The 69470-nt window shown below is 36.4% G+C and overlaps 8 protein-coding genes, 1 long non-coding RNA gene and 3 pseudogenes across 13 annotated transcripts; 8 read left to right on the top strand and 4 right to left on the bottom strand.

Moving 5' to 3' along the window:
* The first annotated feature begins 1467 nt into the window (after window positions 1-1467).
* LOC103961289 (probable WRKY transcription factor 48) lies at window positions 1468-3592 on the top strand. Its single transcript, XM_009373834.3, has 3 exons — window positions 1468-2130; window positions 2389-2532; window positions 2864-3592. Exons 1-3 carry the CDS (start codon window positions 1631-1633, stop codon window positions 3378-3380), a joined length of 1161 nt encoding a protein of 386 aa, XP_009372109.1. The 5' UTR covers window positions 1468-1630; the 3' UTR covers window positions 3381-3592.
* A 14306-nt stretch (window positions 3593-17898) lies between these two features.
* LOC125471361 lies at window positions 17899-20714 on the top strand. Its single transcript, XR_007253577.1, has 2 exons — window positions 17899-18367; window positions 20300-20714. It is a non-coding gene; the product is annotated as an uncharacterized LOC125471361 (long non-coding RNA).
* A 1779-nt stretch (window positions 20715-22493) lies between these two features.
* On the top strand, window positions 22494-24207 carry LOC103961286 (peroxidase 40). The gene is made up of 4 exons (XM_009373830.3): window positions 22494-23082; window positions 23195-23386; window positions 23529-23694; window positions 23784-24207. The coding sequence occupies exons 1-4, from the start codon at window positions 22795-22797 to the stop codon at window positions 24182-24184; spliced, it is 1047 nt and encodes a 348-aa protein (XP_009372105.2). The 5' UTR covers window positions 22494-22794; the 3' UTR covers window positions 24185-24207.
* Window positions 24208-24301: 94 nt separating this feature from the next.
* Window positions 24302-33196, bottom strand: LOC103961287 (flowering time control protein FCA). Of its 2 annotated transcripts, none has more exons than XM_009373831.3 (19): window positions 32726-33196; window positions 32372-32442; window positions 32157-32235; window positions 28994-29076; window positions 28866-28917; window positions 28365-28432; window positions 28014-28080; window positions 27845-27924; window positions 27672-27736; window positions 27505-27561; window positions 27250-27403; window positions 26870-26941; window positions 26186-26755; window positions 25500-25700; window positions 25216-25419; window positions 25103-25141; window positions 24921-24983; window positions 24790-24835; window positions 24302-24605 (listed from the first exon to the last, which is right to left on the bottom strand). In XM_009373831.3, the coding sequence occupies exons 1-19, from the start codon at window positions 32934-32936 to the stop codon at window positions 24598-24600; spliced, it is 2190 nt and encodes a 729-aa protein (XP_009372106.2). In that variant the 5' UTR covers window positions 32937-33196; the 3' UTR covers window positions 24302-24597. The 2 variants fall into 2 exon arrangements, with proteins under 2 accessions (XP_009372106.2, XP_009372107.2); XM_009373832.3 differs by having other exon boundaries at window positions 24790-24826; window positions 32726-33193.
* Window positions 33197-35572: 2376 nt separating this feature from the next.
* Window positions 35573-36103, top strand: LOC103961285 (cell wall / vacuolar inhibitor of fructosidase 1). Its single transcript, XM_009373828.3, has one exon. The coding sequence runs from the start codon at window positions 35573-35575 to the stop codon at window positions 36101-36103; it is 531 nt and encodes a 176-aa protein (XP_009372103.3).
* A 5349-nt stretch (window positions 36104-41452) lies between these two features.
* Window positions 41453-42159, top strand: LOC103961284 (annotated as a pseudogene).
* Window positions 42160-42987: 828 nt separating this feature from the next.
* LOC103961311 lies at window positions 42988-44934 on the top strand (annotated as a pseudogene).
* A 205-nt stretch (window positions 44935-45139) lies between these two features.
* LOC125471626 lies at window positions 45140-49652 on the bottom strand. 2 transcript variants are annotated; one of them, XM_048572291.1, is made up of 4 exons: window positions 47909-49652; window positions 47727-47823; window positions 46228-46290; window positions 45140-45383 (listed from the first exon to the last, which is right to left on the bottom strand). In XM_048572291.1, the coding sequence occupies exons 1-4, from the start codon at window positions 47959-47961 to the stop codon at window positions 45252-45254; spliced, it is 345 nt and encodes a 114-aa protein (XP_048428248.1). In that variant the 5' UTR covers window positions 47962-49652; the 3' UTR covers window positions 45140-45251. The 2 variants fall into 2 exon arrangements, 1 of the variants encoding a protein (XP_048428248.1); XR_007253739.1 differs by lacking the exon at window positions 45140-45383 and having other exon boundaries at window positions 45440-46290; window positions 47905-49652.
* Window positions 49653-50785: 1133 nt separating this feature from the next.
* On the top strand, window positions 50786-54725 carry LOC125471633 (galactokinase). The gene is made up of 14 exons (XM_048572301.1): window positions 50786-50864; window positions 51067-51351; window positions 51439-51623; window positions 51731-51777; window positions 51934-52025; window positions 52192-52274; window positions 52355-52423; window positions 52505-52690; window positions 52822-52956; window positions 53086-53220; window positions 53325-53395; window positions 53756-53833; window positions 54014-54155; window positions 54247-54725. The coding sequence occupies exons 2-14, from the start codon at window positions 51180-51182 to the stop codon at window positions 54358-54360; spliced, it is 1509 nt and encodes a 502-aa protein (XP_048428258.1). The 5' UTR covers window positions 50786-50864; window positions 51067-51179; the 3' UTR covers window positions 54361-54725.
* A 3863-nt stretch (window positions 54726-58588) lies between these two features.
* LOC103961280 lies at window positions 58589-61366 on the top strand. 3 transcript variants are annotated; one of them, XM_048572383.1, is made up of 5 exons: window positions 58589-58774; window positions 58871-58956; window positions 59353-60240; window positions 60636-60771; window positions 60952-61366. In XM_048572383.1, the coding sequence occupies exons 3-5, from the start codon at window positions 59697-59699 to the stop codon at window positions 60980-60982; spliced, it is 711 nt and encodes a 236-aa protein (XP_048428340.1). In that variant the 5' UTR covers window positions 58589-58774; window positions 58871-58956; window positions 59353-59696; the 3' UTR covers window positions 60983-61366. The 3 variants fall into 3 exon arrangements, with proteins under 3 accessions (XP_048428340.1, XP_009372100.2, XP_048428341.1); XM_009373825.3 differs by having other exon boundaries at window positions 58589-58956; XM_048572384.1 differs by lacking the exons at window positions 58589-58774; window positions 58871-58956 and adding an exon at window positions 59119-59142.
* A 2272-nt stretch (window positions 61367-63638) lies between these two features.
* LOC125471567 lies at window positions 63639-64595 on the bottom strand (annotated as a pseudogene).
* A 2252-nt stretch (window positions 64596-66847) lies between these two features.
* LOC103961310 (cell wall / vacuolar inhibitor of fructosidase 1-like) lies at window positions 66848-67294 on the bottom strand. The gene has a single exon (XM_009373854.2). The coding sequence runs from the start codon at window positions 67292-67294 to the stop codon at window positions 66848-66850; it is 447 nt and encodes a 148-aa protein (XP_009372129.2).
* Window positions 67295-69470: the final 2176 nt, after the last annotated feature.

Raw genomic sequence — 69470 nt, 5'->3', positions numbered from 1 at the left:
ATGAAAAATGACTATGAGGATTTCTTCGAGTCGATTTATTGTAGTGCACCAGAGGGCAGTGTGGTCTTTTCCTCGTGTTGCCTTTTCGATGGTTCTACAACTTGCAACTTGCAAGTTTCTTTAGATATGGGTTGTGATTGAATTGCATCGTGCTTTAATGAGTTTTTACTTGTTAATTTCTGTTGTTTCTTTTGATGTATGCGATCTCTTAGTTCTTTTTGACATTCTTACCCTATATACGTTATGGATCATTACTACTAAAATTACATTTTATTTCCAAGAAAAAAATCAATTTCAAATTTTAAAGTATGATATCTTTAAACCTTAAAGTGTAAGTTTAGGTTTTTTATTGTACATTTTGATTTGTGGGGAGAGATGAGAGACACGTGGCCCATGTGGTTTATATAAAAGATACATAACAGTTGATGGCGTGAGCCATGAAGAAAGTGACATTCATCGAAAATAATTATACAAAACAACTCCATAACGAAAAAGACATGCATATATTAATAAAAATATTTTTACCAGAAATAAGGAAGTCATTTTACTTCATTAGTTAATTTCTCACAAGTGCTCATTTAGTGAATGTGCAAAAGCAGGGTATCAACCATTGAGTCTAAATACAAAGATTAACATTAACCCCAAAAAGACAAATGCTAATAAAATTGAACTTGAACTTAAGTTTAATATCGATCATTAGATTACTTTTATATAACGATCAACAATGATGGATTCTTGTGATCAGGTGATTTGAACTTATCACATTAGGCTGCTTATTGAGCAAAAAGAAAAAAAAAGAAAAACTCATATGGTTTCTTTAAGCTTAAAGATTCGGAAGTAATTTTAGCAATCCAATTTTATTTTCATGCACTCTTCTTTTTTTCTACCTCTTACAATCTTACTTGGTTTAGCATGTTGTGCACGTATATAACATACTGTTGAATTTTTTTTTTGAATACATAGTAACTTGATAAAAAAGGAGTTTTCTGTTTCATTTTTTGCTGTTAGAGTAGGTTTTGGCGATTGAAAGTTAAAACCTAAAAGGCAAAAGCCGCGAAAGAAACTTGAAAATGGTTTTCGAGATAGCTGCACATGCATGCAGAGAAGTGAAGCCTTTTTGATAGCCCACGTGTACCTGCAGAGGCCAAAGCCCCCGTCCACATTCCTACGGACTCGGCCGGTTCCCCACCAGTCAAAATCCCGCGTTAAGAAACGACTGTGGGCCCTCCTCCGCTCCGAAGGGGTCCACGCAGCATCCATTAATGCTCGGCCACCGTCCCGTCTACAAGCTCCGTCCGCTCGAACCCCACCGACACGTGTCGGTTTGGGTGGGAAACGTCTCCGAGCCAAGCTGTTCTCCAAAATCCCTGCCCGAGTCCTTTCACACTTTAAAAAATAAGAAAAACATTTCTTTTTTTCTTCTTTTATATTTTGGTTTTTATATAATAAGGCAAATAAAAATCACTTTCTCTCTATCTTCCTTTCCACATTTCTCTCTCTCTCCTCTTGCATCTCTCTCTCTCTCTCTCTCTCTCTCTCTCTCTCTCGTCTCTCTATATCCCAATATCTGAGAGACTTGGAGAACAAGTTCAAATGGGGAATATGTGCTTCTGATTTTTAAAAACAATCCATGGATGGTAGAGAAGAAAAGCTAAAGACCACCGATCGTAGCAACAGCATGGCAAATTCGGCAGTTTTCTCCGACGAGATTCCGACCAACTTTCCTTCATTTTCCGGCATATTCGACCTGCCATCTTCGTGCGAAGATCAAAAGGGTTCTCTTGGAGGGTTCATGGACTTGCTCGGAATCCCAGACTACGCTCCTTCTCTATTCGATTTCCCTCAAACTACGTCGTCGCTCATGATGATGCCACCTCACCACAATCAGCAAGAATCACTTCCCTCTCCAGCATCTACTTCTACAGTAGTAGCGCTGCCGGAGAGGGAGAGTGCTACTACTACCAATACAACCTCGGAGGTTTTGAACAGCAGTACGGCTCCGACAACGCCGAACTCGTCTTCGATCTCTTCGTCGTCGAATGAAGCTGGGGCGAATAATAATGAGGGCCAAATGACAAAAGTGCAGGAAGAGGAAGCCGATGAGCAAGATCCAGAGAAAACCCAGAAGCAGTATGACCTACTTGCTAATTATTCATTTGATTTTTTCTAAGGTTTTTTGTGTATGTTTTGTCCTGTCTAATATAGTGCAGACGGCTAACATATAGCCAGTATGGTTTCAGATTTTTTTAATTTCTTTTTATAATCAACTTTTTGTGTAAGATATTAATTTTTCTTTGTTGATGGGTCATTGGAAGTCGTTGTTTCCTTTTCTGATTTTTGTGATGGGAAAGTTGAGTACTAACAAGTTGATTGATGATGGAAATACAGATTGAAACCGAAAAAGAAGAACCAAAAAAGGCAGAGGGAGCCGAGATTTGCGTTCATGACAAAGAGTGAGGTTGATAACCTAGATGATGGCTACCGATGGCGAAAATACGGCCAAAAAGCTGTCAAAAATAGCCCTTATCCCAGGTATACATATTTTCTCAAAACCCTCGACGCAAATCACGCAAATTTGAGCTTAGTCAAGTTTGACAAAAAAATTGCGCTTTCTGCTCTACATCTAAAGTTTGAAATTTAGAATAATTTTAGAGTAGACTACCGGTTGTTTAAAACAAAAATCTCTCCAAAGCCCTTACCTTCATTCTCAACCCCCTATTTCAATCATTCACTCATTTGTTCAGTGTACTTATAGTTACTATACATGCATTTGTGTATCAATTGAATTTCACCCTCAATTTCTTAGGGGGCACGTAATGATTAATAATGTTAATTAATTTGTAATGTATGTATGTCAACGCAGGAGCTATTATCGTTGCACCACTGCGGGCTGTGGTGTGAAGAAGAGGGTGGAGAGGTCGTCCGACGACCCGTCCACTGTGGTCACCACATACGAAGGCCAACACACGCATCCAAGTCCCATTACACCGCGTGGCACAATGGGAATTGCACCACTGCCGCATCAGTCTACTGGGTTTATATCTGCTGCGGAGGCGTCATCAAATCCCTTTGGTGTTCAGCAGTGTTTACCTCATCATCATCACTATCAACAACAGCAGCAACATCAATATGCTTATATGTATCAATCCTCCCCTTCTTTGAATATCAGCTCTTCCACCTACGGTGGTGGTGCTGGCGGCGGTCCTTTTAATCCCTCCTCATTTTCTACTAGTTTACTTCAAGAGAGATATAATTTTGAAGGACCCCCTTCTTCTTCTTCGGCTACCAATTTTCTTAGAGACCATGGACTTCTTCAGGATATCGTGCCGCAGATTCGAAAGGAGCCCAAAGAAGAAGATCATCATCATCAACATCAATAGAATGGATCATAATATTGATTATTGTTTTATGTGTTAATTGCTGCCATGGTATTTAATTCGATCTCTAACTGAATAGCTAGCTAGTGTACCTTCAGATTCTCAGTCGTATGTGCTTGAACTTTTAATGTTATTCTTTGGACTTAGAGAGAGATTTATATCGTCGTGGAGATATTACTTTAATTTATTATATATTTATATGCTTTTGTACATAATTTTTCTTTTTGATTCTCTTCTCATTAGCTGTTCATCATCTTCTTCTTCTTCCTAGTCTTTGTTTTCTTTCGTGTTTAATTTCGTAGGACCCTTGCATCCGTATAATGAAGGGAACGGAGGTGGAGGGTGAATTTATAACAATTATAGATAACTAGGTTTAGGTTTTCATATTAATCAGCAAAGTGATCAGGTTTGGAAATCTTTACCATGTATTTCCATGTCTACTACGTAGGACTTTATGGGAAAAAGGTGGAATCTAGAATGAACATGGGAACTTGATCCTATACTTTTCGGTCAGTAATGGTAGGAAACCCTAAAAGGTTATAGTATACATTGGTTATGAAAGTTCATTCTACATAGCCAATTAAATGCAATACCTTAGGGCATGCATTGACAGATATATGAGAAATAATTTTCAGACACTTATTTTCTTACTCTTGTTTGTTTTTGTCTAGTGATTCTTTTTTGATTTATTTAATTCAATAGCCAGAAATTAATAAAGATGTGTAAGGAAAAAAAAAATTGTGTGGAAATTACTTCTGTAGATGAATGGATGTGTAATATATGCGTGTACCATTAACATTACTTGACTGCCATGCACCAATACTAACTTTTTTATTTAGTGACATTCTCTTCCTCTTTGAGTAGGCGATCGATATGGGGTTTGTTTTTCATTTAAGAATGGAGTGAGCTTCTTGGCAAGGAAATAGGATTGGGTTCTTGATTTTAGAGGATGGTGTAAGATTTTGGTGTGCAAGTGCAATGTGGATTGCTTTTAGGATTGTTGAAGATAATATGGGTTTTCTTACCCATTGGAGATCATGAAGTCCTCCATATCGTGCTGTTTTCGCTAGCTAGGGGATGGTATTAAATTCTTGTGCCACTTAAAGCCATACAGGACTTTAAGCCACATAATCTATGAGTAAGCTATATATATATATATATATATATAGGGAATTGTTATTAGCACTTCAAAAATCTCATTCTACACTTCAAATTTTCTATATTAGGAAAGAAAAATACACTTGTGAGGAGTGTAGAATGAGATTTTTGGAGTGCCAATAACACTTCCCTATATATACATATATATATATATATGAGAGATAAGAATAGATGCAAGCTTTCAGAGAATTGCACCATGCCTGCATGTGTAGCTAGCCTTATCCCGATTATTCCTGGGATATACTTTTTTAAGTTTAAGTATTTATGTATGTGTAATACATAGATTAAATTACACTTATCTGATGAAAATCAATATGGTGATAATGCTCACTACTAATTTAGGACGGTCTGCAAAATTGCACTGCTAATGTTTTCTATTTTGGTACTACTTACCAATTAACTATCAATACAAGTGATTCTGAATAAAACTATATAAACATGTATATATAGTAATAAGTAAATGTAAGAAGGATTAAGAGTACGTTTTAAACTTAACCTTTTCTTAGTAGGATTAGTGCATCAGATAAACTGGGGAACCGTACGTGTGTAGCAGGATTCATGTTGAAAATTTGTAAAGTTCTTGGAGGTAAGTTCTTGGCGGTCGTTTTGTGCACAATGTCTTGCTCGTGCTTTTCTCAGTGTCCACACCAAAGGGATCTAATAACCATGGAAAAAGTTTGTCAAATTAACTATAGCTTTTCTACCATTTCAAGTTTCGAGTTTTTGTTTCTTCAACAACTGCATTTTGCACTAGATTGTCTGCACGCATTTGTACATATATACAGGGATTTCGAGGGTCCAAAAGTAGAATCAAATCTAATATTTATAGTAGTAAACCAATAACTGTATATATTCTGTGTTTGCAATTGCGAGATATGGGTGGATTTCTTAATGTACAATATATACATATATATAGTATGTTAAAAGGCTTTTGTTAATTTGTTTGTTACATTCGAGGGTTACAAATCCTGGACTTATCACCCCACCACTTGGCTAACCCTAGTGGGCTTAAATAGGTTTTTATCAGTCAAACGGAAATTATGAAACATGTGGCCAAATTGCAATTTCAAATTTACCGTTGAGCACATAAACTATATATATTCAGAAAAGTTTAAATATTGGTTCCACATGCAGCGGTGCAGTAAGTTTAATGCTACCCAGATAATCAGATGCCTAAAGGATCTGATTATCAGAAAAAAGGCGTAATAATATTTGGAGATTCTTTGTGTAAATTTGATTCAAACAGCAGAGAAATATGCTTTCAAATATGACTGGTTCGATTCCCATTAATTCACTGCTGCATGCCACCTTACTGTTAGACCAAAGTCTTTCTAGCTGTACAAAATCTCTGTAAAAAGGGGATCCAATATCATATCAGATGCCCTTCATGCATGATATTCTTTTAATTTCATGAGAGTTAGAAATTAGGGAAAAGGAAACAAATTATAATGCTTTTCAAGTTACCAATTAGTCAAAAGTAGATCCCTTATGCAAAATTGGTTTGCAGTTTATTATTAATCTTGAAAATAGACGAGGGCCAATATATACGTACCTGCAGCGATATAGCAACAAAAGGCAGCTGTGCTCCATCACTTGATGTTTGTGATAAACAGATAATCTAGGTCTAGGTTACATATGTAATATTTATGCTTTATGGTCCAGCATGACAAAGAGAAAAATAAATAACATTATTCTTGAAAGAACATAAACTACGGAATCCACCGGAAATATGAGAAACCTCAAAATTATAATTGAATAATATGAAAGATTGTCAAAATACAACCCTAAAAGTTGTTTATATAATCTTAGAAAACCCTAACACTAGTAGAAAAAGGAGTTTGCACGACGAAGAATATTTCGTCACTCAATACGTACTTGCGCAACGAAAAATACTCTTCGTCGTGCAAAATAGAAAAGATAGGAGAAAAAATAAATTGCGTGACGAAGAGTTTTGTCGCACAAGAACACTTAGCGCGACAAATAAATGTTGGCGTCATGTAAAGCCAACAAGAAAACATGGATTAATTTTGTTTGGCGCGAAAAACTTGCGCGACGAAAAGGGGCATTTGCACGACCAATAATTCGTCGTGCAAGTTTCTGTCAGTTTTGACCATTTACTGCAGGTGAATCCGAGGAATTAATACTACATTTAATACAGGTGTTTGCGCGACAAAGGATTCGGCGCGCAAAGGTCCTAACCTACCTATAAATATGCACTTCTGCTGTCATGATTCTTCACAATTCTATTATCCTTATTTTTCAAAATTCTGTTTGTGCTAGGATGGCGGATAAGAACAAGGATGAGAGTGTACGCGATGCCAACCCGCATGATTTAAGGGATCATTTTGAGTTTGCGCATGCGATCACTGTGGCCATGGGGAATAATTGTCCCACTGCTGAGTGACGTTCTTGGGAAGATGTGCCTGGGAATGTGAAGAAGGTTGTGATGGTTGAAGTATTAGTAAGTATATTATTGTTGATGAATTAATAATTAAGTTTGTGAAATTTTTAGTTATATGTTGGAATTAATTATTTGTATATATGTGTAACATGGTAAGTATACTTTTGATGATGATACGAATGAACATTTGATAAAGTTGATGGATAATGCATTGGAGGGAGGTTACAATCGATGGCGTTATGAAGTCTTGCGGAATGGACTAGAATCATCCAAATAATAGTTTTAAATTTATGTTTTGTATGACAATATTTAAATTTAAGGTTTTTTTTTTATAAGTTATGTATTCGGACTTAATTATGTTTCAATTATGTATTTGGACTTAATTAGGTTTCAATTCATGTTGGTTTTTTTTATTGAAACCTAATGTAAGCACCCTATCCTCGGTTTATATGTGTTTACAATCTTCAATGAATATTGTACTTATGCTGAAAATAATTGTATGGATTAAGTCATTAATTATATATAGAATAAATATTTAAGGCATTAATTATATATAGGATAATATTTCAGGTATTAATTATTTATAGAATAAATATTTAAAGTATTAATTATTTTAGAATAAATATTTAATGTATTAAACATAATACCTTAAATATTTATTCTAAAAATAATTAATATTTTATTCGTCGTGCAATATATTGAGCGATGCTAACTTCGTCGCGTAAGGCATATTTGTGTGACGAATCCATGTGTTTGTCACGCAAAGCACGGTCAGTCTGCATTTAAACCTTCCAATTAATTACGCATAGATGACGCATTTTGCGCGACGAACTTGAAATTTGTGCGACGAATATGTTGGTCACGCAAAGGTGTCCTAGTGCTATATAAACACAGTTTCAAAGCCCTAATTTTCAAAAAAAAATTTGTTTCAAAAAAATGGCCGATTCTGGAGAAGGTTCTGGCAAAAAAAAAACTTGTAGTGCGAATAGAGAGGTATCGACGGAAGCAAGTGCTGTACTTTAAAGGCAGAAATGTGGCTGAGGCGTACGCTGAATTTAAGTATGACATTGGGAATTTGTTACAGAGGGATTGTTCTGCCAAGTTTGAGTCTTGGAAAAAGGTCTCTGAGGAGTTGAAGAAGTCCATGCTAGGAAAGTTATCGGTAAGTTTATGGTAAATAATGAACAATTTTTTTTGTTAAAACGTAATATTTTTTAAATTACTAATTTATTGTTACTGGCATTAATGTAGGTTCATTGGGATGTTGATGAAACCGATGAGAAGCAACGGATTTATGTGGATGGGCTTTTCCAGCAGAGTTTTCGGCAGTGGAAGTTTGATGTGTTGTAGGTGGAGGATTGAAGTTGATGAGAGTTGTTGTTGTTGTTTTTTTTTTTTTTTTTTTTTTAATAAGATTTTGTGGACTTTATATTTAATTTAATGAAAAAAATATATGTTATGTGGATGAGTATTAATATTTGCATTAATTATAATTTCTATTTGGGATAGTAAATTAGTTGTATAATTAATTTAATGTTTAATTAGGTTTGAGTTTTTTATTTATAATAAAATAAAAATTTACAATACATACAAATAAAAAACAAAAATGGAAAAAAAAAATTAAAAAATATGCATTGCGCGACGATACATTCCTTCATCGCGCAATGTGTTGAAAATAATAAATTGAAAAGTAAAGGACATAAAATAAAAAAATGGTAAACTTGCGCAACGAATACCATCTTCGTCCCTCAATGGGTGTTTATGCAACGAAGACCTTTTTCGTCGTGCAAAATCGTTCGTCCAAAAGTGAACTTTTTAATCTGGATTCAGCCATATGCATAGGCAAACTGCAAAATAAGTTGCAGATTGTGCCTCTGCACTCATCCCTTCGATTTTGCTCAATCTGGCATCCGTCATTTCCATTTTCTCTCAATTTCATCATCTAATACTCACTCCATCTTCTTCTCTAGGTTGATTGAGCTGTCTCGGTGTGTTTGGTAAACGTTTTTTGTCGTTAAGGTAAAAGTATTAATATAAATTCATACTAACGACATTAATTTCGTTGTCTGTAAGGATATTCTGTGTGATTAGCAATTGGTGGAGAATGATTAAGAAGGTATTTTCTTCGTTTTATTTTTTAAACATATAAAATTAATTTAATTATATTGAACTTAGTTTGTTATGTTTATATTGTGTTGTGAAATTATATTTATATTACGTTGTTAAATTTGTACGTAACGTACAACTATGTGTTGTGATGTACTGAGTTAATTGAAATTAACTTTGTACTTGTTTTTTATTTTTAGTAAAACTTAGTTTCCCGTTCGAGGATTAGTTGGATTTCGCGCATGGATGCGAAAGCATGACTACGATCTAATTAATTCTTGAATTGTCCCATTATTTGGACAGTTTTGTAATGCATAGTAATGATGCGTAGTTTATGGTTGAAGGATTAGGTTTCGGTTATGGAGATTTTGGTGTCATCTCTGTACGTTCTTTGGGTCGTACACATGAAGAACTGTATCAAGATGCTGTTGAAATTCATCCACGTCGAAATCTAATCTGATGTAGCCGTAAATTACGTGACATGACTATGCATTCTCGAATGGGACAGGGCCTTTACCGGAAGCATAAGGTGACATTATCATTTTGTATGAAGTTGTTGTGATTGTTGTATTGTTATTGTGGTGTTCCAGGAATTATGGATATGACATGGATACAAAACCTGAATAGATGCACGGATTTTATTGACTTTGCATATACACACAACCCTGGTGCAACTAGAATCCGGTGTTCTTGTAGGAGGTGTAACAACACGTTAAGGGAGACAATTGAAAATGTTCGATTTCATTTAGTAAGGAATGGAATGATTGAGACATATAATACTTGGAACCATCATGGGGAACAATTAGACAATGCTTCGTCTTCAAACGCCACAAGACTGGACAATGTTGAACCTATTGTGGATCCTAATGAACAAGTCATGGGTATTATAAATTATGCTTTTCCATTTGCATTGACAAACACCAATCAGTAAGGGGAAGATGATGTGCCTACACCAATGCACAGTGTAGAGTTCGAACAATATGAAAAACTATTAAAAAATGCCAACCAAGAGTTATACCCAATGCACAGTGTAGAGTTGAACATATAGGTTATATGGCATGCCCTGTATGCAAGGAAAATGTAACATTTAGTTGGCACGCCGGAAAAGTTTGTTACCTTGGTCATCAGAGATGGTTGCCTTGGGACCACGAGTGGCGAGAGAAAGATAAAAAGTTTGATAGGGAGAAAGAGCATCGGCTCAGACCCAGAGAATGATCCGATGATCAAATTTTGGAACAGTTTAACCGTTTGGATTTTGCTCATTTCAAGACTAATGTCAGTAGGACTAGACCTTCTACACATATGAACTGGATGCACAAGTTAATGTTTTTTGAGTTCCCATTATTGGTCCAAACTAAATTTGAGAAACAACCTCGATGTTATGCATGTTGAGAAAAATGTATTTGACACATTGGTCGGCACAATTCTAGATATTGAGGGCAAGACAAAGGACACGATCAAAGCTCGTCTTGATTTGGAACGAATAGGAATACGATGGGGTTTATGGACGAGTAGGGACAATGATAAGGCCAGAAGGGATCTTGTGTTTTTTTCAATGAAACCGAATGACAAGAAAGAATTTTTACAGTTTTTATCGTCTGTAAAGTTTCTCAATGGGTATGCTTCAAATATTGCGCGTTGCGTAAACGTTGACGAGGGTAAATTAGCTGGCCTAAAGAGTCATGACTGCCATGTGGTTTTGCAACACCTAATTCCTGTGGGTATTTGACATCTCTTGTCAGCCGATGTAGTGAAACCAATCATGTTGTCCAATTTTTTTTTTTTGCAATTAACTTCAAGAACGTTGCAAAAAACGGACGTTAATTAGTTGCCCCATGACATTATGCCAGTTCTATGCAAGTTTGAGATGATATTTCCTCCAGCTTTCTTCACAAGTATGATACACGAGATGGTTCACTTACCAAAGGAGGCATTGGTTGCTGGACCAGTCAACTTTCGATGGATGTATCCAACAAAAAGGTATATATTCCTCGTTTTTTTATTAATCAATATTAAATATATTACGATTAGTAATATGTGTATCGTATTGTTTTCTTTTGGCAGGCTTGTCGGAGACTTGAAGAAAAGTGTACGAAACAAAGGAATGCCAGAAGAACCATTTTAGATAGAAGGAATATCTTCAATCGAAATACCGATTCAGTTGATCACAATTGACCTCAATAATATTCCACGATACAATGGTCCAGTGCGCACAAACGATGATGGTGATGTACCTATTGATGATGAGGAATGGGACACTGAAAATGATGATAGTGACAAAATGGTATGATTGATTCCCATTTTATATGTGAATTACCTTGTAAATAAAGTTGGTATCTTTGTATTTTATAATAATTGTAAACAAAATTAAAAAATTAAAAAAAAAAAAAACCATTTTAAAACATAATTGCGTGATGCATAACAATTTTTGGTCTCGCAAGCTAGGCCTGGCAATTCCTGACACGACCTGATAACCCGACACGACAAGCAAAATATTAATTTTATAATTTTATAACCCTAAAAAAATTACTATAATAATTATATATATTAATTTAACAATTTTATACCCCTAAAAATTATAATAATAATATATATATTAAATTAAATTTCAAAAATTGGTGTCCATTGGATCGGCCTAAATATACATACCATTCAACTTCTTAAGTGTTATATGTACAAAATAAATAAATTTAAATCTACTTAATAAATATATACACACACACACACACACACACACACCATTGAACTTGATGGGATACATATTCTACGAAACTAATTTCAACGATCCAACCGTCAAACTTGTTTGTATATGGTTCGAGATTGTATACGCCAAAAATCGCAAAAAACAAACATTCAGAGATCAAATAACAATACAAAACTTTTTGACGGTTAGAAACGAAAAATCACGATTTAACGATTATTTTAACTCCAATTTTGATGATTTTTTACAGCTACACTCATTGACATTATATGAATACAATAAATGAATTTGATCTTCAATTTAAACTATTTACACAAGTGGATACCACAAAATCTTATGTTATACTTAATGAAAGTATAAATAAACTCTAAGTGTTAGTGAATCTATCTTTTTTATGGGATACGCATTCTACGAAATTAATTTCAACGATCCAACTGTCATACTTGTTTGTATATGGTTCCAGATTGCATACACCAAAAATTGCAAAAAACAAACATTCAGATATCAAGTAACGGTATAAAACTTTTCGATGGTTAGAAATGAAAAATCACAATTTAACAGTTATTTTAAATTTACGCTGAAATATTGCGTGACGAATACATATTTTTGTAGCACAAAGTATATTTGCGGGACGAAATATTGTATTCATTGCGTAAGTGTCTAAAATTTCAATTAAGGCGTTTTTTTTCGCGGAAATTTAAAAACTTGTGCGACGATTCTTTACCCTTGCGAGACAAAGCCTCTGTCACACAAGATTCTATATTTTAACCCCATCTCTTCTTCTTCCCCTCACTTACCTCTTCTTCCTTTTTCCCTGCGTGATACCCTCTCCCTCCTTCCTCTGTATCTTCGTTTGTCTCTTTGTCCCTTTTTCCAACCGTCGCGACTTCATCTCGAAGAGGTAATTTCCTCTTCAGTTTTTATTTTCAATTTTCTTTATTTACAAATTGGGGGTTAGATATGGGGTTTTTTTGGTTTTTTTTTTCTTTTTCATATTGGGGGTTAGAATTAGGGCAGTCGGGTTAGATTTAGGGTTTGTAAATTGCGGGTTACATTTAGGTTCTTCAATTAGAATTTTTAGGGTTCTTAATTGGGGTTAGATTTAGGTCTTAAATTAGGGGACTGATTTTGGGCAGTTAGGTTAGATTAGGTTTTCTTAAATTAGGGGTTAGATTTAGGGTGCTTCATTAGGGTTTTTACATTAGGGGTTTTTTAATTTCAAGTACAGGGTTCAAATTAGGGGTTTTTTTTTTAATTTAAGTACAGGGTTCTTAAATTAGGGATTTGTTAATGTTTTCCTGTGTTCTATGCATCCACAACATTGCACTTACACTTTTCGATATGCAACAATCATTTTATTTATTTATCTTTATATCGTATAATTCACCTTTTTAATTCTCTTTTATTACGATTAGATGAAATATATTTATGTTTGTGGTTTTTTATGTTGGAATTTAAGATATTGAAGGATGTGTTCTCTATTGTAGGTTTGAAAGAAAAAAAATTGAATTACAATGTACATTTGTGGAATAAGTTTTTAGAGATTTGCATTGTTGACTGCCATGATTTCTTGATATATAATGGGGTATTAGCCTTTGTTATTACCTTATTAATATGATAGACTCAGTTGTGTTGCTTGTTGAATTTGGCCTCCCAATTCTAAAGTTACATTTTTAGGAATGTCATGAATGAATTCTCTCTTGGGTCTTGCTATACTTAATTCACCAAGAAGGACAAAAAGTGGGAAATTTATATGTAAAATATGTTTTCAATCAGATAGGGCAATGTCATGGTGATTAGGTATAACAAACCAATAGGAACACATTAAATCAAATGAAATCTGTTTGTGAACTCCATTATTATTATTATTATTATTCCAAGCTATGGGAACCCACATGATATAAGCAAATCTGGATTTTACTAGTAAATAATGATATGCTCTCTCTCACATTATTAGTTTGTTGTGAGGTCTTTATTTAAACATAAGGTAGTAAGGATATCCAAGGCACCTCACATTTGTTTGGTTTTAGGTAGTAAACTTGTAAGGATGTCCTTTATGCTAGTTTCTTCTTATAAGTTATAATTGATGGGTCTATATCTTATCTAAATTGATTAGTTTGTGTATAGTATATCAATTTTAAGTTTTGTTTCTGCCAAACTTGAATTGGGTTTAGAATTAGGGTTTTTAAATTTCGTTTTGAATTTAAGTTCAAATTATTAGCATGTGTACGGTAAGTTAAATCTTTGTGTACGAAACAAATTGATTTCCAATTTTGTAGATGTCACACCTCATTAGAACCCGGAGGGCGATGACTTCTACACCTAGTTCGACGGCTACACCTAGTCCGACGACTACACCTATTACTACCACCACTGCTCCGGCAGAGATGGACCATAGGCCGGTCAATCCGATTGACCCAGTTGGTCATCCAGTCCCAGAGGTGCAGGCATCGTCGACTTCTTCGATGGCGTTGCCTGTTAGCACCTGACGTACTCACCGGCACCCTCGCATTACGGACCAAATGTCGCCATCGGGATCCATAATTGATGCCTCGGGTACATAGTCAGGCATACAATCCTAACTCACTCCCTCATTCTCATGTTAACTGAGTTTTGTTATTATAGGTTCATTTTGTTATGTCATGTCATGTAAGGATTAAAAAGTTTCCATTGTTTTCTCTTTTTTTTGTTCGCAATTTCTTCGCTTTCAGAAATGAGTTTTGTCATGAAATCGAAATTGTGTGTATTCCGTAATTCATGTCTATTAATTTTTATGTTTTTGCAATTTTTTTGTTAATTTATGTTTCATTTCTTAGTGACTGAAATAGGTTTCTCATGAAATTGAAACGGTAGTATTGTGGAAGAGATTTGATGCTGAGGAGATGGCAAAAATGTTTAACTGGGAAATGAAAACCTTGGTAATTATCATGAAGCAAAGTTTTTAAAGTCGTAGAAGTTTCGGTTGTGACTGTCACAGTCTTACAAATGTCAATGTGGATAAGGTTATATGGAATTGTTTGCTACAACAGCTTAGAATTCTTTGCCAAGCCTGTTGCCAGTAATGTCGAGAGCCTGTGTATACAAGCTCGAAAATTGGCCGTCTTGGATGGCAGTTGTCGCCATTTTCAGAAGTTTGTTGTGGTATTTGAAAACGCTTGAATTGGATATATGTTCTAATTAGGAGAAAAGAGTGGCCTCAAACAGAGAAGTAGTTGTGATACTCAATAACTAACTTTCAAGAGAAATACAAGAAGAAAATGTATGCGAATGTTAACTGATCAGTTTTATTATTTTAGGTTCAATTTGTTAAGTTATGTAATGTAAGGATTAAAAAGTTGTAATCATTCCAAACCTTTTATTAAACTGTTGTGATCATTGTGTTGGATACGTATATTGTTTATGATATTTTCAAGGTTTTGGGAAATGTTTTAATTATAGGGGAGGTTATGCTGAAATTTTAGTAGGATTTGTTATTAGTTTTGGGGTCATGATTTTTTTTTTTCATTTCTTTACAGCGAAGAAAAACACTCGGGGACCTTGTCGGCAATTGAAGACGGCGAAGGTCACCTAGGTGACCACCAGTCGTATCCTAATCAAAGACATCGGGCAGCACCAATGGCGGAGTAGCATAGTGCATTGGCCTATGACATTGGGCATGTCGTGTGGACCTTTTGCCCTATGCGATAGAAGTCTTGGAAGGCGATGCCGGAGGAGACTAAGAACAGGGTGCGCAACCAATTGTCCGTAAGTAGCGTCGCCTTTTTAATGCTTTTCATGTAAAATTTATATATTTATATTTATTACTACCTTTTATTACTAATACTTTCAAAATATTTGTTACATTGCAGATAAACTACAATTTGGAGGACATGGACGAGGACATGTTCGCGTACCTCATTTGGCTCTTCTCCGAACGCTACAAGCAGTGAAACAGTGACCTGCACCATTGTTTCCAGCAATTTGATGATCCGTAGGTCGCTCTTGAGGGGGGTTGTCCGAAGGAGTTGGAGGATCAACAAGATAGTTGGGTTTGGCTTTGCGGTCATTTTCAGGAGTCAGGCTATGTGATACGTTTTTAATTACGACTTCTTTCATTTTACATTTTTTTAATTTTTACTAATTTTTTTTTTTAATTTTCTTTAAGTATTACAACTAATATGTTTATTTTTTGTATAACAGAAGAAGGTGAAGGCAAACAAGATCAATCGGGAGAAGAAGACTTTTCTCCACCATTCGAGTTCGAGGCCTTTCTCTTATACGATAGAGGCGCGATGAAAGGTATATATTACATCTTTCATTTCCAATTTTAAAATGTCGCTAATAATTTTTTTTTTCTTACTAACATTTTCCTTATCTTTTTCGATTTCAGGAGGGTTCAAAATTTCCAGAGATCGACGTCTTTGCTGACGTTTATGTTTGGCTTGGGGATAAGTTGACGGAGTCCCTTCATGTAAGTAATTTCTTAGGCATTCAACATTTATACTACTTAATTCAAATTGTTTTCTATTAATAATCCATGTTTTTTTTCATAGGCGACTATGGTGGAGAAGAGTCGGTCGGTGCTTCAAGAGTCCGCCTCCTAGCTTCCCTCAGAGATGCCGATTGAGTCTGTGGATCCCCCTGAGGATGTAGGGTTTCACATCGTGACAGAGACGTTGGACCAGACTTTCGGTCGGAGGTCAGGGACTTATTGTCGGGGGATAGGAAATGCCAGGTGGCAGGAGAGTAAAGCCTCGTCATCCTCGCAGTCAAAGGGCCAGGTTACGGCTTTGACACAAGAAGTCGTTGGCCTGAGGAGTAAGCTGGCATCGTACAAGTCTTAAATGTCGATGCTTGTATAAGCCTTCAGTTCCTCCGGAATACATATCCCTGGTTTTTCTGCACCATCATCATCACATCCCTTCCACATCGAGCAAGCATAGCAATCAGGCTCGTCGACCTCCTACCCCGTCCCCAACCAGTAGCAAGATCCTTCGTACAACATTCCTATAGATTTTTCTGTTTTTTTTCATAGTTTTGTTCTTACTTTCTTTTAAAACTTTATAATTGTACATACATTTTTATTTATATTATAAATAAAAATTGTTTTTTTATTCATTAATTTGTTTTTTTTTTTTTGTCATTAGTATGAAATCTTTTTTTTTTTTTTTTTTTTTTTTTAATTTTCCTTTTATTCTATTTATTTATTTTTAATAAAAATTACACTTATGTGACGCCGACCAGTCATTACGCAAAATTAAATGCGTCTTATAACTTCGTCGCACATTACCACGCACCTCTTACATTTTTCGTCGTGCAAAATTTTTCGAGACGAACTAGTCATAAAGTGCACTTGTACCCTTTTATATCGTACGACAAAAACCTTCGTTCGTATAACTTTAGCGCAACAAGTAGTAAAGCATCGCGTAATTTGTTTTTTTTTTTGAGCGACAAGTTCGAAATTGTTCGTCGCACAATGTGCCCGACAAAATACGCGTGACGATTTTCTGGTCACCATAGTTTTTGTGCGACAAAATCTCCCTCGTCATGCAAACTGTTTAATTTAGTAGTGTAACTTAAAAGGAAAATAAAATAGAAAATAATGAAAAACCAAAGATTTCCAAAAACATGAAAAAATGTGAAATAAAGATTTATGCCAAAAAGGTCTCAAGACTTAAAGTAATGGAATTAGACCTCTATTTTTTTTTTTTGGGAAAACGAGTCTCGAAATCATTAATACAAAACTAGACCCCTAGTTTCTGGAAAATGAGTCTTGAGGCTAAAATAGCAGAACTTCGTCAAGACCGAGTTTTCTTGGATTTAAGCTTGTCAAGTTGCTCCATGAATATCTTTCCTAGCTGTTCTACATCAGTCTTCTCCACTTTGGAAGAACTTAACCTGGAGTTATTATCTAGATACAATGACTCATCATTAAACGTATGAAGATCTACAACACTGAAGGTCTAGGAAATTCCCATAACATCTGCCAAATCCACAACATAAGCATTATCGTTGATCTTCTTCAGAATTTTGTAAGGGCCATACTTGCGTGGCAATTTGTTGTAGGTACCAACCGGGAACCTTTCTTTCCGCATATACACCATGATTAAGTCTCATCCATGAAAACCTGTGTTTGTCAGCAGCAACCCTGTACCTTGCATTTATTAACCATAGTGACATATGTCAATCTTGAAGTGGTCTGAGTTGTCATAAGGTTGTTATAAGTGTAGTGATATGTGTCAAGATTAGAGTTGTTAAGGTAGTTATAAGGAATAAGTTGGTTAAAGAGTAATACAGTAAATGTATCATGTATTGGTTACTAAATAACCAAAGTTCTCAAGGCATATTGTATTAAGGTGTAATAATTTCATTTCAAAGATATCAAAAACTCTCTTATCTCCCGCTCATTATTTTCAGCTTCTTCTTTCTCTCAAGCTTTTCAGTTCAAAGTTTTAGTATAGTTAATATGATTTCATCGTCGGTGAAGGATAGCTACTGTTTCTGATCCTTGGAGTATTCCGCTATACAATTCCGCTTCTGGGGTCTTCGATCTTGGATGAGCTTTCAGTTGTTCAGTTTCTACAAAAAGGGGTTTTCAGATGATTTCTCGACAAGTGTGAGATTGAAAAGCGAAGCAGTTTTCAGGTGAAATTGTTCTTGTTTTCTTCAGTATTCGTGTAGCAATTGTTGTGATTCTTGATTTGGGAAAATTCTAATTGGTTGTTCAAAGATTAGAGATGTTAAACTTCATGTGCAAATTTGAAGGTTCTGCAGTTTCCAGCTCATTTACATGATTTCCAGTTAATTTCTAATTTAGAATTGATTTGTGAAAGAAGTATTTTCAAGAAAGTGTCAATCTTTCTTGATCAATCTACAAGTGTCATTCTTTTGAGATAGTATACAGTTGCTATGAGAAAGTATCAATCTTTCTTAAATTCTGAATTTGCCTGAAAGTGTCATTGTTTCTTGAATTTTTTTGCGTTAATTTGAAAGCAATTTGATCATGGCTACTAAAAATATCAAAGTTTAGAGTCTTTTGGGTATGCTCACTATAAAGCTGAGGGATGATAACTTTGCAAAATAGGCATTTCAGTTTCAGTCAATTTTGAAAGGTTATACTTTGATGAAATACTGTTTGTTTACCAAAGTTTGTAATTGATATTGAAAAAGGTGTTACTATTGAGATTACTGCTACATATATTGAATGAGAGTCTACAAATATGGCATTACTGAGTTTACTGTTGGCTACACTTTTTGATGAAGCTATTGAATATGTTCTTGGATGTAAAATTGCATTTGAAGCTTGGTCAAATCTTATGGATCGATATGCTTATGTGTCTAAGTCTAAAGTAAACAATTTGAAAACTGAATTTCATACAATACAAAAAGGGAGTGATTTAATTAGTAAGTATCTGTTAAAGTTGAAAAGCATCAAGGACAATTAACTGCAGCAGGGAAATCTGTGTCAGATAATGATATGATCATAGCAAGTCTTGCAGGATTACCAAAAGAGTATGCCCTAATTAGAACTGTAATCTTGGCCAGGGAATCATCCATAACTCTTAAAGAGTTTAGAGCTCAGTTCTTAGGTGCTGAAGAGATAGAAGGAGAACAAATGTATTGTCTCAGAATTTATTTGCATTGTAACTCTTATCAGGGATCATCTTCTGCTTCTGGATCCAATCTTGCAGGACACAATCACTTGTCACCATATAACAATTCATCCCAGTTTCAATATCCGCATGAGCCTTACAGTTCATAATTCCCTCAACATTATCATTATGCACAGCTTCCCTTTTATCCTTAATCACCATATGATTTTGGATTCTTTGGAAACACTTCTAATTCACATGCAAAACCTCAGTTTGGACAAAAATGGTGGTAACAAATACAGATCAAATGATGGTAACAAATCAAATGGTGGCAACAATTACAGATCCAATGTTGGTTTCAAAGGGAAGAATTTCAATGTAGGGTCTTCTGGTTTCTCATCTAGTAATTCAAGACAGAATGGTTCTGGTACATGGTCTGGCAACAGTAAGAACAGGTCTAATGTGGTAATAGAGTGTCAAATATGCAATACAAGAGGTCACACAATTGTGAATTGTTTCCATAAGAACTCAAATTCTCCATCTATTAGTTATATGCTTGAGTGCCAAATCTATGAAAAAAAGAAGGCATTCAGCTTTTGAGTGCTATCATATGGGAAATTATGCACTTCAAGGTCAACCTCCACCTCCATCTCTGAATGCAATGGCTGCATAGCAAACATCTCAATATGTACCTTGGGATTCTTGGATAGTTGATGCTAGTGCATCACACCATATTACTGCAAATGTGGATGCTTTGAATCATGTCATACATTTTGAAGGTTCTGAAAGAATTATAATTGGAAATGGCACAGGTTTAAACATTGAAAATATTGGTTCTACAACTCCCAAAACCAATTCTCATGCTCTTATTCTTAAAAATGTGATGCATGTTCCTAAAATTGCAAAAAGCTTATTATTTGTGCAATAGCTATGTGCTGACAACCATAGCTGGTTTATCTGTGATGAAACTGAATTCTTTGTGCAGGACAAGAAGACAATTGAGGTCCTGTAACAAGGAAAGGGTAGGCCTAAAACACTGTTTCAAATTCCAGTAGTCAAGAGTTCAAAAGGAATGCAATCTATGGTTCAAAGTTCAGTTGCTTATCTTGGACAAATGGTAAAATCAAGTCTACGACATCAAAGATTAGGCCATCCAACTAATGAAATAATGTCTGTCATGTTGAAGCAATCTTGGTTAGACAATCAACATAGTATGTGTACTCAATGTATCAAAGGGAAGATGTCTAGGGTTCCTTTTCCTTCTAGGATTGATAGGTGTTCTTTACCTTTTGAGAAGGTTCATGCTGATATATTGGGACCATCTCCTGTAAAGTCTCTAGAAGGACACATATACTATATATGTAACCATTGTTGATGAATATACAAGATATGTTTGGACATTTTCAATGTGCAATAAATCGGATGTCTATGCAATCTTTGTGAAATTCTATGCGTTTGTAAATCAGTTTGGTATCTCTATTAAGTGTTTGCAATCTGATGGTGGTGGTGAATATACAAGTCATTCATTTAAGTTATTTCTTGCTGCAAAAGGAATACGATAGTTGATTTCATGTCTATGCACTCCACAACATAATGGATTGGTTGAAAGAAAACACGAGCATATTGTAGAAACTGCAATCACTTTGCTTACCACAACTGGATTATCAAGTTATTTTTGGTACTTGCCACCGAACACGAACAACCCCTTTGTATACGCCGAAGATGAAACCCAACCAAGCCCCGAAACAAAAACAGAAGCAAACTCCTACCATATTATCTAACAATCCAAACATTTGATCAGTCAAATAAATCTATAAGTCATACACCCAGTTTTACCCAAATACATGCATGCACATATAATGGCCTTTTGGGACATGCTGAGGTGACAAATTCTTAAATCATTTATCCTTAACTCATCAAATAGAGGGACGATATCCTGAGGTGACAAATCCTTAAACCACTTTGGCTAATCTCAATTTTCTTTAACCTCCCCCACCCCCCCCCCCCCCCCCCCCCACCCTCTTTCCCACCATATCCCTTGGGTTTACAATACTAATTAAAACCCCTCATAAAATGCCATCAGAGAAATAGAAATATAAACACCAAGGGCATGCATGGATCATTCAAATCATTGAGTGCAAGAGCAGTCACTTTCTTTGCTCATGGAACATTATTCTACACCTGCCTTTAAGGCCTTAAGCTAAGAAATTGCACGAAATTATTCCACCTATCCAATTGGAATGCATGATTTCTATAAAAATCTATCGTTTGACAAAAAAAAATGCATGATTTCTTTCTAGTTAATGATATTAATTCTATCAATGGGATTAGAATGATCTACACTCAAATACCATATTAGTTAAATTGAAAACCAAAATATGGTATATTTCTAGGTAATGCTAGGGGGACTAAATTTGTAAACAAAATTTGCAAACTAAATAATGTCACTAATATGAATGAGTATGTTTATTAACGCTTAAATAATAATTCAATCATCAACTTCCATGTCATTTAGTTTACAAAATTTAGTCCACAAATTTAGTCTCCCTAGCATTACCCATATTTCTATTATCCCAAATATTGCTATGCAAATGGTCCAATTACAAAATTCATACTAAAATCCAAACGGGTGCACGTTTGCTCACCATTCTAAAGTGGTGATGATGCTCACCATCCTATTAATTATTGTTTGATTAATGTAAATTTCATTATTTTTTATTGTAGATAGATCAAATCAAATTCATCCAACGATAATTAATATGGTTGAAAACATCACCATCACTTTAGGATGGTGAGCAAAAATATTTCATTCTAAACAAACTCACTTAGACGATTAAGGAAACTCTTACCACACTTAGTGTAATGATCATATCTATGAATGTCACAGAGAGGCCTGAAAAGAGTGAAGAAGCACATGGTATTAGGTAGCATATATGTGCTCATCAAACAATGATCTCTTCTAAAAGCTTTTATTGACTATGTCTCTTAACTACCCTCTGAACATGATTGACTCTTTATATGCAAAGAACCATTCTTCTTTATCTGCGAGTCACAATTTGACACATAAGACAATTTGACTATGTCTTAGGAAGACAACATTCCTCACATTTCTGCAAATCACAGTCTGGCGCATATGAAGAAATACTCATCAAAATACAAAATAGAAATTTTTTGCACACATGTCAAATTGTGATTGAAATGTTTTAGAATGACTACTTCCAATGGAATAAGCTGTCAACCTAAAAACTAACTCATATAAAATCACAAAAGAAAAGATTATGCACATATCAAACCAATGAGGAACGAATCTTTACACTTAAACAACCAATTATTGTACGTACCCTTTTTGCCCATTAGACCTCTTTCACATACTCAAACACCAAACCTCAGTGACCAAGTCTGCTCATTGTTACTAAACCACTCCAATCGAACTTCTATATAATAGAGAAACTTCTACCACCCAACTCACTTCTTCACTGCATGCCAAGAGACAAGAGAGTAGAGAATAGAACACGAGAGATGGCCATGAACTTGGCTTTGTTTTCACTATTTCTGGGCGTTGCGATTGTTTTTGCAATTGTGCCGACAATCATAGGAGGAGGATATGGTGATGAGGATTGTGGTGACCTCTTGGGAAACGATGTGTACAAAGATAGATGCCCGGAGGCGGAGGCCATAATATATGCCGGGGTCAGGCTGGCTGTGTTTGAAGACCCAAGAATGGCAGCCTCTCTCCTTCGTCTCCATTTCCACGACTGCTTTGTTAATGCACGTTATTTATTTTTCACTATTTATATGTGTGTGTGTGTTACGTTATTTTTCACTATTTATATATATGTATGTATATATATATATATATAATATGATGTGAACTGTTCAGGGCTGCGATGCTTCAGTGTTGCTAGATGACAATGACAACTTTGTTGGGGAAAAAACAGCAGCGCCTAACTTGAACTCTCTGAGAGGTTTTGAAGTGATTGATGCAATAAAACAGGATCTTGAAATTGTTTGCCCTCAAACAGTTTCCTGTGCTGACATTCTTGCAGTTGCTGCCCGAGACTCCGTTGTTGTGGTGTGTGTGCTAAGAGCTACATAGTTCTTTCTTTTTTCTTTGTTAACAAGAAAGCGATGCAACACGAAGACTTCTCGGGAGGCCTAGCTTATAGATATACTTCTTTCGAATTTTGACTAATAATTTGATTTTTAATCTGCAGTCTGGTGGACCTAGCTGGGATGTTCAGATGGGAAGGAAGGACAGCTTCACTGCTAGCAAATCGTTAGCAAATAACAACATTCCAGGCCCAAATTCTACTGTTGCAACACTGGTTTCCAAGTTCCAAAATGTAAACCTTAGCTTGAAGGACATGGTTGCACTCTCTGGTACCCTCAACTTTGCTTCCACTGATCTCTTGTATTGTGGTTGATTAGAGTGAGACGTAAGGCTAATATTTTGCTCTCCTCTCCGGCAGGTGCACACACGATGGGAAAAGCACGCTGCACCACCTTCACCGCCCGCCTACAAGGCTCCACTAATCCAAATGGTCCGGATTCGTCTCTTGAATACGTTCAGTCGCTGCAGCGGCTGTGCTCAGAATCTGACGGCAACATGCTGGCAAACCTTGACCTAGCAACCCCAGCAACGTTTGATAACCAGTACTATCTTAACCTTCTCTCCGGAGAGGGTTTGCTTCTGTCCGACCAGAATCTCGCAACTGGAGATGATCAAACGCGTGAACTGGTAGAAACCTACGCACAAGACCCGTCCGCCTTCTTCGAAGACTTCAAAGATTCCATGGTAAAAATGGGAAGCTTGGGAGCAGTTACCACGATGAATGGAGAGATTCGCAGGGACTGTCGAAGTGTCAATTGATCTTTTAGCCTAATGTGGTAAGGCACTTTCCTACAGTGGAGTGGAAGGCTCAATTAGGAAGCTTTGTATTGCTAATTATGGATGGTAATGCTAATAACATATTACTTTAGGTTTAAATACAAGCTAAACTAATATTTATCTGATAATTATCGGATTTCTATGTTTTACAATTATATCCTACAACTCGATTTTAGGCAATTGGTTGCCCAGTACTAATGGTACAGAAAATGCTCACAAAAAAGGAACTAAGAGCTGAAGAACGTTTTCACTACACATCCTACCGAGCATTTTCAAGCTCTAGCAAGGACCATTGGCTGCGTCGTGATCAAAATTGATAGAAATACGCTAACGTTTGGCTTCCTCCCAGCATCTATTCTTTTTGCTGACGACGTGCCACCTTACACTCTACCACTTCAAGCCCCTGGAGATTGAAAAAAATGTTCACCAATTTAGAAAGGGGTAAATACAGTAGACAAATGCTCAGTGCATAAGAAGCGATCTGAGTGTCGGTTTGTAACCATGCACAAGGCCATACAGCCATGAACTCTCATTCTAAATAAACCCAAACCGACATCAGAATTTGAACGAAAATAATTTATTAGAACCTGTTGGTTTATTCTTCCACATCCACTCCTGAGCAGCCTGAAGCCCCTTGGCCGAAAAAGAGAACTAAAATTAATTCGTGATACTTAAAACTTTAAAATAAACTGATCACCCGAATTTGAAAATTGAATACCTGTTGGAAGCGTGAAGGATCACCAGCTGAACTAGGTGTAGGTAATTGTGAATAACTTCCTTCCTGGAGACACAGATGACGAAAATAACCAATTAAAAATGGACTGGTTAGGGAAAACATTATATATTTTTAATTTTATAGTGAATCTGAATTATCTGGGTACTAGTGGGTGCGAAATTTACCTGAACATTTTGGTGACCTATAATTCCAGAGGCCAGATACTGTAATTCAAATTAATGAGTTAGTAACCACAATCAAATCTTTAACATACCAGGAACCATTAGGAAACACTGACCGATGAAGAAAACGAGGGCTGTTGTAACTGCAAGTTGTTCCGGAACTGTGGTTGAAGCTGAGATTGATGATCCAGTTGTTGGGTTTGAGAAATTTGCTGCACAGACCGATTTGGAGGGAGTGATGGGGCATGAGGCTGCTGAACTGATGCCTTTTGTTGCTGCTGCTGTTGCTCAAACAATATAAGTTCAGCAGGTTTCTCCCACTACAAGTTCACATAAGCAGCATTAATCAAGTTGAAGACAAAAGGCCAAAACGAGGGAATCTGAGTGACAAAATCCTTACCCTGCTTTCACCAGTTGCATTATTATAATAGTACTTGTATCCATCCGGTGAGGTGTGCTCTGTCCAAATGCATTTTGCAGGAGCTATAGCCTGGGTTCCAGGAACAGCTGGAGCAACAGATGTGACTGAAGGCACATCCACTGCTGGTGTGGAAGAAGTGGTGCTGGCAACCGTATGTGGTGCAACACCAGTCCACTGGGACTGCAGGAACAAAAATAATGTTCAGCTTACAAGGTAAGGGTTGGTAAAGACAACTAGAACTAGAAACAATAGAGCATCACAGACAAATCCAGTTGATAGGCAACCAACATCCACGTCTGGGACAAATGCATGCAGAAGCTAAAATGCATGGCTTACTAACCACAGTTACAAATACGACCAAATCAAAAAACAGAATGGCTTAAAAAAGGCGTTGAGTGTGTGTGTGGGTGGAATGAACCACAAAAAACAGAATGCATCCCAACCTAAGCCCAACGCTGTGAATGCACAATAAATTCGACTTCCAAATTATCGACTAATTAATTAGTCATATTTTGGCAATCAAAACATAGTTTCTACAGTTCTAGAGCCACAAGTCGTGCAATTGATCCATTTAGCAACTAAAGTTACATCCTCACGGTAGCCCATCTGGCACTTCCAATTACCACATACTCCTACAAGATAACAATTGACTAATCTTCAAATACCTGTTGCTGTTTGGTAGCCAGGGGATTCTGATGCACTGCTAAACCCTGATTTGGTGGTTGCATTTGCTGCAACTGTTGTTGGAGCTGGGAGAACGCCTGCTGAGATGATTGAAAGCTTGCTTGCAGAGTTTGTGTCTGTTGCGACAGCATCTGAGCTAATTGAGAGGGTGACTGCTGAAGAGGCTGAATCAGTTGTTGCTGACCAGGAGCAGAACCAAGCTGCTGTTGATTTGCTGCGGTGGGCATGGATTGAGGTTGTAAGCTGATATTCAAAGGGGCTGATAGTGCTGTAGCAGAAGATGAACTTTTCTGAACCTCAGGCTGAGGAACAGACAACTGTCCACCCAAGCCAATAAACTGTTGTGACGGTAATGCTTGACTAAATGGTGCTTGACCAGCAGAATGAGGAAGTTGAGTTTGACCAAGCTCCCGCACTGTTTGTGTGTGTGAGTTTGATGCCGAAGTTTGAGGGTGCTGTTCAAGGGATGGTGGCAAATGCTGAGGTGACTGAAAACACTTCTGTAATGGAGATATGTGCTGGCCGACATGTGGCATAGACTGGTTAAAACTCTGAAACAGATCCAATCAAGCTATTATTTTCACAGTGAAATATGGGTAAATAAGAAATAATTGTTTCGACCATAGACTACCATGTGATTAAAACAAAGTTAGAGCGCCTAGTACCTTTTGTGATGTTAAAGAAGATGAAACTTGCATTCCAGGAAGAGGACCCTCTGCTGAGCCGCCATGGCCACCCTTAAATTTAAGGAGCAAATCATTAGACTTTTAAAGGCATAAAACACACTTAAAACGAAAAACCCTAATAAGAAACTAGAAAATATGGATCATAAAATAAACAATAAAAGCACAATGCCCCTGCAGCCACCCTTTCATCTTCAGCTGCAGACGACGTGACAAGGTTACGGTAAAACCATCCAATCAAGAATCATTACAGATGCGTTAACTACAGCATCTGCATGCCTTTCATGATTGTCTTACATGAACACAGGAAAAGGGACATTTCTTACTGGAGCAATGTTGCAAAATAGCTGAAATATTCTTACCGAATTCAAGGGCAATGACATGTCTCCGGACCTAGGAAGCAAAGTGCCCACAAAGCCAGGACTGGGGGATGGTCCTAAGTTTGCTGGACTCATTGGATGCCAAACATTAGTTGGAATTTGATCGCGTATAGGATTGCCAAAGTTAGGCATTGGTCTGTTTGGAGTAAGTTAGAAACAGAGAATGTAAATGACTACAACAAAGAAAACTCCAGACAAAAAACTTCATAGAAATATTCAGAGAATGGTGGGAATTACCTTGCCCCTGGGGCTTGAAATCGAGGACCAAAACCTGGACCCCCAAATGGAGGACCCCTAAACAGAAGAGTGTCAAAAACATTTAGGAATCTGTTACAAAAATTTATACTTCAAGAAGATTAAACCACAGTGGCCAAAGAAAATAAAAGGCACAATGAGGAAGAAACCTTGAATCTCCAAGCCTAGGCCTTTTGGGATCAGCAAACCGGACAGTTAGTGGTTGATCACAACCCTGATGTGCAGGAAAAGAAATATGTGTGATATAATTGGATAGCATTTGATAACATAATATTACACTAAAGTTAATCCAAAGGAAAAAAAAAGACAAGAAAACACTCACTCTCATTTTATAGAACCCATTAAGACCATTTATAGCTGCCAATGCCATATCTCTCTGAGAGTACTTTACAAATCCACATCCTAAACATGAATGGTTCAAAGAATGCATAAATCTCATAAAGAGCGCTTTCCTTATATTTCGAAATTTTAAATATGAATGAGAAACACACCACGACTCTGCTTCAATTCATCTCGCATGAGGTAAACATCTTCAACTCGACCATACGGTGAAAAAATCTGCAAACAGAAAACAGTAATCTGAACTTTTTGCTTTTTCCAGCTGCATTTACAACTTCAAACAGTAAATTTGCACTAACTATAATAAACAGAAGTTAAGAGTTTTATGCTTTAAGCTGAGAGTGTATATATATCTCCTCTGAATTACAAAGGAACGTGTCTATAAAGGAAAAGTAAGATTGTGGTTCTAAAATAAAGAGAATAGCTAATTTGTTTCAAGATGAGATAAGAAGACTGAAAAATACTAATCCTAGATGATAACAGATAATTAGGTTACAACATACTTCCTCAACTTCCTTTTCAGTAGCTTGTTTGTTCAGTGATCCCACAAATAATTTGTACTCAACCGCACCTACCATCAAAAAGGGTTGGCATCAACAATGGAAAAACTATATATTAATTAGACACGTGCATTGAAATACAAAAGTTCCCCCCCCCCTCCTCTCTTCCCCCAAATGGATACCACCCCGTTCACACTATGGTCTTGATGAAAAAATATAAAACGAAAGGTACGAGCATAATTGGTTGAGGACCACTCATAGGTGAATAAGGGCTTAAGAGATCAAGGAAAATCAAGCACAAGATTACTCTGTTAAATGAGGTTCCTTCTCACATATCATGTCCTCTCATAAGTGGCTCCAACTCAAGCCAAGATTTGACTGACCATTTGAACCAGCAGTATATCTAATCTTTTGGAAAGAGTTCTAAAAAGGCTATACACATGTCATGATACAATTTGCACAAAAAATGGAACAATCAAACATTCACGCTGAGATGAAAGTTACCAAGGCGTTCTCGTTCCCCATCAGCATATCTGACTTGGATAGGACCCGCTCCCTGGAGTAAAAAGAGTGTGAAACAACCATAAATTAGTTACATGACGATTGAAAATCAAACAGTAAAACAAACTCACCCCAGGAAGCGTATGTTGATTATGCAGAGCTCTAATTGCCCTACCAGCTTCTTCTGAGGTTGCATATTTTATAAAACAACAACCTGCATATGCAACTTATACCCTTGTAAAAAAACAAAGATAGGCAGCTTGGTCCATATCCATAATAAACTCAGATTAAAAGTTTCTAAAACCAGACACACACACATGAAACCTCGTATTTACAAGCTAATATGCTAGCAAAACAAACTTTTTCAAAAGAAACAACTAAAAATAAAATGATAAATCACACACATCGTATTCCTTAGTGCATGTACAAGCAAAGGGAGAGCATTGATTAGAAAAATCGTGTGAGCACCCATAACCTTAAGCCACACATCTAGGAACAACCCCAAAACATAAACATTCCATGGTTGTGGCGTCTCAAAACTATATCAGTATAAAAGAAAGGTATTCATCAAACCCTTTCTTTCCAAATAACATAAGTTTTCAGTACACTTCTCATAAATTTGGTACACACTGGTGGGAAGCTTGGGGAGCCAAAAGAAACCATAACATCAAAAAAGGACAACAATTCAAACTTGATTTCAGGATCATTGTCCTGTAATTGGAATAAAAGCACAAAAATGAGCATCAAAGTAACATGCATATGCCATCAAAATACACCATTCATCAAAAGTTTCGTAAATCCCAGAGATGGATGAATATCAAATCCCAAGCATTTCACATCACAAAGCTTCCTACAAAGAAATATCCTGAAAAAACAGCCACCACACTAGCCATCCCCAGCAGCTTGGCTGTCTCAAAAGTAAACTCTTGCATCTGACACACCTTTCAGATTTAATTAAATTTCAACAAATCAACAAAAAGTTGATTTCAGAAGTATCCTATATAATAAATATCACTGCTCATTCAACATCCTATTTAGTCATTATAAACAAGTATTTAAACACCCCTACTTAGTACACCGTAAACTATCTGCCAATGTAAAGTCCCCTACTTAGTATACAATGAACTGACAGACATTATCAAACAGACGTCCAGGAAGAATCAAACCTGAGGAACTTTCCATAGAATAGTTCAGAACAATCAATCACAAGTCTGGAACGAAAATATGCACGTGTTCATACCATGACAGTTCATTACAACTGGGGACTTCAGAGGCCACAAATACCACCTTCAGAAGCCAACCCATGGAAATTATATGAGCTTTGCATAAAAACTAGTTGAGTTTGCCCTTGTTACTATGATTCTGGATGTGAAAACTTGGATTAAGTTCCACCTCCCAGGCTACACTACAAGTCAAATCTCAAGACAAGCCAAGAGTCCACTATACTGATATTGTGCATGCTAAACATCAGCACATTAAAGGATGATCAGATCATTCAAGTAAACCAATAACTGAAGGAAAAAGTAACTATTTTTCTGCCATAGACAAAACTGTATTCTGTGATACCACCAATCCTAGAGAAAGACTGTTTAGCCGCACCATAACCAAAGACATATATCATAAGTCTACCATTGCATCACAAACTTCACCAAATATATGATGAACTTTCACCTTATCAAAAAGTCGATGAATGAGATTGAATTACCCAATGCATATCTTGATATTTAGAACCACATAGATACGTAAAACAAAACAAAAAATCAGCCTGATTGATGGCTGAATTTTCACAAACTCAAAAAATAACTCATATATTCACCCACACAAACAGAAAGGGAAAACTGTCGACTCAAGATACCATAGCATCTAAAAGTGTAGACGATTTGACACAATATTCCTAGATACCAAAACTTCAGAGTTGCTTCTCCAACACTTTCATGCATTTACAAGGGAGGTAAGTTTCAATGTAAAACTAAGGAAATTATAGATATTACTAATCTATGAAGATACAAAACAAAGGCAATACTTGCTCAGCGCTCCCTATCACTGGGGAGTGGGAACAAGATCAGCTCTAAAGTTGGAAACCCCTAGCTAGAGATGGAATTCCATAACCAAAAAACTCAGTTGAACTTCACAATAAGATCCCTGAATTCTACAAAGTAAACTTACTACAAGGACAGATAAAACTAATATAAAAATCCACAAGGCCAAACAAAATACTTGCCCTAAAAATATTACATATCTCAACCACACATAACCTCACAAGCATTAAACATCAGTCCAGTACTGAAAGTGTTCAGCTGCATCAACACTACTCAAAACATGAGCCACATGAGAGCTACTCCAGATTACCAACTTCAATAAGATAACAAAATAAGATAACAACACACAACCACATCTTCCTTATGGTGGCACATTAGCATCATAAAGACACAAATGAGTCAACTTTTCAACTAACACATCCAAATGCAAATCAGACCCTATGCTCCAAAGAGGTATTAGCCATGCATACAACGATCCTGAGACCGTAGCAGGAATAAACAAATAAAAAAAGCTAGTTCCACCACATTTTGATAGCTTAAAATGTGTACAAAGATAGGGGCATAAACACCATATCAAAATATCCAGCCCCATGAACACACCATGATCATACGCGAAACTTACAGTGAGAGTCATAAAACCAACAAACTCACTCAAGCCATCCACCAATCATCCATCTCTCTCACAACATCTAACTTCACAGTTCACATCCATCACATCCTGTCAATCTTATAAAGTGACAAATGACATTCCAAGTCATTCACGCAGAGCACTCCAGCATTCACCAAGATAAGATAAACCAAAGGAATCCTCCATATTACATTGTGATTAAAACTATTCAAAAGCAATAATCCATGTATGTCTGAGTAAATTTTTTGTACAACAGTTGCACTTCTAAAACTCCTAATATAAAGAAGCTACAGTTATGGCTACAGACACTCCCATTACAAATAATTTGTTGGGTAATGTCCCCACTGCTGCAGCCACTATCAGAAGCGCAGGACCTAAGTGTCTTCCAAGATCCCAACTGCTATTCAGAAACTGGTTTTTAGTTGGTTTACATGTCTTGCCTTCTTCTTCTTTGAAAGGACGGACATGAATAAAAGGTTGCAAGAAAAACCAACAAGTGTGAAACGTGTTGCGAAAACAAAGTGAGATGAAAGATGAGCTTTGGCATGCTCCCATCTGCCTCTCAGAGCACCTGAAATAAGACATTCCTGATAACAATTATATCATAAAATTAGCGCGCGCACATACCTTGCTGCTGTCCTGTTTTCTTATCTTTGATCAGAGCAACCTCTATCACTTCTCCATGTTCTTCAAACACAGGGCGAATCTAACATCATATAAAACTAACATGCATAAACACCATGACATAAATGTTTCAATTTAAACCAGCACCATTTCATGGATGAAAAAGTCCAACAACATACATCTAGCATTTGTGTACAGTAATAATTAGACTGACTTACATCTTCCTCGGTAGCTGTCCTGGGAACTGATCCAATAAATAGTTTGGCAAAGCTGCCTCTATCGAAACGATCTGAAAGATAATCAAACTCATGATCAACGCAGAAAGTAACCACAGCATAATCCAAACAAAAAAGATATTGCCTTTTAGCCAAGGCAAATACCAAAATATTAATTGCTATTGACTAACATTACAATCTATCTTCCTACGAATGAAGTACATTGAAACTGCTTAAATGACTTAGCTCAAGCAAAACACAACAAAACTGCAACAAAATTCATCAAAGCTGCAGTAAATGAATTTCATTTTCACAAGCTATATGAAATCCCAATTAAAGAAGATCACAACAGCGCACCTGGAGAGCCTCGTTTCTGACCCGATATCGGAGGCGGGTCCTGGTAGTTCGGACCAAACCCTCCACCACCGGCACCGGCGCCCCCAAATGGCCGGAACCCACCGGGAGTCTCACGCGGCGGGATGTCGAAGCCACGGTGTGGACCGCGACCACCACCTCCACCATGATAGTTAGGGGGGCTGCAGCGAGTGTGGTGGCTCTGCTGGTTCATGGGTGCGTCGGAGAAACGAGAGGGTTGACGGTAGGGGACCGGGTCGTAGTGGTCATCTCCGTCGTCGTCGTTGTTGCCATAGCGGTCTATTCTGTAGCTATCCAGCTTTGCGAAGTTTTACGTGCCGTACCCGAACCCTAAACCTAACCCTAGCTCGCGCCAAGACTGGAGCTTGAATTTTCGGAAGAGGAAGACTTGGAGGTTGACGAAGACAAAGTGGAGTCCTTTCGTTGCGACAGCGTAATGAGTAAAACTCAGAGGGAAGTACTAAGCAAAGAGAATCAATTTCCTGTTTGCTGCGTCGAGGCGTCCGAGTCGGGTCGGCTAATGGATCCGACTTTCAGTTCTAATCGGATCCAAACGGACTAACGCGGGTATGATTGGGCCGCATTGGCGGGCTTCCCCTGGGCTTTAATTTCTTTAGTCGGGCAGCGAAAAACTTCAAACTCAGCCGTTTGATTTTTTTTCTATGGTTAATTTTGTAGCTACAAGATAATTGATCTGAAGGGATTTAATGGCTCTAATTAACTTAAATGTGCACTTTCAGTATGCATCGGAGAAATTGCACAATGTTTAACTTGATGTTTGCTTGAAGACTTTATATTTATAGAGCTTTTGTTTCTAATATTTCATGCTTAGACCATCTCCAATGGTTAGGCTAAAAGCCAAATTTTTTAACCCGGAAAATTTAGTTTTTAGCCCAGAAACAGTTTTTCTACTCCAACCGTTATGGCCTAAAATTTTAATCCGCGATTATTAAAGAATGAACTTAGGCTATTTTTTTCCTTAAATTAATTTGTTTTTTTTTTTAAATAAATATATAGACTATCATAAATTAATTTTATGAACATTTTAATCTAAAAATATTTAAATTCCGATAAATATTTAAAAATCACTAAATTTTCCACAAAGCAAGCCTTCAACTTTTAATTCACCTACCGTTCCGCCGCCATTGCAATTTTCTTAAAACTTTGCAATGATTTTATCCCACAAAACTTTCTTATTTTGATTTGTGCCAACTACATCATCTTCGCTAACAGAAACTCATGTCAAGCATAAAGCAACATCTTCCTCACATGTCCAATTACGACCTCTAATATGCTCTCTTGCCATGTTGAACAATTTGGAAATGGAAAGAAATGGTAGAAAGATAAATTGGAAGAATTGTAGGAGAAAATTGAGTTTTGTGTGGATATTTGAACAAATACATAGGTATTTATAGAGTTTTAGGGTGAATTTTGAGTTAAATAATTTTTTTTTAATTATTTTAGCCGTTGGATTTAAATTTGGGCCGTTAGATCTTTTTTTTTTTTTTTTTTACCGTTAGATTTGATTATATTCGATCTCAGCTATTGAATTCAATGTATTTTAAAATAACATATTCTAAAAAAATTAAATTTGAATATGGACCGTTGGTTGAACCAACAATCCTTAGATCTCAGCCCTTGGTTTAAAAATAGAGTCGTTGGGGTTTTTTTGGGTGGTCGACAGCCTATGACAGAGGGGACCACCCCTGTCGGGCAATGTCTGCAAGCCCATCACGTGGGCGCGTTGGAGAGTGACCGGGCCGAGACTGGCCCAACTTCCCGCGAGTCCACTCGCATGGGGGGGGGGTGGGGGGGGGGTTGGATTTGGCTTTTAGCCCATTGGTGGAGATGGTCTTAGGTAGATCGTGATAGACCGTTTTGGACTATCTTTTGTATTATCATAATCATATTGTGTGTTAATAAAGCATCTTATCATAATCATGTAGCAATTTTTTTTTTTCGACAAAAAAAAACCCCAAGGATTTGGTCATTGGAAAGCTAGGTTTGAAACATACAACTTGAGTTCAACTCACATGGATGCATTTTTTGGGGTCACCGGTTTTGCTTGTATCGTTTAACTCGAGGAAGCCAAAAGTACAATGTCGCCTTATGTGGTAACAAGGCAATTTAAAAATTTTGAATTAGTATATCATCAGTGTATGGTGGGATACTAGGCACAATCACTACCATATTACTATCAGTCAACACTCGTGTGATTTTATTTAATTTTTTCAATACAAGTGATATTTTATAATAATTTTTTTTCCATTAGATGATAAAAAATAAAAAGGAAACGAAGGGAGCTGATAATGGATATAATGTGGTGGTTACACATTATTCATAAGAATTTAATGTGGGGATTACACATCAAGATACCATCTGTTAAAGTACGTAGAATCACCATCTCCGAATTCTTCTCCTTAATTTATGTTTCCTTGTGTCATAGATCAACCCAATTGTAGTTTTATTTTAAATTCCTTCCATATATGAGAGTAATACCCTATGTATTGTAAACATTTTATATTCTACATCTCTGGATCCTTCTCGTTAATTTATGTTTCTTGTAGGATAGGGTATTCCTACCACTTATGGGCTAAGTAATACCCTATATACGGTAAACATTGTATACGCACATTCGTTTAAGGAATAAAATTTCTACAATACCCCACATTAAAACAAAATTCATATTTTTTAGAAGAATAATATTTCATATTTGGCAGGACCCATTAATTTGATGTTAAATGAGAATTAATGGACCAAACCCTAATTCTATACCGTTTCATATAAATGTGCTCACACCTTAGCGAATATGTATATCATTTACAAAATATGAACAACTCAACATGTCTCATCCTACTAGTTTGTCTAATTCTAATCTTTCTTCCACTAAGCCATTGCAGCAGGGCTGCGAAGATCTTGCAAATGGAAGTTGATCTCATCGACCAAACCTGCAAAGTAACACCAAACTACGATCTCTGCGTCTCCTCTCTCAAATCAGACCCTCGAAGTGCGTACGCCGACGTTGCAGGCTTAGGCCTCATTATAGTTAACGTAGCCACTGTTAAGGCAACAGATGTTGTGAACAAAATCGAGGAGCTGCTTAAGCAGAACCCTGCAGAAAAACCCTTAACGTATTGTACTCGCTATTACCGTAAAGTTTTGGAAGCTGACATCCCGGAAGCCAGTCATGGTTTTCGTTCGGATAACCCTAAGTTTGCAGAGGAAGGCATGATCGGCGCCACTGGCGAGGCTGAATCATGTGAGAGTAGTTTTTCTGGCAAGTCTCCTTTGACAGATATGAACAAAGGTTTCCAGGATGTTTCGAATATAGCTGCAGCAATTGCTAAAATTTTGATTTAATATATTAATGGACGTGTTCTTGTTGTTTTACCTTCGAAGTTATAACACGGTTTGAATTTGATTATTTTACTATCCTATCTTTTATTCACCTAAAATGATTAATTAGATAATTCAATTTTGATTAATCTGTAATCTTCACGGTGTTTTATACATACTGGATAACAGCAGTGATCAATAGAAATTGTGAAAAAGGCTAAAAAAATGTCATGCTAGCAGTAATTCTAGTTATAGCATGCAACAATGTTGGGAGTCACTAACTTCTGTTTACCAAATTTGTTCATCAAGTATGTGTTGTAAGTGAATTTATATTTAAATGATTAAATCAGTATAACTTTGGTGAGATCTGTTTATATTGTGGACGCTAAAGTTGTCATATTTTAAAATTGCAAGTGAATGTTTGTTTCAAATCATTTCATTTTATAGTATGTTTGGAATGCCATTTAAATGAGAAATGGTGTCATTTTGTTATTATATATCCTATCTTTTTACCTCGCTAAAACGTTTATTTGTTGTAGAGGTGGGCTCGAAAGACCGAAAGATGGAACCAAAACGAAAAAAAAAAAAAAAAAAAAAACAAAACAAAACCGAACCAAAAACCTTTGTTCAGTTTTGATTTGGTGGTTCAAAAACCAAACAAAACCGAACCTAATGAGATATAAATTAATATTTTATTCACTTATCTATCTTGGGTATTCAATTTCCAAGATCAATTTTGAGTAAATTATTAGCCAAATTTTAATCCAAGACTAGGTAAACCTAACTTAAAGCCTAAAAATGTGTAAGTCTTATTCACTATATTTTTTTTCTTCATTTTCTTTCCAATGTATAGGTTATCAAATAAAAAACAAAATGAAAAAAAAAAAATGAAGCAAAATAATTCGGTTTCTCCATTACAAATTGAAAAACCAAACCGAATAGTACTTTCAGTTATGGCAAAAAACCTAGACCACCCCTCATTTGTTGTAACGGGCAAAGCATGTAGCTTTTATTTATGGTAATTTCATTCAAATTGTTTGCAACATGTACTGTGGCTATTGCTAGGAGATTTTTAGTGGTGTGTTTCCAAACGGTAAGTTTTTTTTTAGTACAGGAAGTGAGATAGACAATGGGTTAATAATAATGTGGTTCAAATTCGTCTTTGACGAAAATCGAATCTAAAACCTCTCACTTACTAGTGAAGAGGAATACTACTAGACTGCAGTACTAAGTAACTCCAAACGGTAAGTTAAGAAGCAACATAAAGTTTAACCAGCCTCATCAACTGGTAATATTTTAGTGTGATCGTAACTCGAATAGAGATTTGAACTTCATGTCTACTTTAATTGAGGACGAAGAAAGGAAAGCATGGTTAATATGGTAGCAACATCTAATCTTTTTTGTTAATGAAATTAATTGATTTTTTGCATAAAAAAATGTAAAATCAAATTGGTTTATTAAAGTGGAATGTTAGGCTGGATTTTGATTTCTTTATATGTATTGGACTATATTAGAATCAAATCGTAGGTACATCGTATGCATATTTCATCACTCAATATTTATCTTAAATATAGAAGTACAATGATAAATAAAAAAGATTACTCGTTATTGGTAAGTTATCTGAGAAAGAAAGAAAGCAATATATACTCGCGTCATGATCTCTTTGTTATGGTATTAAACATTGGATTTGATATCAAGGGTGAAGAATAAATGAACGCACTTTTAATGTTTTAATCTCAACTTTTAATATCAAATTCAAAAATAATAACTACACATTTTTTGATGACCTGGTAACCAAAAGAACATTTTTGATACCTATCCATTTATCATTTATTGTTTTAGATTGGTCACTTACCATTTACGTCCATTTACCAAATTTCACCCGTAATTTCCCATTAATTCCTTTCCGCATAATGAAACGGGGCCTAGAAGTGAGTTGGAGATAACCATTCAAATCTGTCTAGTCTTATATAAATAAGCTCACAACTTATTAGCATATATTAGTGGTCAGGATTGTGACATGTGTCACTGGATTGTATATGTTGAGTTAGTTATGCTGACATGTATTCATAGTGAAATAAACCCTTGTAATAATTCATTAATGGTAATGAGAAAAGTTTGTTGCGGATTTTTTTTCTCTCTCTTCGAGCTCTCTCTCTCTAGATTTCTAAGCTTTCATCTTCCATAGCTAGTGTTGACATGGTATCATCGTCAATCACGGGTAACATCATTGGTTGACAATCCTCTGCTTCCACTCACTAGTCTCTCTGTACTGATTGTTGTCATAGTTGTTGGTGTTGAAGCTTGTTGCTGTTGTCGGTGGTTGAAGTCTGTCGATGTTGTCATTCGTCAGTGTCATTGCGAACCCTAATTTTTTGGATTCTTCGTTTCATAGCTGATTTTCGGTTGTGCTCATTCATCTTTGTGCTTTAGGAAGGTGATATTGTTCATCCTCATATCTCATAGATTGTTGTTGTGATCTTGATTTCTTGATAAAATCTTGTCTGAAACCTTAGCTTTTGGGAATTTGTTCTCTTGGAAATTGTTGTTAATGAAAGATTGTCGCATAATTTGTGATGTGGATTGTTCTACTCTGTTGCAGTCTATGGATTGATTCCGTTTGTGAATTCTTTATATTTGCGTTGCACGGATTGTGATTTTTATTATTGAAAATGGTTACCTCTGCTCAGTTGGCACTTACTCAATCGCCAATTTCGTCTCTAATTCCTACTATTGGTAATACTGTTATTGTCAAACTTGATGACTCTAACTTTGTGACTTGGAATTTCCAAATGTAGTTACTACTTGGAGGCAATTAACTTTGAGGTTTCGAAGTTTGTCATCAGGAAGCTTTTTGTTGAAATACTCATTATACGGAGGTGAACCAAACTGTTTATTATAGTGCAATGAAGATATTCAGACCCTTCTACTTGTGAATAACTTGATTTCAAATACAGATGTTTATGTTCAAGCAAAGAAGGAGATGTCTATTGTTTCTACTAGTAATGTGTTGTCTTGCCTAAGTGAAGCTACTAATATTGGAGATGAGAACCAATTTTTGGGTAAGTATGGCTCTTATGGACCTCAACATTATGCAACAAATAAATGACAGAGTTATATTTCTTATGAGGGTCAAAGTTATGAAGATGGTGCAGTTGAGTTTCATTTTTCAAGTTCATTAGGAATGATTGGAACCGTGTTATTGCTGTTTGCTCAAAGAAATTGTCGAAGGGATCTCAATGACATGTTCATGTTGTTGTGCAACAGCCTATTGGTTGTTTTATCATTAAAAATTAAATAATATCCACACTTACGTTGGACGCATTCGTCAAAAAGAGAATAAAATATTTGGCCCTTCTGTTTTATCCTCTTTGTTGGCTGCCAAGGTTCATTCGAATTCGTCTATTAAGGCAAATGATGCTATGAGAGAAATGAAGGAGAGTCATGGTCTTGATGTTAAATATCATGCAACTTGGCGTGGTAAATAAATTGCATATAATGAGGTTAATGGTGATGAGGCTCTCTCCTTTGGATTTTTGCCTTGGTACCTTGATGAGTTTGTACGTGATAATGAAGGATCTTTTTGTACACTAGAACTTGATAATGATATTAATCAGTTTAAAAGGTTATTCATATCTTTTGGAGCTTATGTTAAATGATTCATATGGTGTAGACCAATGTTGTTGCTTGATGGTACGTTTTTGAATCGAAGATATACTGGTACTTGTTGGAAATTGGGTAAACTTTAAAAGTTCATAACTTCTTCAATACTTAACGAAATTGAGTGATTCAAAAACGAAAATCATACTTCTCAACGAGACAAAGAGAATGGTATCTTTCTCGATGGCTAATTTATCATGGTTTGGCCGGAAAACGGCTTGAGAGTAGCCAACTTAAGACCAAGACAACCACTTTCGAGCTGGTTTTCGGCGAAAACACGACGATTTAGCCATCAAGAAAGGTAACATTCTCTTCATCTCATCGACAAGTATGATTTTTATTTTTGAATCACTCGATTTTGTTGAGTATTGAAGAAGTTATGAACGTTTAAAGTTTACCCAGTTTCCGGTGAGTTTTCCAGTTTTTCCGATGACCAGTCACCTTTCAGGCTATTTTCCAACCATCTCTGGCAACCATTGGGTTTCCAAAAAGGTATAATCTTTTTCTACACTTTCCTATCTTCATTTTGATATATTATGGGTCGAATTTGGTTAAGAACGATTGAGTTACGAAACTTTGAAAATTGCCCAAACTTCTGGCCAAAAGCTCTGAGACACTTAACAAAGTTTTTAACATAATGATCAAAATAATGGAGGGTGGACAATCTCAAGGAACATTTCTATTGATTTTCAATTTTAGGGACCAAAGTGATGTGTTATGCAAATCTCAGGAACCATTTTAGCTAAAAAACCTTACTAGATTGTAGTATATATTAAGTGATAGTATACATGGTTGACGACTATTGGTATACATTTGCGACTTATTCCCTTTTAACACAAATCATGTATGATCATCTACCATTAAATTTGATATGATCCATATGATACTACAGACGAAAAATGAATTAATGCACTTTAATATTTTAATATTAACTCTTAGTATTAAATTCAAAGATAAATAGCCATGCTAAGTAATTTATGCAAAGGGATTCCTATTTTTTGGAAAAAATAGGAACTAGGTGTGGGGCTCACTCCATATCGAACTTTAACGATCCGAATCGTTTAGTTTGTAAGTATTGATTCATAGATCATCCTTACAAAAATTCAATTCAATCCAAAATCATTTGCCTATTTAATTATCAAGATAAAATTTCATTGTTTATTATATAACAAAATATTCATTATTTTTTTGAACCCAAGTAGATAGCTTAAATATTTTCGATTTAGCTAATATTTTGCAAAAATGATCTATAAGGTGCACAACTTGAAACATAGATAGTTCGAATCATTAAAATTCGATGTCGTGTGGATCTTACAACTAATCCTCATTTTTATGAAAAAATGGGATCCCTTCCCTTGAAGGCTTCCTAGCCATGCTTATATAACAACTTTGATGTATATTAATTTACCATTAATTGTTTTAGGGGTGTGATATCCACACACCTCATTTTACTTCTCACATACCATTTTAATTTTTGGCCGTCGGATCAGATGAATTGAAAAAGATTAACGAACAGAAATTATCTAGGAATATGTGAGAAATAAAATGAGGTGTGTGGATAGCACACCCCTTGTTTTAATGAGGTCACTTGTCATTTACACCATTGACCAAATTCCGCACTTGATTTCTCATCAATTCCTTTATGCGAATCAAACGGCCTAGGATTGAGTTAGAGATGAGCATCCAAATTAAACTCTGGACAATCTTATCTAAATGAGGTCACACAGTAGCATATATGCACACCTTTCAGTTTCTCAACATCATCAACTCTTACATAAGCATCAACAAACTTCTCAAAACAATTTGTCTTGCGAAAAATGAGGTACTCAGCATGTCTCATCCAACTAGTTTGTCTATTGCTAGTGTTTCTTCCCCTAAGCCATTGCAGAAGGGCTGTGATCTTTCCAATGGATGCCAATCTAATCGATCAAACCTGCAAAAAAACACCAAACTACAATCTCTGCGTCTCTTCTCTCAAATCGGACCTTCGAAGTGGGAAAGCGGACGTGGCCGGCTTAGGGTTCATAACGGTTGACATAGCCAAGGATAAAGCAACTGGCACGGCGAGCAGAATCAACGAGCTGCTTAAGCAAAGCCCTAGTGACCAACGTTTAAAAACTTGCACTACCTTTTACCGTACAATTCTAGTTGCTGATGTCCCAGAAGCCAGTCAAGGTTTTAAGTTGGGTAACCCTAAGTTTGCAGAGCAAGGCATGAACGACGCTGCCGATGCGGCTGAAGCATGTGAAAAGGAGTTTTCCAGCAAATCTCCTCTGACCGATAAGAACAAAGTTGTCCATGACCTTAGCAGTATAGCTGCAGCAATTGCTAGGCTTTTGCTTTGATATATTAACAAAAATCATGTTACCTTGATAATCAATAATTTGTTCTGGCTTTATATTCTAAATTTGATTCTCGTTCGTTTGCGAAGCTGCCGTTTTATCTTATCATTCTTCAGTATATGCATATATATATAGATGCATGTGAAATCTCCCGTACACGCATAAATTAGAAAACTCCCTGTTCCTATGTAATTACATCTCAATTTTTCCTCCTTTTTGCGCAAACTTATTTGGATGTAACGACAATAAAAAAAGGGGGGTTGCATTTCGGAAAATGTGTATTGCTCTGTCAAAGGACACAAAAAGAACAACAATGATCACATTTTCATCTCGAAGGGTATGGTGGATTTATTAGATGTGTGAGCGTGGCTTGAAATACATGAGTGATGACCGTTGGGATTAAAAGACTGAAATTCCTAAAAGATTATCCCACACTGTTTGATTTGGAGGTCAAAAAGTATGCTATCGCTTCATGTGGTAGTGAATCACATAAAAAGTGAAATCAGTCTGTTATTAATGTGTGATGGAATTTTCCTATATTAAAAATAAAATAAAATTAGCTAGCTATTTTAACTTTTGTAATCATAAGCTGTTTTAGTAAAAATTGAACTTCATTGTTGGAGATGCTCTTAGGAGAATCTTTAAAAACATGAGTCACTAATTCAAAGTCACAATCCATCTTTACAAACTTATTTGGGGTTTTTTTTAATTAAAGTTTTTGTATTGAATCGTTGTTCTATAACTTGTTTGATTCGTTGGGATTTGATTGATTTTGTTCTGAAGAATAAGGGCAAAGAAGACTACGAACTTACTAACTCGATGAAGAAACTGCAAGTTGAGGAATAATCGTCAAGGTAGTCCGGGACAAATTTCAAGAGAAAACCTGTTATTATATTTGTTGTGGACATGGCAGGTAATTTCATTGAATTTAATCCGGTTTTCTTTGTTTATTGTAGCAATGTGGTTGTTCTACTTGATTCATTTCATTGATGATTGAAATGGTTGTTATTATATCTCTTGATCCGTCTCTGGTGCTATCATCACAGAAGCATCTGCATCCACATTTCCTAGTGTAATCGCTTACGTCGTACATACACCTCGTTCGGTAGCCCAGGTACTTTCATGAGTAATATGGTGTATGCTTGTGGTATTCTTTACAAGACATGGTTGCCTCTTGTGTTTGCAATGTTTTAAAAAACACGCCCCAAGGCACGCCTAGGTGGCTTTGGAGGTGGAGCTGGGGTGAAAACGCCTCTGCTCCGTGGTAGAAGGCGAAACATTTAAACGTAGCCGATACGCACCTAGGCGGTTGAGACGTGCCTTAGGTCATTATAGGCCTTTTTTTATATAAAATTTCTCCACAACCTTCTTTATTCGACACTCAAGTCCTCGACAACCCCACATTCTTCTTCTTCTGTGTGAAACACTAAAACCCTCATTTCTCTTCTTCGCACAACACTACCAATTGAGCAGGGCTGCCACCACGCAACAAAAAGGAAAGTGAGAGTGAGGGAGAGTGAGAGAGAAGTGAGAAAGTGAGGGAGAGTGTACCGAGTGAAAGAGAGTGGGTGGGGATGTATGTTGACTATTTTAATGTTTTAGTGAGGGAGAGAGAGAGAGAATGGGTGGGGATGTATGTTGACTATATTAATGTTCAAATTAATAGATATTAGTGAGAGAGAGAAGAGGGAAAGTGAGAGTGCATGGATGGAAAAAGAATGGATGGGGGATGTATATGGACCATATTAATGTTGTAAAATGAGTGGATATTAACGGGGGATTATCGTTTTATTATTTTCTGATGTATGTGGACCACATTTAGATGAGTGATTTCCTTTTTGTTTGTATGTTTGCGAGTTAAAATTGTTTTTCTTGTGCAATTTTGAATAACAAAGGATATTTAAAGTACCATATAATACACACACATATAGTATATATTAAATATTAAAAAATTTAGATCATGTAAGACTTTGCCTCATGTCTGAAGGCTTTCGCCTAAGCAAGGATATCTAAAACATGTCTCACCTACGCCTTTGTCCCTTAAAATATTGGTTTGCATTCAACAAGATTGACGTTGCACACACGCATTTTAGATATGCATTCACACACATACAAACTGATGTTCCAAACAAACACACACGTCGTTGAATATACTTCCTAACCATATTGATTGTGATCATCTAAATTACGGTCATGGACTCAAAATGCAACATTTTTACCCTTCTCTTGAGTTTTATAATTTTCCCCTTTTCACTGTTAACTCATATATGTAATACGCACTTTGCGGTTATTCTTTTATATCCGTTGTCTTGAAAACAGCTGTTTATGCAGTGGATGGAAGATTTTGAGACATTTCAAGCAACAGTGAGTAGAGATATATAATTCATACTCTTCAAATTTAGCTCAGATCCTATCCCTTGTGTTGGATGAATTCTATAAAAACTTGCGGCCTGTTGGAGTGTCTGCGGTTTCTGGTGCTGGAATGAAGATTTCTTTAATTAATCCGTTGAAGCAAGTCCTGAAGAGTACATGGAAAGCCATAAGTAATGCCTGAATTCCAACAGACCTATATATATTGAAATGCTACTGAATAGGGATGTGTATAATTGATCTAGTCTTCACAATTTTCTGCTTCTTGTTGCTTTTGTAGGGTTGATGTGGACAAGAGACCGGCAGAGAAGCAACGTTTAGAAGAGGAACACAGAAGGGAGAACATGGAGAGAAACTGTGGTCTTAAGCACTGGTTTGAAGGACAAAATTGGAGGGGCAAAGCCATGATGGATGAGGATGATGAAGATGAAGATGAATAAGTTGGCAGATTTGCACTTTAGTGATACTTCGCGTTAAGTATTAACTCACTAGTTACCAAAAGGGATTGGACGATATCACTCTGGACGGGCATCGATGAAGATTAAAGTAATTTGATCTACGTGTTTGGATGGATGATGAATCGTAAACTTAGTAATTTGATCTACTGCCAGCAGTTTTGTTAGTGCAGAATGACACACCCAACCCCGATATTCTCCAAATACCTGGGGTAGGCACGTGCGAGCCGACACCTAAAGGTGACGATGCCATACTAACATGCATGTGAAGTAATGAACATAAATAAAACTTATAAATTTAAATACAATGCTTATGCAATTAAGGAACGTGTTCAGAGCATACAACTAAAACGAGACACTAGAAAGGAAATAATATAACATTGAATGAACAAAGAGATAGGTCCTACACCGAGAGGACTCGAAGATGCCGATGCAGGAGTGCTTTGACGCCGAAATTGTACGTCTCGATTTTAAGTCCTGACCGCAAAACAAAACATGAGTGGACCAAGTTGATATATAGTAATACTAAAACAGTTATTCAACTACGTATTAACCCCCAAAGTTTACGAAAACTCAATAGTATAATATGTAATAGGTTTTCCAAACACCCTAGCATGCCATAAAACTTTTGTAAAACATATATTATATATAGTGTGTTTAGTAATGGTATATATAAGGCATATAATAATATTTCATTCGCCCGAAGGCATATAGAACACTTCTTCCTTCATCCGAAGGTTCTACATCACGCCCACATAGGCAAATCATTCGTCCGTAGGTAGTATCATTTGCCCGTAGGCACTACATCTCCCGACCGAAGCCAATATAAGTATCTTCCGTTCATAGGCACCAACCAAACGCCCGGCCGTAGCTAATATAAATGTCAATTGACCCGTAGGCCGCTACATCACCCAACCGAAGCCAATATATAGATATCATTCGCCTGTAGGTAGAACATACGCCCGCAGGCAGAACATACGCTCGTAGGTAGGACCATTCGAATAACCACTAAGTAAGTACATAAGAACATTCATATAATATTTCTAATATATATATATATATATATATATATATATATATATAACTATCTTAATCGGAGTTCAGTAGCTAAAACGTCATATCATAAAACCACGTTCACAAGTATGTATATAGTCATCCATCATATATACCACAAGGAACGTAAGGTCGGTAAAGCATGATATTGATAAAGCATGGTAACCAATTCACTCATAAACGTTGCATAAAACGTAATCATAAAATCATGCTTTTCATATATGCATTTCTAATAGTAAAATATGCATTTTGGAAAGGGTTCACTCACCTTACACCGTTGGCAAAGAGCCGTGCAAACAAGAAATGACGGAAATGCCATACACAATTGCACCTAAGCACATAAAGATACCAATTAATAAAACACTATCATAACAATTGAATTTGGAAAAACGGACGTCGGAAACGGATCCAGGACATCGAAATTTGCCTAAAAGGGACCGAAACCCAAAGAAGTCAACAAAAGTCAATGTTGACCGGTCCGATCAATGGTCAGCGTTGACTGGAAGTCAATAGTCAGTGTTGACTGGAAGTCAACGGTCAAACGGGTCGGGTCAACCGGGTCGATAGGTTTGGGCAGAGTCAACGAGCCTGGGGTTTTTGGGCCTAGACTAATGGGCTGCCAGGCCCAAAGGTTTAGGCCTAGGCTAAAGGGTTTTGGGTTTCTAGTAGGGGTAGGCATAAAAACGGCCAAACTGAAAAACCAAATCAAACTGTAACAAAAAAAACCTGTAAAAAACCGCGTTGACCAAAAAAGTCAAAACCAGAACAAAAACCGAACTGAACTGTTTCAAACGATTCCAGTTCCATTTTGGAAATATTATGAATTGGAGGAACGAGACCGAACTGCTTTTAATATAAATTATTGTTTTATTATTATTTTTATATAAATAAGACATTTTTCCAAAAAGACCATGCGCATAAGCCCAATATTTTTCTTCACTTTTATCCCCCTCCTTTCTTGTTTTATCACTTTTCTCCCCCTATATTATTTTTCTCTATTCTTTTCCAATATATTATGCATTATGTACATTTTAGTTTTAGTTTAAGATCTACGTTTTGGTCTTGATATGAGCCTTTCTATCTTTTGATTTATATTTATATGCACACCTTTTATCCTCCGGTCACAAATCTTGTAGATCTAGTAGTGGAAACTCAAATTTACTTGAATTTGTGGTTGAAATATGTGTTTGGTATTTAAAGTAGAAAATTAGAAAAAACATATATATAATTTTGGTTAGAACCGTAAACCGGCATGAACCGAACCGGAACCATCATGAACCGAACTGTATGGTTTTAGTAATAAATTTAAGCAGAACCTCATCAAATCGAACCGTTGAAATTTTCTAGTTCTGGTTCCATTTTGAGGGTGAAACCGGGCCGAACCAAACCGTGCCCACCCGTAGTTTCTAGGTCATAAGTTGGTGTATTGGGCCTAGTATTAGGTTTGGGTTTTAGATTTCTGGGCTAGGTTAATAGGTTATGGACATGGGCCTAGTTATAGAGTTAAAGAGGTTTGGGCCAGATAATGGGTTTAGGGCTTGGGCTTCGTTTTGGATTGGGTCTGATTATAAGGCCCAAAGGTTTAGGTCAGTTCTTGATGACGGGTCGGGTTTGACCCGTTCTAGATCGTGGGTCAACCAAACTCCACGAAGAAGAAAACCGGATTTTAGCCAAGAATTCTTGAGCTCCGATCAAGCTTAATACTCAACCAAACATGCAATTCAATATACCAAATTGAAGCCTGGAAAATAAGGAGTCGAAATATACCTTTCTTGTCGCCTGCCGTGGCCGAGGTTGGCCGAAAAATGGTCGAAAAGCCTCGGTTTCCTCATCAGAATCTGGGTAAATCTCCACAGCGCTACAACTGCGTCCAAAGTTGATAAAAACTCCTCAAAACGTCTCGAACACGACTCTAAACTCGATTAAGAGGATTTTAAGGACTTACCTACAACAAAAATGGCGAGAACTCGCCAGAGGATCCTTTGAACAGTGGTAGTGCCATTGTGAAGAGAAAGAGAGACCTCTATGAGCTTGGAGTTGTGAGTTCCACGTCAATCGATGGGGGAGGTTCGTAAAGGTAGAAGTGATCGCTGGAGCTACGAGGGTGGGTAGTAAGGTACTAAGAGAGAATAAGAAAATGGTACAGCGAGGGGGGAGAGAGAGTTGTGAGAGAAGAAATAGATAAGGGAGGTTACAGGGAAGGGAAAGGAGGAGGAGAGTTAGGCTGGGGGGAACAAACCCAAAAGAAGTGGCCCTACAAGGCACACAAATTAAGACCCAACAGCACTTTTCAAAACAAAATATCTAACCCAAAGTGAACATTTATGAAAGTACCCTCATTCCAAAAACCTGAAAATAAAATATCGGGACGGGTTGTTACACGGAATCTATAAATTTTTACGTAAATTCATACATGTGGCAGCTGACAGTTAGGTGCAACGCATTAATCATTCCAGCTGGATATTGCAGAGTTAGTGGTGAGAGTAACTAATTTCCTTCTAAACTTTTAATTACGGCTGGTTTGGTATGAGATACCAAACCAAAAAGGGCATATCAAGTCCCAAACCGACTATTTTCGGGACGAAAATTTGACGACGAATCCCAAACCAAATTTTGGATATTTCCGAAATATTCTCAGTATTTCGGGATTTCCCGAAACCGAACTTGAACTCATCTGAACCTGCATTAAAACCGCAATTTAAAATCAGAGACTGTGAGTGAATTGTTGAAGATTAAAGGTCGGGAAAGAGACAGAGTGAAGAGATAGTCAGACCTTCGTCTTCCTCCTGACCCGAGCTCCCAATTTGAAACCCTAAGCCCCAATTTGAAACCCTAACCTTAATTTGAAACCCCACACATACGGAGAATTGCTGGAGAGAATCGGAGGTGAGGATGAAGTAGTGAGGTGTAGAGGTGGCCAGAGTGGAGAAAGTTGGTCAGAGTCAAATTGTGAGATGATGGGTTGATGGGTGGCCCTTCAGCTTTGAATTCGAGAGGAGAAACAGAAAGAGTCTAAGACTTTGGCGAAGGCAGAGATGGGAGAGAGTGAGATAGGAGAGACTTTGTCTAAAGAGTTTGACTCTTTAGATAGCACCCATGTGCTTTTCTGCACACTCTACTTATTTTAATATTATATAATAGGCTATTCTTTATATGTTTGCAGTTTGCTTGATAGAAATTTAGACAGCACACAACACATCATGTGCTTTTCTGCACACTTTGCTTATTTTAATAATATACTAGCATATGGGCACACACAGTGTGTGTGAGAAAAAATTTTATTTTTGTTTTTAAAATAGAAGGAGCGAGGATGAGAGTGATAGAAAATATGGGAGTGGGAAGTTTTATTTTATTTTATTTTATTTTATTTATTTTTTATAATTAGAGATATATTAGGATAAGTGAGGCTTTGAAAAAAAAAAAAAAGCAAAATTTGGTTGTGTGAAATTACATTTATGCTCCATATTTTTTATTCATATTATGTTTTAATTAAAAGGTTAAACTGGTAATTTCATAAGATTTTGGTTGACAATGAGTGTTTTATTAATTAGTAGAGATAATAAATATTAAAGTTCGATTCGAGACATGGGTTTTTTGCACACATCATGTGCTTAAGTGCTTTTTTGCGCCATTATAGATATTTATTAAAGTTTGGTTCGGGACTTGGATATCGAATGGTGTTAAGATGTGAGACCGAATCCCATACTGAATAACTCAAGATCAGTTTGGTTTCGGTACTAAAATTTTCAGAATTTTTGGTTCGGGCTTTTTTTGGTTCGGTTTCATTATGATTTGGGATTTTTGGTATTTTTTTCCACCCTTACTTTTAATTACCAAGTAAAAAAAGAGTCGGGCAAACAAAAGAGAAGCTTACTAGTTATTACTAGTACTCTTAAGTCTTGACCTACTAACGGTCGCGTCAGCCTGTACTTATGTATTCTGGAATATCATGAAAGCGAAGGTGTATGAACTAGACCACCAGGTCCACCACCCAACCTCATGAAAAATAGAAAACTTTAGAATTTATTCTCCTTAGCTTCTGGCCACTACATGATTGGATTAGTGCACATAAATTTAGTCAAGTTAAGTAGGGTAGTGTGTTATCCGTCATTTTATGCATTCAAGCTCAAATTCCTCTTTCATCTCACCTTGTAGTTTAAATAAATTTTGTGTTGCACGTCGATTGTACTAAAAAAAAGATTAATATGATTAATGTAATAAAAGCGTTATCAACAATTTATCCAGTTAGAGATAACTTACTCTTATCAAATGCATTTAGCTAACTTGCAGACTTGCAACTTTGTAAACAAATTAACTTGAGATCGTATACAGATTATTGGATTTAACTTGTTTAACAATAGTAGATAAACATCTAACTCGGAATGGGATCGAAATGGGTCGGGTTTAAAAGACTATATTATCATATTCATTTAACTTGACGAATTAGATAATTCATTAGTTCCATGTAAATACTATCACCAACTATATTTATGTTTAATTATTAGAAAAATTAATGAAAATGATTTAAAAACTTTGAGTTTTAACGATAAAGACAAAATAAAGGATAAAATAAATAATACCGGATTGACATTTTAATGTAAAAATATAATTTTTCATTAAACTTCCCTTAATTATTATCATCACGGTTGTTTTTTACCCGCCACTCCTCCGCGCCACCGCACGGCCCGTGCCTCGCCGCCCACAAAGCATACCGGCTGCAGTTACACTTGACCCACGTACTGTAACTGCAAAATAAAATATAAAAAAATTCCTAAATAAATTCAGAAAAGGAGCAAACCAATCCAAAACGACAACGCACACTCCTATATCTGAATTCGAATTATCCAACGTCGAACGTAACTACCTACCAGGTCTCGGATTCCCGCTGTAAAATCCGTTATAAAGGTAAAAACGAAGTGGATAGAAAGTAGATAAAAACAGGTTTATCGGAATCTTAATCTTACTAGGATGTTCGCCTTTCTTAATTCTCGTAAAAAATATATATATGTTCTTCTTTAATTTGCTGTTTAATTTCTATGACTCTCTCCTCCGACTCTTCTAATTTCTTTATCGAAACAGTGGCCTAAATTATTGTCTAATTATTTAGGATTCGACAATAATTGAAGAAGATCAGATTTTGTTCGCTTGCGTCACCGTCACCGTCACGGGGGCTTTGAGTTTTCTTTTAAGTAGTTGCAGAGGGTTCAGTTAATCCAGCAGATGGCACAAATGGCAAAACACGAAGAACTTCCGATCCCAATCCACGACACCCTCGACGCCGTCTACGGCAACTCCTCCCAACTCGACGAGGCCCAGCTCCGATTCAACCGCCTGAACTCCAAGTTCCAGCAGGTTTTCGGTCACCCCCCTCAACTCTTCGCTCGCTCTCCAGGTGGGTCTCTCTCTCTCTCTCTCTCTCTCTCTGTGGGATTTTTCAAGTTTCGATTTTGTGCTCGTGTTTGAATTTCTGATTGGACAGGGAGGGTGAACTTGGTCGGAGAGCACATAGACTACGAGGGCTACTCGGTGCTGCCGATGGCCATACGACAGGACACCATTGTCGCAATTCGGAAGCACGACGACGGAGACGCCGAGAAAGTTCTCAGAATTGCCAATGTCAACGACAAGTACCAAATTTGTACTTACCCCGCCGACCCGACCCAGGTACGAAATTGTTTGACTTGATCATCATTCGTTTAACTACAACGTTATCGAGTTGCTGTCGGAGTTCAATTTCGGTCAAAGTTTTTTGACTTTTTTTTTGGTTGAAGGAAATTGACTTGAAGAATCACAAATGGGGGCATTATTTCATTTGTGGGTAAGACATAAAAATCCATGCCTTGATCTGTATGTTGACTAAATTTTAGATTTTTTTGTTTCTTTTTGTTTGATGATGAAACATTTGGATAGTCAAACGTTAAAACTATGGATTTCTGATGTACGGCAGAAAGTGATGGATTATGTTGTTGTTCAGGTACAAAGGTTTTTATGAGTTTGCCAAATCCAAGGGAGAAAATGTTGGACCAGTTGGACTTGATGTTCTTATTGATGGAACAGTTCCTACAGGTGTAGTTCCCACCAATTAATATCAAATAAAACAACCTTAATGTTGTCAATTTTAAGGTTAATTAGTTTGGTATTAACAATTTATAAGTACAGAGGCAACTAGTTTATCATATGGTGGAGTAAAATCCGAGACGGTACTTATTGATTTTTTCGTTGTTTCGTTTAGGCTCTGGACTATCTAGCTCTGCTGCATTAGTTTGTGCTTCTACAATTGCGATAATGGCCGCTTTTGGTTTGAATTTCCCCAAGGTATAATATCTGTCTGTGTTCCGGTGATCTACAGATTGTATAAATAAGCTTCAAATGCTGACATTCTTTCTTGTGAGCAGAAAGAAATTGCACAACTTACGTGTGAGTGTGAGCGACACATTGGCACACAATCTGGTGGAATGGATCAGGTCCGATTATTTTCTCATTCTTGATTAATTTGAGTTTGATAGCCAACTGCCTGTTTGTCCTGATATTGGTTTAAATTCCAGGCAATCTCGGTGATGGCCAAGCCTGGGTTTGCAGAACTAATTGATTTCAACCCAATTCGTGCTACTGATGTGCAACTTCCGGCTGGTGGAACTTTTGTTGTGGCCCATTCTTTGGCAGATTCTCAGAAAGCAGTAACTGCTGCCACAAATTACAATAACCGAGTTGTTGAGTGTCGCCTGGCTGCTGTAAGTTTCGAATCCTAAATCCAATTTCCGAGCTACTAATGCAGGGGATAGGTATCAACCTGAGAAGGGTTTAGTAATTTTATTGTCAGAAATATTATGTACTCACAATGTGGGGTTGGAAAATTTTTTAGATTGTGCTTGGTATAAGGTTGGGGATGAAACCGCAAGAGGCAATTTCAAGTGTCAAAACTCTTTCTGATGTTGAAGGCTTGTGCATATCATTTGCTGGTACTCGTGGGTCTTCAGATCCGGTCGTGGCTGTAAAGGTACTTTTATTCGTTTCCTGCCAATATTTTGCCATTCAGTGTTGTATGCATTTGATTGTTTTCATTTTAGGTTCGTATTAGTCAATTCCCTATCTATATCAGTTACATAACACTTTGTCTTTGCTATAGGAGAATTTAAAAGAAGAACCTTATACAGCTGGGGAAATAGAGAAAATCCTTGGGGAGAGTCTACCCTCTATCTTGAGAGATTCTCCGTCTTCTTTGGATGTTTTGAAAGCTGCAAAGCACTTCAAGTTATCCCAGGTACTTCCTTGGTTGCTAGCTATCTCGTGTCATTGCTAATTGTGTTGATTTTTTCTTTGAATTTGGAAATTTTGTTTTAATGTTGAAAAACTATTGTCTACCAGAGAGCCGCCCATGTGTATTCTGAAGCCAAGCGGGTATATGATTTCAAGGACGCCGTATCATCAACAGTAAGGTGCGTATATAGTTGCGGAAGTGGCAATCTGTTGGTTACCAGAAAGGGATATCCTTCCCCTCCTACCCCTCTCAGGGGTTAAACTCAAGACTTACCGCCCTTTATTAAGTACAGAGAGATACCATGTGTGCTACTCCAGCCAGTGGTGTGCTATCTTAGTTCATATGAACTCTTTTCCCACTACCCGTGCAGTAAAAGTAAATATGGTTTAAGATATAGAATGGAATTGGCATATCGTTACTAAATTAAACTATATGTTCTCCTTAGTAAACATGAAAATTTATATAGGGTTGCTTAGTGAGCGCTTAATGGTGTGAACAAATAAAAGGTTTTATGCTAACGCTGGAACTGTTTTTGCAGTGATGAGGATAAGCTAAAGAGGCTTGGTGATCTTATGAATGATAGCCACTATAGCTGCAGCGTGTTATATGAGTGCAGGTACAAATTTATATTGTCGACCTCCTTTGAATTTATGTATGCACACTACTGACGCTCTCGCAATAATAATTGATCACATCACGAAGAGCTTAATGTAGGGACATGGTATTGTCCGGCGTTGGAAGATCTTGTAATTTTTGTCACTCTTATCTTTACCATCATTCTTTTTCACTGAACCAGCTGTCCGGAGTTGGAAGAACTTGTAAATATTTGTCGGGAGAATGGTGCTCTTGGGGCAAGGCTTACGGGAGCTGGATGGGGCGGCTGTGCAGTTGCTTTGGTAAAAGATAGTATTGTCCCACAATTTATCCTCAATTTAAAGGTTTGCTCATCTTCTATCATCCTTAATGCTTTCCCTCCATTGTTCATTTTGTTTGAGTTGCTGAACCTAAATATCGCTTGAGGTGTATCAGGAACGCTTCTACCAGTCACGAATTGACAGAGGCGTCATCAACAACAACGATCTTGGCCTCTATGTTTTTGCGTCCAAGCCCTCCAGCGGTGCTGCTATCGTCAAGTTTGTCTGAGTCAAGTTGTGCAGTGCTTTTAGATTTCGGCTTGAACTGTAGTGTACTCTGTTTTTAGTAAATTTACGTCGATAGACCGACATGAATTTCTGTTTCAGTGTAATAAACCTGCTGGGTTCCATTAGAGTTAGAGTTCTCTCCAAGGTTTGGAAGTTGATTAATTTCCAATGTCAAAGGATGTCATAACAGTCAAACAGTTAAACTTTCAATTGTGTTTTCCAACTCCTTTTTTCTGGATGGGCCCATCCTCCTCTGTAAGGTTACAAATATGTCCAAGCTAGTTGGACTTGGGCTGAGAGGCCCAAACTCAATATATTCATGCGCCATGGAATATGTATTGACCGGCGTTTATACGGGTGTTCATACGAGGGTTACCTTTTTATCATGAATCTAGTCCAACTGGATAAGAGTAATGTTAGAGACATCAAATGTTTACATATTAATAAACGTGTCAGCGTTTTATTAGTTTAAAATCTGATTTAGGGTTGTTTAATTTCCTTTTAAAAGTAGCTTTTTGAAAAAAGTTAGGCTAAAATTATGCTTGGTAAATGAAAAAAAAAAAAAAAAAAAAATTCTTCCAAAATCGTGGTTTAAAAAAGCAGAAAGCAAAAACAGATCTATCCATACTTCTTAAAAAAAAAAAAAATTTTATTGGAGATGGGCAAACATTACCAATTAATAAATTTTTATATTGACAATCCTACTCTAGTCTCTTTTTTTTACTAAAAGCACTTTTAGCACTATAGTTTACCAAATATCTAACTGCTTTTCACAGCACAGTAGAAGCAATTTTCAAAAAAACCCACAAGAATCCCAAATTAGCCTTTCGTCTTGTGGACCCTTTTCACTCAAAATAACTTGCTACATCATTTGATTACGTGAATTTGGAAAATTTACATGACTTGTTAACATAACATTAACGTCTAGCATTACGGTCTGTTTTACCTCTACTTGCAAATGAGAGATTTTAAATTCAACTTATAAATTTGAAGTTTTAAGTTCGAATTGTATAAATCACGTGAGTATCACTAACTCATTGTATGAATAAAACAAATAATCAATAAATGAGCTGGATTATTGTAGAGTTATCTTACCTTATGAAAAAACAAATTTAAGTTTTTATGGCATTCGACCCAAATCCAAAATACGCATGACTTGTCCTGTATTGCCAACTCAATATATTATTTGTACCTGTGCTTTCTTGCAAAATTATCAACTGCTACAACAAAAGCACTTTGGTAAAAAGCAGCTTGTACAAAACTTATCAACTACTACATATATAAGTTGTTTTGGAACAAAGTTGAGTATTGATGAGAAATTTATAAGCTTAATTAGTTGTGTACCGTTACGCTTAGAAGTATAATTGAAGTTGAGAAATAAACTCATCTCGACCCCCTTTCTCCCCTTCCAAGTTTTCCATTTCCCCCTCCTCAATTCTTCCTTCATCAAGTCTCAAAAAATATCTTCTCTCTCATTACGTAATTAGTCATATCATAAGAAAAATAAACTCATGATTATACAAAAATTAGACCTGTATTTTAAAAAATTAAACTCATAATTATAGTATAATATAAAAGATTTTCTCGTTACATGCTCAAAGAATGCATGCACCGTACACCAGGGGAGCACGATACTTGTATGAACGTGTCAAATCTTTACTAATGGGTCCTCAATGTCAAAACGATGGGACATAAACTCAATTATATCAACAAATCAACTTCATATAATTTACCAAATAAAATGATAAAATAAGAAAACATGGGTGGGGTCCAGAGAAGCCCCCTACCAACGAAGCATCAAAGATTCAAAATCCATTTTATTAAATTCATATGTCACCATTTTTAATTCACGCGGAGGTCGTGGGAAAATTTTTAGATGTACCGGGTACATCAAATTTTTTTGGTGTACCCTCACTCATTAGAATTTTTTTGGTGTACAAAAAGTGAGGGTGCACCAAATTTTTTTGGTGTACCCTCACCATTATGAGTGAGGGTACACCGAAAAATCCCTCGAGGTCGTGGGCTGTGGGGTGAGTGAAAGTGAGTGAGTGAGACAGATGGTTCATGGTTGCCATACGCCAACCCCACAAGAGCATTCTTGATGGGGACTTTATCTTCTATGGTACTACCACATTTCCAACCTTAGTGAGAAGTTTTATTTTTAATGAGTCGAAAAATAGGGCTAGATTCACCACTGGGCTAACAACTTCATTTTTTGGGTAGCATAAAAGCGGGCTACATCTAACCCCAAAAACAATGGATCCCACAAAAAAAAAAAAGTAGCAATTCATGTGAGCAAAATTCTATCAGTCTCTCTCCACATACAAATTCATTTATACTCTCCTTTTATTACTATTTTAATTCTTGTTTCTTACTTATTTTTCTTGCAATTTGGCTAATTAATGATTGTTTTAAATTCCATAAGAATTAAAATTTCAAATTGATTTAACGTTCATGGGGCATTGATGAGTGAAATTTTCAAATAAATTTTTTCAAAATTGTATGATACCAATTTACCAATTGGTGCTAGGTAAATTGTTGTGTTATACGTGAAAATCAAATTATTTCAGAGGGTGAAGTGGGGTTTGTTTCATTCAATGGATGAGATTGATATAAAAGAATATAATCCAACGAACGATTCATAAGTGATGAAATTTGACTTTGTCACACCTTGAACTTTTTAGATTGAAGGGTTCATAAAAAAAAATAAAAAAATAAATAAAATTTACGATAGCACATCAAAAAATCAACTTAAGAAAAGCTAACAAAAAAAAAAAAAAAAAGATTCATCACTTAATCAAATTACTACATATATATATATATATATATATATCACCATATAGAGCCCGAAAGATATAGCTTCTCATTGAGAGAGATTATTTTATAAAACCTCAAAGATTCCTCGGAGCTTTAAAATGGGCTATATCCACCACTTTTCCAACCTTATATAGAGCCCCTTATTGGGGATGCTCTAACCCCTCCCTCCTTCCCTCCTCCATTTTTCACCTTTTCCGGTCAAGAAGTGTTGCCCTCGTCATCATCAACATCACAAAGAACTTATATGAAACGGAGACGTTAATTCTTTTAAATTAACCATACAACATCGTAAGAAAAACTCAAAATAAGTAGCATTGTGCTTATTGGTTCGAAAGGCAACGTTGACGTACTTTCTAAGGGGTCGGTAAGTCATTCTCGAATAAAATAAGAAGAACTTAAGCTCGTTTTCAAATTTTTGGACATGAGTATTGTTTTGAAGTGTTAAATGGTTTTTTAATAGCTACCCCTACTATAACTTAATGTGCACTTAATTAATGTATTCCGTTCTTTTACCTCATTTGCACGTCGGTGTATAATAAATAAATAATACTTAGTCATCCACTAAAACAAATAATTTTCATTAACAAATAATTAATACTTAGTCATCCACAAAAATAAATAATTTTCATTAACAAATAAATAATACTTAGTCATCCACAAAAATAAATAATTTTCATTAAGAAAATGTTTATATCTTCATAGTTGCAGACACCATTTTTGACGCGGTATGTGAAAGTGAAACACCTAGTTGAATTAATATTATAAAATCAAATTAAAACGGTCACGTTAGTTAGGGAAAGTTAAGAATATTATAATTGTATTAAGAAAATTATAATGTGAAATAAATGATTAAAATTTTATTGCATGCGGTTCAATATCTTAGTGAATAGCATGTTGAGTTTTCAATCCATGCGATCTAGACTTGAAACTCTCTCGTCTCCTATGTTATTGTGACAGTTATGAATCTTCTCCAAATTCTCTTAGTACTAATAATCAAAATAATGACTGAGATTTTACCATTAAAAAGATGAATTGGCAAAAAAATAGAAGATTAAGGATGTGTTTCAGATAAAGTTACATAACTTCTTAATCCTAAACTTAACATTACAAGAATATTCGTACTCCTGATACGTTATGTCGTTAAACGATATCATAACGACTAATTATGCATAAACGTAAACTGAATGGAGTTTCTAACAAAAGAATATTCCGCAAACGTTGTATAGCATTTACTCACTTCAACAATATAAAAACTTCTTCTGTAGTCTTGCATGAGTCTATGACCATCACTCACGTCGTCTAGAAATTAGAAGTGTGTTTACCATTAATCACAAAGGTCAACCCTAATTGGCCAATTAAAGCCCAAAGGGGATTTTAAATCAAATTAAATTCATAAAAAAACCCCACAACAAAGTCAAAAACTCAAAAAAAAATGCCATGCAAGTGTCGGTGGAACTGCCGAGGAAGGGGAAGAAGAAAACATCAGATTCGAGTCATTTGCGCGGTGGTATTTATCCGACGAAGATATAGCGCCACAATTTTAATCAGAATTCAAAAAATTGATTGATTTATTTATATAAAAGCCCTGCACTTTCTCGGTGATTCTCCTAAAACCCCTCCTGTCCATTCCCTTCTTCCTCTCTCTCTCCTCTCCCCCCTCTCTCTCTCTTCTCACTCTGACTCTCTTTAATTAGCACTTGAAGCTTCCATATATGACGCTAGCTTCGCTGTAAGCTCTTTCTCCGCATCGGATCTGGGGCTTCTTCGCTTTCTTTTGAAGGTTTCTACTTTCCCTTTTCCTCTTTTTCTTTAAATTGTGCATTTTTTAGATCATTTCTTAAATTTTTGAGTTTTGGGTTTTTGAAAACAATGTTAAATATCATGGCGATGCGCATTAAAGGGTGTTGATTGCTCTAGTTTTGATGGGTTTCGCTTACTCTTTCATGTTCTTGTTTTGTTTGATCAGGTTTGTTAGCATTGCTTTTCGTGCTCTGAATTTGTTACATTTGTACATTTTAGCAATTGTAAGCTGAAATATGCAATCACATTGAATAAAGTTGACTAATTTCTTGATTTTCGACACGTTTTGATGCACATTGCAATCGGGTTTTTTGTGGATTGTGTTGGTTATCGCTTGTATTGTTGTTAATGGTTGAAGGGTTTTGTTGACTGACAGGAAAGGGAGGAAAAAAGAAGGGAGGCACTGTTGTTTATTGGTTGATTATTCTTTGGGAAAGCGGTGAGCCGTGTCAAACAAGTTGAATTGCATTCAATTAAGCTGTCTCCGATTTAATTGCAAGTTAAGTTCGAAAGTGCTGTTTATTTGAGGAAGCTAGATATATTTGTCCTCAAGTTGCACCTGTGAATATAATATATATTGCAAAGAGGCCATTCCTTCTAATGGGTTGACTCCAAATATTCAAAATTTGGTTTTTTCCATTTGGGAGGGGTTTAACGTGGCTTTGATCATTTGAAGGCCAGGGAGGGAGTTGGTAATTAGCTTGAGTTTGGTTGGTTGTAATGGATCAAAAGAGTCAGAGGGAAAAAGACTTTGAAGTTGATCTTGAAAGTGGGGTGGTAGTTAGTGAAGAGGATTCAAGCGATACCCCTGTTTCATGTGCTAAGAAACCGGCAAAGACATTGATTGCTAAGGTTTGTGGCGGTCTGTTGGATGGAACGGTTAAAGTTGAAGATAGAATTGGTTTGTGTGGCAATGGGTCCAACTCCAATGTAGTGTGCCCCGATAACTTGAAGGTGGCAACAAACAAGGTGCTGGAGGGGAATGAGTGCATGGATCATGTAGAGAAGACACGGGTGAAGGACAAGCGGAAGAAGACGAGCAATAAAAAGCCTCCTAAACCTCCCAGACCTCCACGAGGCCCATCATTGGATGCGGCAGACCAGAAGTTAATCAAGGAACTCTCTGAAATTGCCATGTGGAAACGTGCAAGGATTGAGCGAATGAAAGCGTTGAAGAAGATGAAAGCTGCTAAGGCGTCTTCCAATAGCGGCACATTTGCCATGCTGTTCACCATTCTCTTCTGTCTTGTGCTAATCTTTCAAGGTAATATTTCTTTTATTGAACTCGAGGATATAGTTATTGAATCTCTGGTATTTGATAGTTCTTAACTTGTTTGTTTGTTGTTTTATGATTTTAAACGATTCCTAACTGTTTTGGTGAACTTGAAATGTGCATATCAATTTTGCTTTTTGTGATTGACAATTTCAACTTTTGGATCTCATTAATTCTTTCTTTAACATTTCCTTTGGTTATTCCCAAAAGAATAAATGGGTTTACTTCTGAATAGCATGTTTTAGGTTTAAAGGAGACTCACAAAACAGTTCGTATTTGTTTCTTATTGTAATTGAACATATATTGTTTACAGAGATCCCTAAAGTCCAAGACTTTTCATTCATCTTCCGTATTGGCATTCACATTCTATTGGCGTTTATATGCAGGAATTTCGTCTAGAAGAAGCTCACCTGTAAACATTAAGGGATCTCCATTGTCTGCTGGACGAACAGAGGGCAATTTGATCTCAGTTCAGTACTATCCAAATCTGTCATCAAAGGGACCTGGTTCTGCGTCCCCCAAGTATGTTAAATTCATTTTAGCTTTATAAATATCTTGTAAAAAATGCTTCTTTTTTTTTTCTTATGGCATCTTCATGTATGGGAATAAACAACCGATATATATATACGCTTTTCTAACTTGATGACCAATGTTGGTTTCACTGTCTGAAATAAAATGTTCCACTTTGATTGCACCTTGCAGGTTGCTGGGTTGGATCCGCCGGAGAAGCTGAAAAGATGGGCAGGGTGATATTACAATGTGGTTGCCTAGTCGATGTTGAGGAACAAATTCCACATGCCTTTTGAATCCTAGTGCAAACCGTCGATGCTTGCACTTTTTTGTATGCATGATTACTGAAGCTGTTGATCCCCTGTATGTACAGAAATGGGGGAGAGCAAGAGACTCAGAGAGAGAAAGAGAGTGGTTACAGTACAATTTTTAGTGTTCTGTCGGTGATGTCAAATGCATACTGATAAGTTTGCCTTCCTTGCAACTGGTTTGGCCTCTAATAAAGTTGCGGTAATTATACCACTAGAAAATCATCCAAATCTGCTCCTTCATTTCAAATGCTGTATAAGTTTGGCTGAAATTGGTAGTAGATGTTATTCGCGTTCGATATCGCTGGGTTTTGTCTCCAAAGATGCAAATGTTTCCTGTATGAATGGAATGCCATGAATGTAGGATGGAGACGTCGATTTTGCTTCTTTGAGGTATGCTTTGTTAATGTGTGGATTAGGCGAGTTAGACACGCCAGCGTGCCTCTCTTTGCATCTAAATGCGAATCCCTTTATTGTCCGGTATTTTTAGTAAGGGAAATATTGTGCAAACTTGGCAATAGAAGACCCCGTTTGAGTGGAAGGGCTTGCATACACCCTCACTGATATTCCGGCCAATAATACAATGTTTTGTGTTGCGTGCTATTCTGGCGTTCAGGTCAATAATGCAGTGTCATGTGTTGCGTTTCTTAGGGTGCATGCAGCATGCTAATTTGCCCCCATTCAAGGCATCCTCATTTCAATTTTCTTTTTATGGAAGTGCTTCTGGCCAGGGCGTGCTTTTAAGTTTAACATGCTTTGAGGCATTGGTGCCATATATAACATGTGATTTCACATAGTGTTGCCTTCTTCTAGCAGTCAAGCGGCTCTCAGTTATATTTGCTCCGTGAGATTCCAGAGCCTTCTCCTCCCTCACAAATCTACGAATAGTTTTACCTAAATAGAAAGGGTCCGTGTGACCAACATAAAAAAAAAAAAAAAAAAGGGAGGGTCCCAATTGATCACAAGATACCATTTTCCTTCACATGTATACATTATCCAAATCTATTAATTTGGAAATCTTTCAAATGATGGAACATGTCTACATGCAAATCACATAAGATTCTAAAGGTTGTGGTCAATGTTGATCGAGATAAGTAGAAAATTAAGCCATGATTTATAAGAACGTTTACTTTTTCACCCGATATTTGAATTCTCGATACTTTAATATCGATTATGTTCATGGATTAATGAAAGTGTGCAAAAGTTCTATTGCCTCTACCATTTTCTGTGCATCTTTTTTTTTTGCGTATGGCATTGCCACTTGTGTTGGCATCATCCACTAATACATAACGTAATTTGAAAACCATATTTCAATTGCTGCCTGTAATGTGACAATGAAAATTTCAATTTCACTTTCAAGCAAGATATTGCCCATTTTGAGTCTATCTATTAAGGAGCCTTCAAGCTCAGAACACACCTAATATGTATATGGGGGTTTGCACATATAAGAGCATCTCCAACAATACTAGCTAAATTTTTGTTGATGTAGCTAATCAGATGACCCAAATGTTAATTTGGCTAGCCACCACTCCCAACAATAATAGCTATTTAGCTTAAGTTAAAATTTTATTTTATCTAAACTTAACAACCCAAGTCCTTTTTCTTCTCTTGAAGCCAACAAATAATGCAATTTTATAGTTTTTACTATTTAGCAGAAAAATTAGCTTTCTCTCTCATCCTAACTAAATTTATCTACTTATTGTTCACAAAGTTAAACTAGTTATGGCTGTTTTGGTATTGTTGTGCTTTGAAAAAAAAAATTGTTTATGTTGTGCTGTGAGAATAAGCAGTTGTGAAATAAAGCAATAAGAGTGTTTGATAAACATTTTTGTAAAAGTGCTTTTGAAAAAAAAAAAAAACACTATTATAGTGTTTGGTAAACTTTTATGTAAAATAGCTGTGACTGTGTTAAATGACAAAAAATGGTATAATACTAGATGTGCCATTAATTTAATTTTCTTAACAAATAAAGGTGCATTACTAAACATACTTTATTTTCCAAAGAAAAATATTTATAAACTTTATCTTAAACATATAATCCAACATTTAACAAGAAGTCATAATCTAACGTTTAACAAGAATCATAATCCAACATTCAACATATAATCCAACATTTATGTTGCTTCACGTTTTCAGTTTTTTTTCAAAGCTCATTTTTACCGCGTTTTCAGTTTTTTTTTTCACCAAAAACTGTGAAAATAAGCTGTTTTTAAGTGTTTACCAAACACCTTTTTGAACTCAGCTTTTTTTGATATCCACTTTTTATAAGGTATCAAACCAAAGCTTTATTTTTCTGCCTTTTTTGTTTAAGTAACCAAAAATCTCCTTTAGCTCGGCTGCTAGAGACGCTATAAGACACTTTCCTTTCCTCACTCGGGCGATGGAATATTCAGCACCTAATAGCCTGCCAGTGTCCTTGCATCTGACCACATATGGTCACCATGGAAGACTCGATCTGGCCCAAGCCAATCCCAAACCTACCCTTCAAAACAGTTAAAACAAGGTGCATCTCATCTTAGGGAGAGAGGGGATGTGAGGGGAGAGATTCCCCTCTTACCCCACAAAGGAACATGAAGAGAACAAAACTTAATTTCAGTGGCTGAAACAGCTGCTACAAGTACAAGTATCTACAACCAAAAAAGCTGAAAACTTTCCCAAACAAAAACTACAGAAGAAAAGCAACTTCACACATTACTCACTAACTATAATCCTAGAGAGGTGATTTCTGCACTCTTTCTCCTTCTGCACACTCCTTTTTATTTTTGGCCTTTGAATTGAGCAAATCAAAGAATCCACGTACATAAAACTGAAGTGTGCAAAAGGAGAAAATGAACATGTGGTTATCATTTTCCTAATAATAAGATAGGGACAAATCAACCCTTTAATAAATTGAGAATGGCAACAGCTACACCAGAAAGATCATTCACAAGAGCATTCCTATCAGTGAGAGGAGACTTAACTCCTCCAAAACCCTTCTCACATGCCTCAGCCTCCGTTGCAGCATCAGAAATCCCATACTTTGCAAAACCAAAGTGCCCATTTCCCAAAGCTTCAATTGCCTGCGGCAGGCTAAACTTCACAATTGGGATGTACAGCTCAGCACAGTTTGCCAATGCCTTCTGTAATTGTACTTCCCGGGATTGCTTCAGCAGGCCGTGGATGTAGTCCAGTGTGTCACTTGCATTTGCCAGGAGAGCATCGGATGCTATCCGGGCCAATCGCGGCACATCCGCGTTTGAGCTGTCGGGGTTTGATTGGAGGGTTGAGAGGCAGAGATTATAGTGGGGTGTTTTTTTGCATGTTGTTTGTATCAGATTACTGCCTTTGTCTAATGGAAGAAAAAAAGATTGGGTTGTTGGGGGTGCAATGAGTAAAGCAACGTGGAGAAAAAGAAGAAGAGTTGAGAATCTTGAGAGTGAGCTACTCATTTTCTGAGATGGGAAGAGAAACTTTGTTGGGATTGTTTGATCTGATTCTTTTGGCAGTTAATTTATACTCATGTTCCAACTTCATGGATTGGCAGATTGATTGCCACTTATTACTACCGTGTTCACTCGTAGGCGCTTTTTGTAATCAGGTGCTATGAGTTTCAATTGCGTCTACATTTCGTGTTGCTTCACATGTCTAAATATTTTGCGTCTACATTTCGTGTTGCTTCACGTACTTACTACTGAGTTGCTACTGAGACGGTATATGAAGTCAATCATAAACAGACACATGTTTTTAATTTTATCTGTAATAGTGCACGATTAATTTAAAATAAAGTTACCGTGATATTTCAGAAGAAGTTATTCTCCTTTTTGGGTGGTCAAGTAATGAGAAAATTGGAGGAATATTCCATATGATTCAGTTATTAGCACCATTTTAATTTCCTCAAATTTTGGCCTCTATAGTAATAATTGGGAAACAAATTGCAAAACAACATGCAGAAAAACCAGAAACCAGAAACCAGAAACAAAAGTTCAAAAAGAGTAAATGTGGTAGGTCTTCTTGTCTCGATGCAAGGGCATAAAGATGGAGAGATTCTCTTATGACGAAGACCCTTTTGTGAGCATTATTGTGCCACGTGTACAACAAATTACATCAGCACTAAAGGGTTTCTTGAACGTGAAATCACAGTAAACTCACTTCGGCTGATATATGACTAATTTAGATGTGTTTTTAAAATGATTGAAAGCGTTTTTAGAACAAATGTTTTTGGGTTCCAAAAACACTTGAAGTGCTTTCTACAGTAAACATCATTTATGTGCTTCTTTCAGAAAGTACTTTAAGTGATTTTTCCTAATTTACTTGCATTTTTACTAAAAATTGGTTATTTATGTATGTTCTTTAATAAACTCAATTCATCAGTATCATATATTTTTCCAGTTTAAAAGCATGTTCTAACCAATGTATGTAGGCATAACAAAACCACATTGAGAGAGATATGTTGCGAGCATCCCAAATCAAAGAATGGAAGTCTAGCATAAGAGCCTAAACTTGTTGGGATATTCAACTCGTTGGTACTTGAGTTTTAATTGGATGCTCGCATTCTAACATAACATTATGTGTTTAGAAAATTGTATTTGGTGCAACTGAATAATTCGATTGATTTGTCAATGATATGTACAAGAGTTTTCCTTTGAACAATAAGAAATCCGATAATCTAGGAATAATAATGTAGTAGATACATAATCAGTTACATAAAAACTTCCTAACTAAGAACATTGACTTTCTAACAATTTGCATGCCCAGGAATGCAATTTTGGTTATCAAATTAATATGTAATGAGAGGTATAAAAAAGCGAAGAAGGAGGCGGAGAAAGTCGTTAGAAAAGGGGAAGAAAACCTGCAATGGAGCAACATTGGAAGAAGGGCAACTTGAATGAGAAGTATGATCAATGTTTGAGATCTGAAACTCGTCATCTTTGGGAGCAGGAAAAAGGTTTTGCGAGAATTTGGGCAGATGTTTTTGCTCGAGATATATCAATGAGTTCTACACATAAAATGCAAAGGTTTGAGTCCCATTATAGATAGGGTCCATAGGGAGTGTGAGACTTGTTGGATATTTAGTTTGTACAGCTGGTGCAATGCAAATATTGGCAGAAAAAAAAAAAAAATAGCAGGCTCCCAAATTCTTGCTGCTGGCAAATACTACACTATATGAACCATGCCTTAACATGGTTCAAAACAGTAGAGAAATTGCCATTGAGTATAGGTTTCTCGATTCAGTCATATATATGATATTGTGGAATATACTATCTAAGCAAACTTGACGTACAGGAGCGAAACTTACCTTTTCCTGCATGGCAGTGCGTTTGGTTTGGGATAGGAGAAGCTTCAGAGAGATGTCAAATACAAAATTTTAAAAGATTTGATGCCTGCGAAGCGACTTAACAAAAAAAAAACTTTAATTCCACCCGGAATGTCAAGCTTCTTATTATTTCGTCGTAACTTTAAAAGCAAGCGTTGTTGAATGTGAATTTGAACAGAAAACAAATAAGCCAGATTATCTTAGCTTTCTTTTTTGGTCAGAAAGAAAGTTTCAGTAATAAGAAGGGAAATTACGCACAACACAAAAAGCCCAAGCAAAAGCAGAACTATAGAAGAGAAAACAAGATTATATTTAAGAGGGAAGATTAATTTATTAAAAAAAATTGCGAGTGTATGTATATTAATGGCCATACATCTCTTAAGTACTCTTCCGCTGCGTTACATCAACTCATAAACAAAAAGTGCTACTAATATAGAGGCTAATAATTTCCATCAAAATTCTTCTTAAACTAGTTTTTCCTTGACCTTCACGGCAACTTATCTGCAATTGCTGCAGCTATACTTGCAGCATCATGAACATCTTTATTGACATCTTTGAGAGGGTTAGAGGGCCCTGAAAATTGCTTGTCACACAAGTCAACCTCAAACGTAACGTCCTTCAACCGGTCTTCTGCAGTAATATTATCATCATTACTGAAAGCTTCGGAGGCTTGAGGAATATCATCATCTATGATAGTGTTGTAATTGTCAATGCATGAGGTGAACAAGGCCTGGTTTTCTCCGGGGCTCTTAAGCAGACCGTTGATTTTGTCCATGCTTTTGGTTGCCTTGGCCTGAACTATGTCGACCATAATGGAGGCTAGCCCTTTGGCATCTTCGGCGTTGAGACTCCGAGGGTCGGATCGGAGAAGAGTCTCGCAGAGATCGAAGTTTGGTGTTTGCTTGCATGTTTGGTCAACGAGGGCAGCATTCATCGGGAAGATGATCCTGCCATGGATTATTGGAAGAAGGATAATTTGAACAAGAAAGATTGGGGTTAGAGATATCAAAGATTTCTTCATCGTTAAAACTGAAAGCTGAACAAGTAGGTTGATGGTTAGGGCTAGATGTGAGAAACTGAACCCTACATGTACCTTTTATATGATGGGAGTAATTAAGGGTCAAACTAACTTGGTTTTTGAGGGATCTTTTCAGAAAACTTCGTAGGATTTGATTTTCTTACCATTTATGTTGGAAAACTAGTTGTTTATTTTTGGGTAGTGCTATTCACACACCAATTCTTACTTCTCACACAACCTTCTTAATTTCCAGCCATCGGATCAAATGAATTGAAGGAGATCTATGACAAAAAATTAACAAGAGTATGTAGTCAAACTCAGATTTGATATGATTTTAATAGGCTTTAAATTCCGGTTGTAATCAATTAGGATTTTAAATGAATATTTTAAAAGGATTTGAAATAACAGTGTAGTCAAATTAGAATTTTAAAGAATCCATCCAAATTAATGGATTATGATTTTATAAAAGTCAACACAAGTCTAAATGTTGTGAAAATTTTAAAGATTTGCTAGGATTATAATGAAAGAGAGATCTTGATGGATTTAAGAGCAAGAAGCATATCTATAATAAAAACCAAAAAGAATCTCACCTCATCACCCCTTAGGATTTGATGTGAGCGATGGCTGGGAAGAATTTTTTGATTACAAGTATTTTATTTTTCTTTCGTTTTTTGAAACAATAGAAGTAGATTTTTTATGGTCTTTACATATGAGCGCATAGTTAATTGGAAATAAGAATGCCAATAATCTGCTGGTTATCAAGAAGAAAAAAAAGAAGATCAGACTAGAAGCTCCCCTTGAAATAATCGGGCAGCTTAACATTTAATAATATGATTCAACCACCTTTTTGTTCTCAAGTTGGAATTCAATCTCCAGTCCCACAAATTAGATTAGTTTAATATTTGGTCTCGTACAAAATAATTTCAGGTTTCAACAGCTTTGTTGAAACCTGACAGAGGATTGGAGGACCCTACAAATCGTTCGTCACATAAATCAGCCTCGTGGACGGTGTTTAGTAAGCGGTCGTGAGCAGTGCGAGGACCATTGGTTAAAGCTGAAGAGGCTGCTTCCGTATCTTCTATAACATTTTGGTAGTTTTATCGCAAGAGTTTAGTTTGTCTGTTGGCGCTCCTGGGGCCTGAAGTAGCTGCTGGATTTGTCTCTTACCTTCTCCCGCTTTAAGCTGAGGCATATCGATCATGATGAAGCCTAATTCCGTGACATCTTTTGCATCGAGACTTCGATTGTCTGATCGAACTAAACCCTCACAAAGACGGGGGTTTTTCGTTTTCTGGTATGTTTGGGTGATGAAATTGGCATGGGAAGAAAACCCTGCAATGGAGCAACATTGAAAGAAGGGCAACTTGAATGAGAAGTATGATCAGTGTTTGAGATGTGAAACTCGTCATCTTCACGAGGAGGAAAAAGAGTTTGTGAGAATTCGGGCAGATGTTTTTTTATAGAGATCAATGCGTTCTACACATAAAATGCCTAGGTGCGAGTCCTCTGTCCGGGAGTGACAGATTTGTTGGCTATTTAGTTTTGTACAGATACAACGCAAATATTGGCAGAAAATAGAAAAATACCAGGCTCTTAAAATCTTGCAGATTTCGGCTAAATAGTTAATACTATACCTTATATGTATGAACCATGCTTTCTTTGGTGAACTTTCTGTGTCCCGGAAATTGTTCGGTGAGCAATAATTTCTGTCTTAAAATGGTTGAAAACAGAAGTACACAGATTGTCATTGAGTATATAGGAGAAGGAGGCAGATTTTCTGCCTTCCTGTTTGGATGTCCTTTCCATCTCTTCCTATTTGTGCGGTCACGGTTAAGCCACGTTAATATTTTATATTCCTATTATTTTTTGTCTTATTATCTCTATAAAATGTTGACATGGTTTAACCGTGACTGCACAAAATAGGAGGGGATGGGAAGGACACTCAAACAGGAGGAGAAAAACTTTCCTTTTCGAACACGGCAGTGCCTTTGGTTTGGGATACAATAACATCCCCTTTGTAGGAGAAGCTCCAGTTATGTCAAATACAAAATTTTAAAATGATTTGAGCCTGTGCTGTGAATTTTTTTTTTTA

The sequence above is a fragment of a genome, unplaced genomic scaffold (assembly GCF_019419815.1).
Source record: "Pyrus x bretschneideri cultivar Hongxiangsu unplaced genomic scaffold, Pyrus_bretschneideri_v1 Contig6, whole genome shotgun sequence".
In the NCBI taxonomy this organism is placed as follows: Eukaryota; Viridiplantae; Streptophyta; class Magnoliopsida; order Rosales; family Rosaceae; genus Pyrus; species Pyrus x bretschneideri.
This window is presented reverse-complemented; position numbering and strand designations above follow the sequence as displayed.

Coding starts and splice junctions, on each gene's coding strand:
- LOC103961289 (XM_009373834.3), top strand. CDS start 1,631: ATGGATGGTAGAGAAGAAAAGCTAAAGACCACCGATCGTAGCAACAGC. Junction 2,131..2,388: donor CCAGAGAAAACCCAGAAGCA/GTATGACCTACT, acceptor ATGGAAATACAG/ATTGAAACCGAAAAAGAAGA. Junction 2,533..2,863: donor AAAAATAGCCCTTATCCCAG/GTATACATATTT, acceptor ATGTCAACGCAG/GAGCTATTATCGTTGCACCA.
- LOC125471633 (XM_048572301.1), top strand. CDS start 51,180: ATGGCACAAATGGCAAAACACGAAGAACTTCCGATCCCAATCCACGAC. Junction 52,026..52,191: donor TGATGGAACAGTTCCTACAG/GTGTAGTTCCCA, acceptor TGTTTCGTTTAG/GCTCTGGACTATCTAGCTCT. Junction 54,156..54,246: donor AATTTATCCTCAATTTAAAG/GTTTGCTCATCT, acceptor GAGGTGTATCAG/GAACGCTTCTACCAGTCACG.
- LOC103961285 (XM_009373828.3), top strand. CDS start 35,573: ATGAACAACTCAACATGTCTCATCCTACTAGTTTGTCTAATTCTAATC.
- LOC103961287 (XM_009373831.3), bottom strand. CDS start 32,936: ATGAACCAGCAGAGCCACCACACTCGCTGCAGCCCCCCTAACTATCAT. Junction 29,077..32,156: donor GAAAACAGGACAGCAGCAAG/GTATGTGCGCGC, acceptor TTGCATATGCAG/GTTGTTGTTTTATAAAATAT. Junction 27,404..27,504: donor TTTCAAGCCCCAGGGGCAAG/GTAATTCCCACC, acceptor TACTCCAAACAG/ACCAATGCCTAACTTTGGCA.
- LOC125471626 (XM_048572291.1), bottom strand. CDS start 47,961: ATGGCACTACCACTGTTCAAAGGATCCTCTGGCGAGTTCTCGCCATTT. Junction 47,824..47,908: donor GAGTTCTCGCCATTTTTGTT/GTAGGTAAGTCC, acceptor CTTTGGACGCAG/TTGTAGCGCTGTGGAGATTT. Junction 46,291..47,726: donor CACGGCAGGCGACAAGAAAG/GTATATTTCGAC, acceptor TTATGTGCTTAG/GTGCAATTGTGTATGGCATT.
- LOC103961286 (XM_009373830.3), top strand. CDS start 22,795: ATGCCAAGAGACAAGAGAGTAGAGAATAGAACACGAGAGATGGCCATG. Junction 23,387..23,528: donor CCCGAGACTCCGTTGTTGTG/GTGTGTGTGCTA, acceptor TTTAATCTGCAG/TCTGGTGGACCTAGCTGGGA. Junction 23,695..23,783: donor GGACATGGTTGCACTCTCTG/GTACCCTCAACT, acceptor CCTCTCCGGCAG/GTGCACACACGATGGGAAAA.
- LOC103961310 (XM_009373854.2), bottom strand. CDS start 67,294: ATGAATGCTGCCCTCGTTGACCAAACATGCAAGCAAACACCAAACTTC.
- LOC103961280 (XM_048572383.1), top strand. CDS start 59,697: ATGGATCAAAAGAGTCAGAGGGAAAAAGACTTTGAAGTTGATCTTGAA. Junction 60,241..60,635: donor TCTTGTGCTAATCTTTCAAG/GTAATATTTCTT, acceptor GTTTATATGCAG/GAATTTCGTCTAGAAGAAGC. Junction 60,772..60,951: donor CCTGGTTCTGCGTCCCCCAA/GTATGTTAAATT, acceptor TGCACCTTGCAG/GTTGCTGGGTTGGATCCGCC.